Source organism: Dipodomys spectabilis, unplaced genomic scaffold, assembly GCF_019054845.1.
Source record: "Dipodomys spectabilis isolate Male_0828 unplaced genomic scaffold, ASM1905484v1 ptg000519l, whole genome shotgun sequence".
NCBI classification, from domain to species: domain Eukaryota; kingdom Metazoa; phylum Chordata; class Mammalia; order Rodentia; family Heteromyidae; genus Dipodomys; species Dipodomys spectabilis.
Genome location: NW_024871196.1, coordinates 65,702 through 137,790, shown reverse-complemented (window position 1 = coordinate 137,790; position 72,089 = coordinate 65,702). Strand labels below are relative to the sequence as shown.

Genomic DNA, 72,089 nt, shown 5'->3' with positions numbered 1-72,089 from the left:
TGTTTATCATTAAACTGTGTCAAGACAGAAAAAAATACAAACAAAAAAGAATGAATTAAGTTACAGTACTTTAAAACATGATCATTACAGCATGAAAATTTGCTTTCAGAACATTATTTATTTACAAATAAATCAAGCCAAGCTGAAAGGCACAGCTGTGCCTTTAGTGTAGAAATCAGAAAGGAAAAAAGGAGTGGACAGATTTATTTTCCTAAGATCACTTTTCCGTCTGGAGACTCAGGCAAACATGAAATATATGGATTTAGAGATCCTGGCCTTTAGGACTAACATCAGATTGTTGCCAATAAGTTGAGGTTGGAAAAGAACCTCTTTCTGGAGCTGCTTAATGTAGGAGACAAACAAAAGAGAGGGAGCTTCTTTTGGTGCATGTGGAAATTTAATGCGTTAGAAAGAGCATGTTTTCTAATTTTACTGTTCCACTGACTTATTCTGTTTCTGCTCTTTTGGTATATGATTTATTCTGACAGTTACTCCTGGGAGAATCTGCATGTTGCATTTTTTCTTAACCAACATCAGGAAGAGAGATTCTTTTTATTTATTTATTTTATTGTGAAAATACTGTACAGAGGGGCAAGATAATGAGTACATTTCTTATCAAGCATTGTAGCTTCCTCCTTTGTTTCCCCTTCTCATCCCTTCCCATCCTCTCCCTGCCCCCTCACCCAATCCTCCCTGCCCCCCCCCCCCAAGAGATTCTTAAGGGAAAGAATGAGCTGGGTCTATGAATGCCTTGCTTTTCAGCAGCCTGCTCCCTTCTAACGCTCTATTACCCCAGTTTTGGTAGGAGGAAGAATAATGACCCTATGTCTTAGACAGTTAGGAAGCACAAGCCTCAAATCCAAAGACAGAAAGAGGTTAATGCTTATTCACAGTCATGGTGTTGGGAACTCACCCAAGTCCACAGCTGATAAGACCTGGATTTACAAGTCAGCATAGTAGTGCAGAAAAGCTCATTAAAAATGTAGAAATGCATGACCATCTCAAATATCTATACAGACTGAAGTTTAATGTTACAAAGCAATAAAAAAAGAAACAAAAAGATGATCTCTCTGTGTTTGGTGATGTTGAATCCCCGGAGAAACACCTTCATATAGGTAAAAAGATCCATTTCTTATAAAATTAAAAATAATAAAAACCCTATAAACTCTTGTTAGTACATAAAGGAAGGCCACTGGATTACTATAACCATGGGAACATCCTAGCAAGTTGACAGACTCTTGGCATTTCTATGTCCTGACCGTTCCCTGGTGCTGGGTACTGAACCCAGGATCTTGCAAGTACTAAGCTCATATTCTATCAATGAGTGTTTTTCAAGTTGTCAATGTTATGACAATTTAACACATAGAAAAGGCTATACAGTTTTCTAATGTATACACTGCAAATTGGCACTTTTCCCTTTGGTGAAGGTGTTTTAATAAAGAGGTACTTTTGAGACTTAGCTACTAGTTTGAGCATCATTTCATGTTTCTGTCTTGATTTTATTTTATTTTTTATTTCTCCCAGAATTGGGGCTGAAACTCAGGGCCAGAGCACTAAACTTTTTTGTTCTAGCTTTTACCACTTCAGCTATAGCTCCACTTCTGGCTTTTTGTTGGTTAACTGGAGATACAGTCTCAAGGGCTTTTCCTGTCTGGGCTAGCTTCGAACTTCTATCTCAGACCTCAGCCTCCTCAGTAAGGTAAGATTATAGACTTGTTTGTTTCCTGAAACTGGTTGTAGGGTATTCTGTCCTTGAGCTTACTACGTTGCCCAAGCTAGCCTCGTTCTCCTGCCTCAGCCTCTAGGGAGAAGAGATTATATTATATGCCACTATACTTGGCCATTGAGATTATTTAAGTGGATTAGTTGCAAATATAAGCACCAAGATGGTGATTTTCTAATTCCATAGGCTACACTTATTTTTTGAGAGTGTATGGAAGATTTTTCTATATTTCTTGTTTATTATTTATTTCTGTGTGGTCTTAAATGCCTTTTTTGTCTCTGACGTTTTATTTTCTTCTTATTTTAATTCAGTGGGTTATTATTCATTTTCGTTCCTTAGTTGAACTGAACGTTGTATCTCTTAGGCAAGGCACCATCATTTGTTACCCAGTCCTTAGTTTTTGGTGCAAAAAGCATTTTAGATCATCTTTTTTCTTTTTTTTCTTTTCTTTTTTTAAAATCAGTTTTTTATTGTGAAAATACTGTACAGAGGGGTTACAGTTACATGAGCGAGGTAATGAGTACATTCCTTATCAAGCATTGTTGCCTCCTCCTTTGTTTTTCCATTACCATCCCGTCTCTCTCACCTCCTCAGCTACACCCCCCACAGTCCCTCCATCTTTTTTCTTTCAAATGTAGAACAGGTATCTGAAACTAACTCTACTTCATGAATGGAGAATTGTACCTATGTATTTATAGTTACACAAATCTTTTCTCCTGCATTTCATGTTAAATCGATCTATTGTAAATCAAGGTTTTATATTAATTTATATCCAATTCTGAAGGGCTTATTCTAGTTTTTAAAGTTTTTATGGATGGTGTCATTTCTATCTACCTATCTATGGCAAATCTATATCTTGGTGATAATGGAGTTTGAACTCAAGACTTTGGACTTGTTCGACCTACTGTCTGATTGGTGTTCTACCACTTTGGCAACATGGCCAGCTTGGCATTTTGCTGGTGATTTTGAAGATTGATTCTTTTTTTTTGGAGGGGGGCCCAGTCGTGGGCCTGAACTCTGGGCCTGAGCACTGTCCCTCAGCTCTTCAGCTCAAGGCTAGTGCTCTACCACTTGAGCCACAGTGCCACTTCCGGCTTTTTTCTTTTTGCTTATGTGGTGCTGAGGAATCGAACCCAGGGCCTCAGGCATGCAAGGCAAGCACTCTACCACTGAGCCACCTTCCCAGCCCTGAAGATTGATTCTTATGGACTGTGTAAGCTGGCTTCAAATTCTGATCTTCTGGATTTCAGTCTTCTGAGAATTAAGGATTACAGGCATGAGCCATTGACTCCCGGATTGTTAACTTCTCTTACAGTAAACCATCTTTCTCTATAAACTTCATAACTCAGTAAAAAGTGAAAATTCAGGACCGTTGTCTAACAGGCAACTCACACTTAGGAAGAACTTGCTGATAAGTATAAGACATAGAATAGAACAAAGGGAAGAGAAGAGGGATTGTTGGTGCTCCCTCGGTTCCTGTCTCACCTTGCACTGTCTTCAATGAGAACAGATATAAATATTTGATCATCAAGACTGACAGTTTCAGCCTCATCCAAACTCCAAAATTATTGTTTCAATTTCTAATTAAAGTAGGCTATCGACTTTGAATTTATGATTGATTGTAAAGTCCTCCGTGGAATTACTTCAGATTATTTTGAGTACTAATTGTGGTAATAATGAAGACATCTAGCTTCAATTTTCTGAGCTATAAAGTTGGAGTAAAAACATATTCCATGCATGTCCCATTCTCCTATGTGTCCTGCAGATATTATTGGGACACAAGGAAAATATCAATATCAACTAATGAAACAAAAATCACTCGCAACTTCTTCTAAAGGGGTAAAGAGGGTATCCCTTCTGAGCATACATTCTAGTGAATGTATGTAAATTATATATGTAATATGTTAAACACATGCTTTGCAGAAAAAGCAAACTAAGAAAGGTAAGAGGGACTATCAAAGGTCATAGTTTGACTATCTATGAAGTGATAAATTAAGGAGTCATTTACAGGATAGTAAGCAAAGAAATAAAGAGAGAGGCAAAAAACTGTCTTGATAGTTAGAGCAGACACCCCAGGGAGGGGTACAAAGTAAGAAGAACAGCCTAGCTTGTTTAATATATAATGACAGGCAAAGTGTTGTTTGTCTCTGCCAATTCTCTTAATTTACCAGGGACTGACTTTTGAATCAACAAAATTTCTGAAAAGAAGCTTTATAAACTTTGAAGTTATCCTACTGACAACAAATGAAGGAAATCATGTCAACAAGAACTGGCTGAATGGCCAGGCGAATGTAAATAATTTCACAGAAGACTTATTTCTTTCATTCGGCTAATCCAGTGGATACATGAAATAATTAACTGACTTTAATCCTTATTTGTTATTTTTAAAATGTTTAATATTTCCCTGATTATAAGAGGACCATTTCCAATGTTAGAAAACTTTTACAAGAATAATAAAGTGAATTTACTTGTTAACACCAAGCCCACAATGGGATGTTATGAGAAGTTAAAAGACATTTGGACATCGGATATTTAACTAAAATAATGGGTGGAGAAAGGTCAAAATAGGACCAGAATCAAACAGAGACGATGAAGCAACTCAGAAGATAGCAGCAGTAGAAAGAGACAATGGATCCCTGTTTCTAAGAGATGAAGAACAGTGATCTGTTCTTAGGGATGAAGAACAGAGAAAGTGATCTGTCCTACTCATAGAATCTATATCATTTTCTAGAAAACAAGAGTTAAGGTGAAGGATTCCTGGCAAAACAGCAGAGAGAAAAGAGCACATGTGACTGCTATTGAGAACACTACTGAAGAGGGGAAAGAAAGGCAGGCAGAGAAAGACACCTAATTTTTCCCGTCTCTAGGACCTTCAACCTCTTAACATCAGACCCTTGAGCAAACGCAGTGGAAGTTATCTGACTGTGGTAAAGCCTTAGGAGATCCTCTTCAGTATTATCAGACAGAATGGGGAATGGAAAGACATGAACTGATTAATTTTAATTGTTTTAATCATTTTCATCTTTGTATCTTAAGGTTAACAGAATTTGTGGCATAGAATAAACATTTAGTCAAATCAAATAAGCGTGTCTGTATCACTTATGTGTCTGAGTCAGACATCTCTGTGGTAATCAGACATTGGTTGTTGACCTAAATCCAAGAAAACCCAGGTTTGACCTGGGTTTTGACCAGGCACAGTATGATTTGACCGGGTCACTAATCTGTGTCTACCCTTACTTCTCAACTACCTCCAACCATCAACCTGAGGAAGAGCTTGTTGTGTGCTCCATTAAAGTGCAGTATGATTTTAGATAACTTTTGCTAAATAAGACTCAGGGGCAGAAAATTCCAGTACAACAGAGAACACTTATCTGGAAATCTCATCAAGGTCATTCAGCCTCAGTATTCTATATGAAAGGTATAGTCATTCAACTCAGTAAACCTATAGTGTCATCAAACATAAAAGAGAATTATTATGCCTTGGACATACAGTATCTTCCAAAAGATTCTTTCATTGAAGGCTTGGCCCCTAACTCTGTGATCCAATTTGAAAAGCAATGAGAGCTCTGAATGAATGAATGAATGAATGAGTGAATGAGTAAATCCATAGATTGACAGTTTGATGGTATTATTGGAAGGTTATAGAAATAAGGCCCAGTTGGAAGAAGTAGGTCACTTCTGGCATGTGTGTGAAATATATGACCTTTTTCCTGGCTCATTCCTGTCTTCTTTACTCTGTTTAATATGTACCAAAATGTGATTAGCCTTCTCTATGACATACTCACAGTGCTTTGAATTTCTGCCTCACCGAAAACCTAAAACCAATTGAGCCAACCAACCATGGAAGGAAATCTCTGAAACCAAAATAAATTCTTCCTCCATTAACTCATTTACTTGGATATTTTGTCCCATCTACCAAAAGTGACAGAATGTATTCTTCAAAAGCAAAATGAATGATGTAAGAGACATGGTTCTGTGGTGTATTCTGTCATCCTGTGCTCTCTCAGCTTCCTCCCATACCCAGATTTTGTGAGAGCACTATAATGGAGCTCACAACAAGCCCTTCCTCAGGTTGATGGTTGGAGGTACTTGAGAAGTAAGGGCAGACAAAGAGTAGTGACCCGGTCACCAGAAGGAAGCTATAATCATGGCTCATAAGAAGCCCTAAGTGCTCTAAAATACTGTTCCCATTCATTCTCACCACATCTTGAGGTAGGAAATTGTACTGTCATTGACAGATTTGTGGTTCCTGTGAGTATTAATAAGATCATAATATGGGCAAAGAGTGGATAATCCCTGGCACATCCTAAGCTAACACTGGGTGGATGCCCACTATAATCACAATTATCACCCCTAGTTTGTACAGAAACCAACTTGGTGAAGTTAGAAAGGCTTCCCGAGGGTACATAGCTGATAAATAAGTACTTTCATTGGACATAAAACCAGACAGGTTTACTCCTAAGCCTAATAACCCCCTGCTTCTACTCAGCATCCAGCTCTCATTTCCTCCTTCAGTGTCTAACCACATCACAAACACATCTCAAAATAAGCTCTTGATTTCTTTCCCTAAGTGGCAATTATATTCTTATGTTGCTCATGCAAAAACACCACCAAATAATCAGGGCCAGACTTGCTAATTCATTAGCAAATCTACTTGGCTCTCTTTCCCAATATATCTACAATCTAATTAGTCCTCACCCCTCCACCAGTAGGCTCAGTGATTGTCATCCCTTCCCTGTATTATTATAAGAGTATCCCTTTCGCCTCTCAGAACAAAAGTCAGTGAAGATCTTTTAAAACATATCAATAACACCTTTCTACTCAACAGCCTTCAAAGGCTTCATAGCTCATTCTAAGATAACCTACATTTCCTGCATGCTATGTCACTGACATGCATCTCCAGACCCATTTGATTTTTCCTTTCCCCTCATTCCAGTGGCCTTCTTACTCATGTCCGCTAAATATTCCACCCCAGGAATTTTGCACCTGCTGCAGTCATGGTCAAGAATGCTCTGCCTCCAATATCCACATGGCTTATCTCTCCGTGCCTTCAGGTTTCAGCTCCAGTGTCACTTTAACTGTAGAACCGCCCCTAGCACCAACCTCCTGAAGTATCATATCACAACCCATTTACTATCACTGTTACTCTATTTTTAGTGTGGCTTTGCTTTCTATACGACATGTGTGTCATGACTGATTTCTGTTCAGTGGAAGTATGGACTTCGTATAGTGTGTTATCAGAAGCACCTAGAACATGCCAGACAATAGTACTTCCAATACTCAATTATTCTGTGGATGAATTAATGAGTTAATGAGTCTACCTCCTACATAGTCATATTACTCTCATAAAATTGTAGATAAACAAGAATTTCAGACATAATCTGCAATTCGGAATGCATCTCTCCTCATAGTGATTCACGGAATCAAATTTCAATGTTGGTAAGTTTCACAAAATAGTATTTGAACATAAAGTTCATCTTGGCTACCTTCCAGTTCTCCCAGCTAACCCTCTACCATTCAGAGAAACCTGATGAGCCTTCTGGCTAACACTGAGCCACTTATTGAACAAAGACACGGGTCCCAGTTTCTGTTAAAGCTGAAGATGGTGGCCATCTCCTCATTACTCAACGTGAAGTCAAAGACCATGAAAAGAGAGTCTTCCAAAGCACCCTTAGCAAAGCAGATCTCTGTGTGATCTGAGGTCTCATTCAGGGAGTGAGCATATGTCCATGGCACTCCCAGGCCCCAAGAGCGTCTCTCCTTATGTTCACTGAACACAAATAAATTCCCTAGAGTCCTAGATAATGACTGCAGTATTTACAGGAACTGCCAACGGAAGAACACTGGACTTGTAGGCATGCAGTCCCACAGTGAGTGCAGTGTTTGTCTTCCCTTAGGAACACAGTTGGGTCTCGAATGATACTTTTTCAAAGTTAGTCAATAGCTCCAAGTATTCTATAAAGTAGGTATGCAGACTGGGCCAATCAAGTGGGCAATCAAGTGTCTCATCAGAGATGTTAGGGACATATGTACTCAGCCTGACAGAGCTTTCTGGTCTTTTTTCCCAGCTTTTCCTTGGACCATGGGATATATATCTTAGCTCCACTAAGACCAGCTCCTTAACTGAAGAGTTCAAAAGATAGTATTTAAAAAGAAGGATCCATCTGGTCACTGTGGCTCACTCCTGTAATCCTAGCTACTCACGAGGCTGAGATCTGAGAGAGTGGTTCAAAGCCAATCTGGGCAGAAAGTTCATCTGGCTCTTATCTCCAATAAACTGCTCAGAAAGAGTCAGAAGTAGAGCCTTGGCTCAAATGGCAGAGCTTTAGCCTTGAGCAAAAGAAGCTAAGGCCCCAAGTTCGAACTCCAGAACCAGCATTAAAAATAAACAAAAAACAAGAAAAATAAAAGGAGAAGCCACCAAGAAGGCAAGGACTGCCTGAGAATCCCAGCGAGCATGTCTCCCCAGCCCTGCACAGCTGAGGAATCTAGATGACCCGCTGTGATCTTACCTCCAAGCTCTAGTGTCACGGATTTGGGGATCACTACAACACTCCTCTGGATAGGTAAAGCAGATCAGAACCTGTGCAGGGGAAGGATGACAGTGTGTGTCCACTCACCAATACAGACCCCACATTCTAGTGCATTCTAGTAATATGTCCTCCTCCTTTTTCTGCACAGTTTTCCTAACAGAGCTCCTTAGTATGTAATAAGCTTAGTTTTATTTGAAAATAGTAGTTGAGAATGCTGCTGAAAGTTTAAGTCTAAACAGCACTTCCGAAGTAACCTCGGCAAAGTATAAGAGGCTATTTTTCACTTGAGATTTTGTGAAGTTTTCCAAAGGACAGATTCACACATTTTTGAAATATATGTAGGCTTAAAGGAAAACAGGAAAAGAAAACACACCATTCAATCATTCATACATATGTGATACTTATCATGGAAGTGAATATATAGCACATGTAGTGAATTTTTTTCTTTCTTTTATCTTTTTGTAAACTAAGGAAGGTGAGGGCAAAATGCAGAGTATCTTGTACTAGGTATGAAAGATTTTCAAGATGAACGTAGGATGTATTCTAAACTGAACTCCAGGACGCAGTGAGATCTCGTATTGATATGTTCTTTATAAATAGTCTTTTCTGTTGTTCCTTACTAGAGTATATTCATTGTAAAATGTAACGAATTTTATTGTGACATTTTCATATACCCACATAATATCATTCAATTATATCCCTCTCCATTACCTTTTACTCTCTTCCCCCTTCCACCAATCCCTTACCTCTTCTTTAATAGTCTTTTTTCTATGTCGGTATTTTTAAAAAACTAGATAAAGAAGGAATTGATGAATGATCAGGTGAAATTTCCTAAGATTTTTGACAAGCATATTTGATTTACTTCTATATATACTCATGAGATGTGCTGCTTTCAGTAATTTATCTACTGTGGCTCTTAATTATAGTAAAGCATTGCTTTCTAATATTATTTATTTGACTTGTAGAATGTAGCTCTATATGACAATGCATTGCTGAGAAAATTCAATGTTAATAACAGATGGCTCCTTATTATTGCTGGTAATGTTTGTTTGTTTCTCTGTTCACATGCATTTCATAGAGCCTCAGGAGAGTCTGGGAAATCTGTCTATGAGAATGCAGATATTCCCATACTTCCTTGATTCCTTTTAACAGGCTTTTGGCTCTTGGCAGGCCCATTTAACAGTTTACTTGCCAAGGATAATTCCTTTCAAATGTATTTCCAGAATGCTAAAGTTACTATTTCATAATGGATTTTCTACTTCTTTTCCTCAGTTCTCATGAAAGGTTCACTATAAATTTTCTTACATTAGTTGTTAGGCTTCAAAACACTAAGAAGAATTATGTGTTGTGGATAAACATTTTTGGACAAACAATCCACTTAATTCAATCATATGTATTCCAAAGTCTAGGGTAAGCCAGGCTTAATACATTTTCAAGTGGTAAAAAGAGTACAACCTTAGGCCTACCAGTGCTTCCAATAGAACAGCTGCTCAATAACACAGTTCTTGGAGACTGTCCATTCTTTACTTTTAAAGATTTATATATAAGATTCCTTCATTTTCCCAGGCTGCCCTTCAACTTCCTATGTAGCTCATGTGGGATTCAAACATTTGGTTCTCTGCTTTAACCTCCAAAGTTTCTGGGATTAGAGATGTATAGTGCAATTCTTTGCTCAACATTTTGGCATTTAATGATTCTTCAATAGATAAAATGTTGTGCTTTTGTGGTCCAACTGGGCAGGAAAGGGCAATACAGAAGCCTGCAGAAAGATCTTTGCTCTTCACCTCAGTCTCCTTTTTCACTGCAAAACCTGGAGCTACAGTGAAGAGTGCAAGAGGTTGATAATGTTCTGAAACAAGATATTAGGCCTATAAAACTAAACTTAATTGCAAGAATTGTCTAATCATTGATAAGCATTTGGTTCTCTGCTTAATAGACAAGATAGTCCTATATCTCTGCACCTATTCAACCCTACCCCAAGGAATGGAAATTGACTGAAAACAAAGCTATGACATGTCTCATATTGGTACCAATAATATACATGTTCAGTGGCTGAACAGAATAACCTCTACTGGAGGAAAGACTTGGATTTTTAAAATTAGAAATAAATGAAAGATGTTGTTTTGACTACTTGTAAAGAGGGGATGAGATGAATGACTTGAAGCTATTTGTAAAAGTAAAATCCAAGCCCAAGCAAACAAACAAAATCACGAAACCTTGAGAATACAAAGATCAGTATGCTGAGCAAAAGAAGAGCTTGAGCCCCATACAAATGGAAGCTAGAGATGTGGTTAGACATAAGCAGTGGGAGGAATGACAGGTGCTCTTAAGTTCATTGTCTGGAACCATTTCATTCCTATCCATGAGCATGGTATTCCTTCTGCTGCCAGATATTTTCTGCTCAATGACCCTGAAGGATTTCTACTTAAGAATTACTTTCTTGATACCATCAAGCATCCAGGAACCCATTGCTCCTAACTACCTTCCTGATCCCCAATACTTCAAGTCAGCTTTCTTGAAGCTGACCTTCTAAGCAAGCATGTGTTTCAACATATTGACTCAACTCTAAATTCACAATATAAAACCTCAGTGCTTACCTCTAGGTACCTTCATGATCTTGAAGTTCATATTTTTGGAACATTCCTTATAGAGTAGTCTGAGCTTTTCCACTCCTTGAAAACTTTTCCCACATTTCCTTCATACATCCTCTCCTCTCTGGAGTGCTGGTGCCATCTGTCCTGCCCTATGAATCCCTTCTCTATTGTAGAAAACAGCCATATGTGGTACTTTTATACAATGGGATGGGAGGACACTAGAAATTTCACCCACTTTCAAGGGAAGAAATACAATTGACTATCCTGTATCTCATCTCTAAATCGACTTACTGTTCTGAAAGGTAAGCTGCAAATATTAATGAGGGAACTATTTCTTAAATCCTGAGAAATGTAACTGGTTTTTTTTTTTTACAAATCTCAGCTACAATGCTTTCAAAATATTGATTGTCATTTACAGACTAACATACTAATGTAGTCCTTTAAATTTCAACTGGCTGTACTATATTCCAGTGCTTTGTGACTCGTTTATTCAGTCTTTCTAATACTACTTTTAGAGCCAACAATCATTTAGAAATATGATGGAAATAATTTTATGGAAAAGAATATGGACTGAAAAAGAAGAACTATATGTGCAAAATTTGCTAAATCTCTCGCCTGCACTATGGAGAGACTCACCGGCCAGCAGGCTTGTGCCTGGATGCTCCATTGTTACTATCAGTTGAGACACCAAATGGCTTGGGCTTCATTTTAATTTTTATTAGACTCATTGTTGTGACATGCTTTCAGAAACTTTCTATCTAATGAGATGATAATGTATAAACAGCAGATATATCTATGTATACAGTGGTTAGTGGATATATTATAAGTATTGAATTTTCATGAATTATATTACAATAGACAAAGATCATTCCTGAGCAGACTTACAAAAATTAATTTTTTGAGGCAGGGTCTCTGTGTGTATCTTAGGCTGGCCTTGAACTCACTACATAGCCCACATTCACCTGGAAGTCTTCCCTTAACACTCTGAATGCTGGGATTATGGTGTTCATACTACTTGTGGGTAAAAATTAATTTTTATTGAAGTTTTAGATTTATAATATTGTATCCTAGGTTTTGACTTAAGAGCACCTCCCATTCTGCTTGCCTATTTTTATGTTAGTATCAAACTGTTTTTGTTATTTTAGCTCTGTAGTAAAGTTTAAGGTCTGGAATTGTGATACTTCTAATATTTCTCTTTTTTTGCCTAAAATTACTTTTTAGTCTTTTGTGATTCCATGTGAATTTTTGGATTGTTTTATCTATCTTGGTGGAGAACAACTTGAACAATATTTTTATATGAGTTTGGAGCATGGGCTAGATTCTCATTATATTAATCTCTCTTCCTGTCTAGATAATGAGAACATTTCCTAAGAAGAAATGTTATAAACAAAAAGAAACGTCCCAAATTGATGTCAACAGCAAGTGTTTTATGTGTTTTTTTTTTTCAGATTCACCCTTATTTTCCCTTCACTCCCAAGAATGCTAAACTCTCTTTATATGAACACTAGGTTTCACAGGCTCTGCCACCATTAGTATTAACTCATTGGGATGGTGGCATATTATAATAGACAAGGTGTGAAGGGGAAAGGAAAAGGCTAGAGATGGGTAGGAAGGAAGAGGCCAGGGAAGACTTGGGAGAGAGAGGACAACAAACCACCTTGAAACTTGGTTCAGTCTCTTGCTACCTGGGTGGCCTTAAGCAAGTCCCTTGATCTGTCCATTGCTTTGTTATCTCTTCTATAGTATGGAAAGGATAAATGTTGGATTGCACGAGATGTCCCATTTGAAAAGTACTTCCCACAGTGTTGGTTCATAAGGAAGTCTCAATACATATTACTTAGTATTATTATAGTTTATTCTTTCAGCTTCTTATTCACACTTGTTAGCAGTGCTAACTGATGTTTAACAAACATCTAGTCATTTCAAGTAAGTAAAAAAATCATTTGCTTCACTGACTCATACTTCTCATAATCATATTAGCGCCTGTCAAATAATTGACTGGTTTTCAACAAGGCCAGGCTCAGGATGACTTGAGATAAGTGTGGCCAGTTAGGAATTGGGAGGTGAGTTCTACTAGCCAAGAGGGAATCCAGGAGGCATTCTCATTGGGTCATTCAGCTTCAGTATTCGGCGTGGAAGGGATATTCCTCCATCTGAGTTGTTCTGTACCAATAAGCAAAGAATTCTGGCATTAGAAGAATACTTCTTTCTCTTGTGTATTCTATCATCTGTGTTCTTTCAGCCTCTTTCCCTCCACTACCAAGATTTTTAAGAGACCATGAGAAGGGTTCTCACACCTTGTCCTTCCTTCAAGTTGGTTGGAGAGCTATTTGAATGATGGCTCTTAGGAAGCCTGGTGCCTAGCTATGTGCCTTAAAAATATTATCTCAGAACTGGGCACTGGTGGCTCATGCCTGTAATTCTAGCTATTCGGGAAGTTGAGATGGGAGGATCATGGTTTGAAGCCAGCCTGGGCAGGAAAGGCCATGAGACTCTTATCTAGTAAGCTCTCACAAAAAGTCAGTACAGCACTGCTTTGAGCAAAAGAAGCTCAGGGACAGACCCTGAGTTCAAGTCCCAGGATCAGCTATATACAGCATATATATATAAAATCTCAGTTAATTTGCACCACCACATCATGAGCTGGAAAATAGCACTGGAATTGATAGCAAAGGACTTGGGATTCCTGGCACATCCATAGCTAGCACTGAATGGCTGTCCACTGAAATTATTTCTATTATCTCTACTTGGTAGAAAAAGACAGCGACTTGGTGAAGCTAGAAATTTACCTGAAAGCAACTCATTTTTAAATAAGTGTTAGAACTAGGATTAGAAGCCAGATAGGCTTATTCCTGAGACCACCAGCCAACGCCTCCATCAATACATTTGGATTTCATCTTCCCTATCTATCAGGCATAATGTACTCATTACCTTGCTCATTTAACTGAAACCCCACTGTACAGTATTTTCACAATAAAAAACTTATTTAAAAAAGTCATGTCTCAAACCAAACACTCTTTCTTCCTTGAAATGTCAGCTCCATTCATTCGTTACTCAAGCAAAAACAAAAACTTAGAGTAAACATCCATGCTTGCTAATTTGTAAACAAACCCATTTGCCTCTTTTCCCAATATATTCACAATCTGATCTTTCTCATCTCCTCCACTACCATGACCCAAGTCCAGGAACTAGCATCTCTCTCCCAGATTATGATAATTGTCTCCCCATAGTCTCTCAATAGAAATGTTTAGTGCGTGTTTTCTTAAAGTATAATATCATGCCACTCCTTTGCTCAAAGTCTTTTGATTTTGAATGAGCTTCTCAGCTCATTCAAAGCTAAAATCTCTCTCCTATTTTTTTTTTGTCAGTTGTGGGGCTTTAACTCTGGGCCTGAGCACTGTCCCTGAGCTCTTCAGTTCAAGGCTAGTGCTCTGCCACTTGAGCCACAGCACCACTTCCAGCTTTTTCTGTTTATGTGGTATTGAGGAATCAAACTCAGAGCCTCATGCATGCAAGGCAAGCACTCTACCACTGAGCCACCTTCCCAGCACCCCTCTCCGATTTTCCATTCTACATGTGTTCTCAGAGTTCTACATCCTCATTTCCTCCTGCCCTTCCCCTCATTCATTCTGGACCAGCTTCTCTGGACTCTTTACTCAGATGCCCTAAGCATCCAACTTTAGAATCTTTGCACCTGCTGCTTTCACTACCAAGAATATTCTTCCTCCAAATATCCTCATTGAACACATAGATGTTATCTTTCCCTTCCCTCAGGTTTCACTTCATCTGTCACCTTACCAGTAAAACCACCACTATCTCACCCCATGTAATTTATTACCAGGACCAAACACTTTCTATCTCTGTCACCTTACTTTATTATTCTGTTATGACACATATACTTTGAGTTATGTCTCTATGCTCTCTCTGGAATGGAAGCCTGTTGAAGCAAGGACTTATGCAATGTGATATCTTGATCACATATAACAGGTCTGGCATCAGTATATTGCCAGTGAATTATTGAATGAATAAGTGAGTGACTACTTCAGCCTCTTACATAGTAATGACAATAATCATGTCTTAAAATTCTAGCTCTACATCAGGAGGCTCAGAAAATGAGATGGCATGGGGGTTTATGTCTATAATCACTGCTGTTTGAGAGAAATCAATAGAATTGTGGTTCTAGGATAGCCTATGAAAAAGGTTAGAGAGACCCCATTTCAACAAAACAAGCCTGGAGCAGTGGTGCATGCTTGGGGTCCCAGCTACACTGGAGAGTTCGGTCGAAGGATAATCATCCTGGCAAAAATGTGAGACCCTATCCAAAAAAAAATAACTAAAGTAAAAAAAGGCTGAGGATGTAGCTCAAGTATTAAAGGACCTGCCTAGTAAATGCCAGGCAATCCCCAAGTTTAAATCCCTGGCTACCAACAAAAAGTTCAGAGGCTGTGCAGCAACTAGGACTATGTCTTTCTTCTTAATGATTTTTAGGGATGCCGCATTTAAAATGTCAAAAGTGCTGGAAAATACTGTTGGAAGTCAAAAGTCATTCTAGCTACCTATAGCACTTCGAGATAGTACTCTACCTATTTAGAAAACTTCCTGGACCTTTTTGCTACCCCCACACCACTTACTCAGGTAGGTCAAAGGCCCTCCAATTTCTGTTGAAGCTGAGGATGGTGGTTATCTCCTCATCACTCAACGTGAAGTCAAAGACCTAGAAAGGAGAAAATGCCAAAGCCCCTGTGTCAAAGAAAGTCCCAGTGAGATACGAGGCCTCCAGCCACTCAGGCAGGGAGGGAGTAAACATTCACAGCACACACAGGATGCACTAGTATCTCCCATTATTTCTGCTGGATGTAACTCGTTTTCTACATTCATTTCTACACAACCACTATGGTATCGTTCCAAAAGTGGGAGTCTAAGCTTGTAGGCAAGAAACTTCAGCATGGGCAAGGTCTGTGTTTCCCATGGGACACAGGTTCTTCTAAAAGGACACATCTTCAAGTCTAGTGCATAGCTCCTAGGCTGCTAGAAGGCAAGGATATCATGAAGACCAGTTTTTCTTTGCCTGTGGCCTGTGACTCAACTACTTAATGGCAGCTTAGGGTTTTCTCAGTGGTATGAGGAATAGCTGTGACCATCCTTGACCTGGCTACCCCAGCCAATCATAGGCCCATGGGTGACTCACCTCTGCTGGAGCCAGCTCCCTGCCCTGAGACTTGACAAGGTAGTAGGGAGAAGGAAAGACGCTGGAAAGAAGTCCATTGAGAGGGTTTCCCAGCTCATACTCCATGGAGCCCTCAAAGATTGCAAGCTTGAATCTTACCTGAAAGTTCTCAATGATGCGTGCTGGTGTTACAGACTTGGGGATCACTACCACATTCCTTTGGATATGGAAGCGAATCAGAACCTGTGCAGGAGGAAAGCACAGCATATTTCCACTTGTAGTAAAGAGAAAAGACATGATCTTCGTGCCCACTGTGGCTTTGGCTATAACAGCTAATGTTGACTGAGCATTAAATGGGGACATTTGCTAGTCCTTGTCTTCTTTAATTCTAGCAGCAACCCTTTGATTCCCCTTGTTTAGGAAATTGAGGAGAGGCTTGGGGTCAGCTGGCTGGGATGTGGTACAGATTCAAAAGCAATACTGCGGGGGCGGGGGGGGGCTCAGCTAGAGGGCAGGCATGAAGCCAATGGCCAGAGGCAATCTTTGTTTCTTTCCTGGGTCCCAAAAGACTTGCACAGAGCATTTTATTCCTCCCCAAGGAATTAAAACTCATCATTCTATGAATGAAATACAAAACTGAAAAATTTGATTGAAGGCAAAACTGATCCCAGCTGCCTTCCAATGCTCCCAGCGATCCCTCTTCCATACTGTACCTGGGCTGGGGTTTTACTGTGCTTTGCAGCAATCTCCTTTATCTTGGGATCCTCCAGTAATGAAGGCTCTTCTGGCTTGGCCCTAGAAGCAAAAGGAATATTCATGGCCACTACAAGCAGCTGAGATCACCATGATGGCTATTTCAAGGCTGAACACCTCAACTTTTTCCATCTGCTAGGCAGGCAGGAGGACCTGAAGGTGCTGTGTCTATTCCATGGGCCCATGTAAGGGCTAGGGAGCCTCAGCAGTTTGATTTAGTCCTAGAAAGAAGTACTGGAATATCCTCTGAGGGTTAGGCATGCTGCTATTCTTTTTTTACATTTTAATCATTGTAATATTCCATTTGGATATTCTATTTTTGTCCCTGGTTGTACCAACTTAACCAATTATAAAATAGTATTTTTAAGAGAGTTAAAATAAAGATCCACTACTCACAAAACTCACCAAGGTCTCTCTGGAGATCCCAGGGGGCTGTAAGCTGTGATACTGATGCCCTTGGAGAGGCAGTACTGGATCAGTTTGTCTTGGGTGAGGTATGGGTGACACTCAACCTGCAAGAGTGAGTGATCGCTTTCACTAGGCAAGGATGGCCTGGTGGTTTGAGCAGCTTATAGGAAGTTCTATTGCCCCACCCCCACCCCAAAGGACACAAAGCAAAGGCCAGACACAGAGGTCTGATTCCCAACTCCTTAACTAACCTTAGCCACTACTGCTCAGCTGAATCTCAGTACATAGCATTAGTACTTGCTTCTAAATATGTAGGAAGCCATTTAGAATTTACCTGATTCATCACTGGTTTATATTTCAGTCCAGGTTTGTTCAGGACCCGCTCAATCTGGAAGTGATTGAAGTTGGAAACACCAAGGGCTTTCACCAGCCCCTCATCTACCAGCTCTTCCATGACCTGTCGTAGAAAGGAAAACTTATTATGCAGTCTTAGTGACTGTAGGAGTCCTGGCTGAATCAGTCTTCTCTGAAGTAGGAGAGATAGATCAGTGATTCGGGGTAGCAAGGTTAGCTGAAGCATTTAAAGGAGATTTCCATCAAGAACATCAAGGACTGGCTCTGGCCCTGCTGCTCTCCCCAACACAAATAGAAGTAGGAATAGAAAGTGAAGATTTGATGTGCTTGCTGCTCTCACTTTCCAGGTTAGCCAGGAAAAGGGTGGAGACACACCCTTGTCTGGAGACACTCCCTTCACTGTCTCCCACCAACCCTAGTTTGGTTTGCAGTTGGGGAAAGGTCATGCAGACAGATTGTTTATAAAAGTATACAATGCGCTTCCTGCCTCTGAGATTCCTATACTCCAATTTCAGTGCTAAGGGAGCAATCATCTGACAGCGGTAGAGAGAGTTGAGGAGGACAATAGGAAGAATTCACATGGATCCTAGGGGAGACTTCAGAAGGTCAGTTAAATTTGGCATCAGAGGCTAATAGAGGATCAAGAGGAGAAATGTGAACACGTTCAGGAGGAAAGTGGGATCAAAGGCTCAAGAGGCAGAGACAAGCATGATGTATTCTGGGGTCAGTTTATCCAGTGGTTTCAACCTTTCAGAGGTAACTTGGAGCTCTCTGAAAGCTTTAAAGCTCTTGCCCAGGTTCTGCTCTATGAGATTCCTCCTGATTTGCTCTGGGATACAACACTGAGATTCAAACTCTTCTGGTGATTTTAATGCACAAAGAAGGGATGTGCTGAGGTTGCTATAGAATAACTTTAACAAACGAGTTGAACAAATAATGAGATCAAAACTCCCCAAATCTCCTGAGTGGGTAATGACATTGCCTAAGTGTGTCTGTGTTCTGGGCCAAGTTTGATTTGGGTGTGTCACCCTTCTTAACTTCTTTATACTTTTTTCCTCCTCTCCTCTTTTCCAAGACGTCCATGAAATTGCCATTGAATTAGTCATAGTTCCACTGTGTTGGGATTGAAAATGTATATAGTATGAGATAGACCTAAAATCCAAAGGTATTCAGGAAAGAGATTGAAGATCAGAGAAACACGTTCATCACATGGGCTTTTTTAATTCCATATTGGAGACACCATGGTGACTGAGAATAACTCCCCCCTCTCCTCCCCCAAAACACTTGGTAGAAGCTGGAACCTACCTCCCAGGCCTCGAGGAATGTTGTCTTACTGGTGAGGATATTGCCTTTATCATCTCTGGGAAGGAATTCGGACCCAGCCTGTGAAATGCAGAACAAAAATATTATGGGGATCTGTGTGGAGATACTTGGTTTGGTGGACCAGCCTGCAAGACCTTGACTCGTGATAACCAATCTACACCACTGGGATAAAAACACTTCAAGGCAGTGCAATCCGTGCATCCATCTATGGTATTCTACACATCCCTATAGTTCAGAAATGCTGGATTAAATTTAAAAATCCATTGTTATTATTCTCTTTTCTTCTTCATGCATTTTTATTATTATTATAAAGGTGATGTACAGAGGGGTTGCATATCTTTTTGAACATTGTCACCCCTTCTCTTGCTCTCCCCCAATTGTTATTATTTTTATAGAAGCCATCATTATCACCATAGAAAATAACCTCCCAGAGCCAGACTCCACATAAACTTAAAACTTTGTGTCAAGGATATCAGAAAAGGAATGTAGTTTCCTTGGGAAGATATTGGCCATATGCCATCCTTACAACCTCTATCTAGAAGGCAGACTTAGAGATGGAATGCCATCCTCACCTAACTGCTCACAAGGGACAACGCAATAATTTATGTTCCTCTCACTTCTGAGGACCAGAATCCCAGAATCTCAGGCATTGAGCACTGTTTCTTCAATGGGTGCCTTTATGATGCCACTCCCCTAGTGTGCTTTGTTTGACAGGATGGTAGAACCCTGAAATGTGTTTTGCAAGGCTATCCCAAGAATTCTCCCCAAATGGGACTCCTTTAATGGAATCAAAGGTAATATGGAGCTGCAGCTTGTTGGGTTGCCATCCATCAGTTTCTCTCAGAACCTCATGGAAAGTTAAACATATGCCTTGTTAAGTTAAAGCACAGTCTTGACCTCCTCACCCAAGCCAGTGCCTTCCTATTCTGCACAAGAACTCCTACATCTGCCACCCTCACACTCCCACTTCCCACACAGCTACTGTATTCTGGCATCTGTCTGCACAGAAGCCAGAGATCAGAGCAGAAAGGAGCTCAAACCTTCAGCCCTTGTGGAAAGTGAATAAGATAGAGGTCCAAATAGTCTAGCTTCAGATCCTCTAGTGTCTTCTGAAAGGCTTCCTTCACCAGGCTCCTCTCAAAGAAGGTAGACCACAGCTGCAAATGAACAATGAGGCATAAGGATGGGGGACAGAAAGGGCCACATCACACTCACTCTCCTTACTTTGTGATTTGCAGCCTGATCTAAATCAACAATAGACCACCTCTAACAAATGGTTAACATAAGACCCCAGATCAGTAAGCCAGTGACATTTCCTAAGTGTTAATGAGAATTTGTTTGTTAATGCTCTTAACATTCTTTATTTTACTTAGATCATTTATTATATTTGGCCAAATATTTAAATATGTAACTATCTATGTATCTATATATATCTATATATGTATCTATGTATCTATCTATATATGTATCTATGTATGTATCTATGTATATATGTATGTATGTATGTATGTATCTATCTATCTATCTCTTTCCCTTTCCTTGGTTATCAGATCTTTGAGGGTAGGAATCATGTCGAGCTTTTAAATTTTAAACTTTTTTTTGCAATAGCTTTGGAAATAAAACCAGGGGGTCATGCTTGCTAGGAAAGTACTCTAGCTCTTGAACCATTCTCCTAGCCCAAATGTCAAGTATTCCTGCATCATTGATACGTTACAAGGAATTTATCCAGATGTGCCTATGACACACAGTAGGTCTCTTGGTCTCGCCAAGAGAATTAATTGGGTTTTTTTAAGTAAGTTGTATATAAAACAATGGTTTTCAACCCATCACACTGAAGACTTTCAATGCTTTTTTTTTTTTTTTTTGGTCAGTTGTGAGGCTTGAACTCTGGGCCTGGGCTGTCCCTCAGCTCTTCATCTCAAGACTAGCGCTCTATCACTTGAGCCACAGCGACACTTCTGCTGGCTTTTTCTGCTTATGTGGTGCTGAGGAATCAAACCCAGGGCCTCATGTATACAAGGCAAGCACTCTACTACTGAGCCACCTTCCCAGCCCCTCTTTCCAATTCTTTTAAATAAAATTTTTGACAACCTTTCACTGAACTTAAAGTCAAAAAAAAGGAAATTCATATATAACAATAAAAAGCTGCCACCATTTTTCAAGTTTTTCCTAGCTGAGCTCCTCAGGACCATTGAGACCACAGAGCCAGCCTTCAGATCCCTTCATACTGCACCTTTAATCTCTCTTTTTTTTTTTTTTTTTTTTTGCCAGTCATGGGGCCTGAACTCAGTCTGGGTGCTGTCCCTCAGCTCTTCAGCTCAAGGCTAGCGCTCTACCACTGGAGCCACAGCGCCACTTCCAGCTTTTTCTGTTGATGTGGTGCTGAGGAATCGAACCCAGGGCCTCATGCATGCAAGGCAAGCACTGTACCACTGAGCCACCTTCCCAGCCCCATGCACCTTTAATCTCTCAATGCCACTGGACAGATGGGTCCCTCTGACAGGAAACTGAATGCACAGAGTGCCAGAATGCTCAATGGAACCATCCCCACCTGGAACAACTAAGTCCACATGACAATACTGATTGGAGTATGAATGCTTGCATCCATGGATGCAGTCCAGGCAGAAATGAAGAGTTCTAGGAGACTCTGGACTTACAAAAAGACTTGATAGAGTATCCAGATACTTCCACCTGCCTTGAAGTCAAATCCTCTAGCAAATGGGCCCGTGTACCTTGCTAACAATGAATAGGTCCTCCCTCTTCACCACCTTCTCTTGGATCTTCTCTTGGATGGCTTCTCCCACCTCATTCTCATTCTTATAGACATAGGCACAGTCGATGTGGCGGTATCCTGCATCAATGGCCACCTTCACGGCTTCTTTGACTTTGCCTGGAGGAGACTGAAAAACAGTAGCAAACAGGATCTGATCCTCTGATCCTAAGAATTCCTCCAACAGACTAAACTCTACCCAGGTTCTGAAAACCAAGGCCTGGCTGAAATCACATTTCCTGAGGAACAGGAAAAAGAAAAGATTAAGACCCTGTGTTCTATTCTAGCCAAAATAACTCATCCGTATTCCTGAGGGCATCTAGCTGACTGAGGGTGACAGATGGCTCTACTACAATGTGCCCCTGGCCTTCCTTAAAACTATACTCTCTTATGGTCTAGAGGAACTTATAGATTCCAGGTAGTTATAAAGATCTGCAAATTGGGGCTGGGAAGGTGGCTTAGTGATAGAGTGCTTGCCTTGCATGCATGAGATCCTGGGTTTGACTCCTCAGCACCACATAAGCAGAAAAAGCTGGAAGTGGCGCTGTGACTCAATGGTAGAGCACTATCCTTGAGCTAAACAGCTGAGGGACAGCACCCAGACCCAGAATTCAGGTCCCATGACTGACAAAAAAATCTGCAAATTGATGATTGCACAATAAAGCCAATCTAGAAAATTGTGAACCTGAGCAGATCCTATCTCTGTAGTCCTTTATGGTAGAATAGGCCCCAGGCCAAATCATCCTTGTGTTGATTACCTGAGAGTGTAACTGGGAAGTGTTTAGCACATGCAGTAAAGTTCAGATGATGAAATCTATTATGTAATTATTGTTTCAGAAAAAGAAGAAATAGAAAATATTAAAACAATGGACTTGCTTTTAGGCCATGACAGAAAACCAAACAAAGCAAAACAAAAGTAGAGAAAGAGCATTGGAAATAAGACATTCTTATGTAGGCTACCCAAGCCAAACAATGGAAATGGGAATGATGACCTGAAAAATACACCTCTCACAACATCTTCAGTCTTGTCTACCACTACATAACAAGCACATGAATCAGAGCTGTACAATTTCAACAGCAGCGGGAGAAGAAATTGCTACTAGGGCCTCAGAAATATCCTGGGTTGCATAATATTTTAACATTATATCATCCCCATGTCTTGAAGAGAATTTTCTTTATAATCTTTACATCTGCTTTAAAATTCTGAAAATTAATTTCTGGAAAATTTCACTACAGATCCGGAAGTGATTCTTGGTCATCTCCAGCTAAGATTAAAATTCTGACTTGATGCTAATCTTGATGTCCATGCAAGAAAGGCTAAAACTGAATCAAACTGACATTTTCCTACTCACTCAGCTCAAGCAAGAATGTCTAGTGAGAATGGCTCAGTGCTGAAACCAACAGGGATCATACATTCTGACCTGAGAGGCGATGGGAAAGGGAGCACCGAAGGAAAGAGAGCCAGAAGAAGAAAACCCAACAGACATGAGCCAGAGGGGCAGAAGAGAGAGATGGAAGAATCCAAAGACAGCTCACCCGCATCAACTAGAATGAAGCTGCCATTAAAATAGATGGAGAAAGGAGAAGATCAAGGAACAGTGCCAAACTTATCCCCAAGAGAGGCTCAGGAATCTGCTTCACAGGGCACTAGAATGTGTCTTAGGACATTTTGCCAAATGATAACAGAATCAGAGCAGGACCAGAGTTCCTGGTGCCCAGCCAAGTTTCTCTGTGGTCCTCATGCTGTTCAGAAAGCACATGGGCCTCTCGATCGAGTGCAGAAGCTATTCAGCACCCTGGCCTGAGGTCTGAGCTCTTGCATTTTCATCCAGCTGACAAGGCACACGATGCTGCTGGTCAAAGACCCACACACAGCCTGAGCAGCTAGGCATGCTGGGGCTGTCAGTGCTCAGTGTCCTCTCTCTCTCTCTCTGTCACTCAGCCTGCAAGAAAACCCACTAAAATAACCCTGTAAAACAAAGTCCTGTTAATTATCCTGAAATTGGAAACATATTCAAGAAGAAGCCTGGTTGATAAGTAATTCCCCTGGAAACAGTTACAATTTGATGTTCAACACTTGCTGCCAACTAGGAAGTTGATAGTGAAGCTCTTATCTATGCTGGATAAAGGCAACGTGAGAGCTTTGAATCATAAGCAGCCATAAGATAGAAAACAGCTAAGGTCCACCTTGTAGAGCTAAATGTCAGTTCTCCAAACCTCTGCCATGCATGTTCAAATGGCCCCAAGGGAAGCCCGTGTCCCAAGATTTGCATTTACCTGCCAGGTGCCCAGGCCCACAATGGGCATCTTAGCTTTGGTACTGAGCTCCACGAAGTTGGCCATGGTTGGTGCAGAAATGGTTCTGAGCAAGCAGTTGGAGGGATGCTTGTTTGCCAACAGTCTGTCCTCTTAAAGGAGGTGGTCCCTGCTGCAAGGGAGGAGTAGACACCTGGAAGCAGCTCCAGAACAGGAAATACCTTCCCCTCCCTCCCCCTCTCTCCCGCTCTCCCTCCCCCCATCTCCCTCTCTTTCTCCCTCTCCTCCTCTCTGTGTCTCTCTCCCTTCTCTCTCTCTCCCCCTCTCTCCCTCTGTTCTTCTCTCCCCCTCTCTCTTCCTCTCTCTGTCTCTCTCTCCCCTCTCTCCCTCTCTCTCCTCTCCCTCTCTCCTTTCTCCCTCTCTCTCTCCCTCTCTCTGTCTCTCCCTCTCGCTGTCTCTCCTCTCTCCCTCTCCCCCTCTTTCTCGCTGTCTCTCCCTTTCTTTTTGTTTAAGATTAATGCTCTACCATCAGCTTCACTTCTGTCTTTTTGATGGTTAGTTGGAGATAAGAGCCTCTTGAACTTTCCTGCCTGGGTTGGCTTCAAACTGTGATCCTTACATATCAGCCCTGTGAGTAACTAGGATTATAGGCATGAGCCACTGATGCCTGGCTACCTTCTAGTCTTTTGTAAGACTATTTTTGAGTCAATATTTAACATAACCATCTAGTACAGTTTCTCTGGTCCACAATATATGAATTGCTTTGTGAGCAATGCTTAGAGGTCTGTGAGCCTGAATAAAACACAGTGAAAGAGTCTCCAAAATGAGTGGCCAGTGCAGTGACGAGATGCGTGCTGAGGTCAGTCTTGCGCGTGGTTATGAATGCTGACTCGCTGAAAGGTTCCAAGGGCAAAAGGAGGAGTTTTGCCTAAATTGATTTTTTGCAACAATAATCATTCGCTGTAAGGGTAGGAGAGTTGAGGGGCTTCGGTCTGAAATTAAGCAGAGTTGTTGGGAAAATGTCCCTGTAGATTATCTTTTCTTATCTATAGCTTTTTTTGAGATTAAAAAGAATATTTCTTCAGTATTCTTACTTATATATATTTTTGGTGTGAGATTAAAAAGAATACTTCTTCAGTATTCTTCCTTATATATTTTTTGGTGTAAGATCTTGCAAGACTGTACTTCAAGTCATGCATTATGATCATCTCATTGTTTTTAACTTCTACAAGCCTCACCCAGCAGAAATTACCTGTTTGCCAGCTGGATAAGATCTCTTTATGGTCACATTCTTCATTTATACAAGATTTGATTTTTTATTCTTATAGTGAACCAAAATTGAAATTACTTTGCCTACTTAAAGAAAAAAATTGATTACAAAATTCTATATAATTACCCTATAATCCCACCACTCAGGAAAGCAAATCAGAAGGATCATGTGTTCAAGTCCAGCGGGGCTATGTAGTGTGACCCTCCCTTTAGAAGACCCCCACCCAAATGCAAAAGATTTGCCATGAAAAAGATTGGAAATACAAATCCTATAAATCACTTTTATTCCCGCTACTCAACACACTGTTGCTGTCATTTTCTTCCTATTTCTCTTTAAACATTCCCAGAAAGCAAATTCTTTAAATATTTATAAAAACTTTCCACAATGCTCTGATACCAACAATTTCGTGAAAGAAAATGATTCTCTTCTGTGATCGTTCATTCTGCCATTTCCTCTCTCCTTAGGCAATTAGTTTCTAATTGGTGGCTATGAAGATCAGTGATGGGAAAGGGAAGTGGGGGAGAACAGAAGGGGTGATATTGGTCACAATGCATCATACGCATAACCTGGCTTGTGGAATTGTAACTTCCTTGTACTAATAATACATCGTTTAAAGATCAGTGAGAGTTCGAGTATATCAGTATAACTAGAGCACCAGACACATTTTAGCTAAGTTTTCTGGATAGGATCTCCAGAATTGGAATTATGTGGTCAAAGAATATATTATGTGAGATGTGAATTCAAATTAATGTTTTTCCTCAAGGTGAAAAATTTTCCATTGCCATTTACAGAATAATGTATTCTCCATTGCTTCTTAATCTTTTAACTAAGATTAATTATAAAGAATAACACATTTTCCCCCACACACACTTAACAATGTCTTAATAATTATTTATGAAAGTGTTTGCACTTTTATGTTTTAGTATCATAAAAGCAATATGTAGCTCCTTGTAAAAAACAGAAAGAAAAAGAAAAAGTATAGAATAAAAGAATAGTGTGCAAGAAAATAAAATCACCCACATTCTCAGTTTAGAAATAGTTGTTAATATCATGGAGGTATAGCTAGGACATCTGGTTGATATGGGAAACCCAAGAATCAAAGAACTGCATTCTACTTCCCAGAGAGAGCCTAGGAAAAACTCATCCTACCTAGATCAGAAGCCCCAGGCGTCAAGAAAAATGACAAAAACTAGGAGATGTCCAAGTGTGTGGTCAAGAGTAGCCCATAGTTCAGGGAGAGAAATCCAACTGTCCATGTGTACCATAGAAGCTGACTGAAAAGAGAGTCAGAAGCCCACAAATATCTCATAATCAGGATGGGGAAAGTTGTAAGGATCATGTATTCACACTTCTTGGATGCTCAGGCAAGATGGATCTGAGATCAGCACTCTCTGGCCAGGGATTCAATCATGATATGAAGATCTTGGCTGCCTGAACACACAGTGGAGCAGATCTAAGTTACAAGTCAGAGGGAACCATAGGTTACAGCAAAATCCTATTCCCACAACTGTAGCATTTTACAGGTCTCCCCAGAAACTCCACTGACATCCAAAGAGAAGGAAGCCTAAATATGAGTATTTAAATCAGCAGAAGCCAACATGAAATAAAAAGGAAGGGAGGGTCAGCCATGGGAATGGATTGAAGATGCTCCTGCAGACTGTCTGACCTTGGCTGACTAGAACATCTTGATTGTAAAGGCATGGAATATTGCCAATCTACAGCCAAGGTTGTCTTGGGCACTCTAGGTGGATATCTATCCACCTCTGTATCTGAACTGTCTTTGTGACTTCTAGATCAAAATTCTTGGAATGTGTCACTATACTTGCTCACCTCTAGCTTTTTGCCCTAAAGCTGAGGATGCAATGCATGACACCTGAAATCTACAAAGAATCTCCCTGCTTTGCTGTTGCCCATCCACATGATGCTCCCCCACAGTAATTGGTAAATGTATTGGCTTAAGACTTTCTTTTGTTCCATGTCTATGGAAGCCCATATAGCCTCTTCCATGCTGAAATGTGACATTCAGGTTAACTTGAATCTGTGTTCCCAGTCCATGGTCACTCAGAATAAACTACTTCCTTATTTCCTTGAAAGCATAGTTACTTTACATCAAGAGCCAGGAGTGAAACAGAAAAATGTCCAAGTACACCATCTGTTGAAGCAGTTTTTCTATATGACCTCAACTTCATTATTTAACTAGCCCATCTTTCTACACGTCAATAATTATTAAATTTAATTTCATTTATTTAAAAATCAGTTGTATATTAATGATAAACTTCGAGGTTTCCTAGTTCAGAACTGATGTCAGTGGAAGGAGAAGCCAAGAATAAATGTACCCTGGCAAAAAACCAATAGAAAATCCTTAGATGAAGAGAAGGGCTCATTTTTTGGTTCAATATATTCTCTTTTTTTCCAGGGCTAATTCACTTATTAGTAATTCCTTTGCCTTCCTAACTATTTCACATGTCAAACTTTTTCTTATTTTCCCTTTTTCTTATTATCCTTACGTGGTTGCGTAAATGGGTTTAAATTCAACAAGTCAGCATGTGAGTGCAGGCATCTTGATCAATGTCACCCCTTTTATCTTTCTCCCCATCTTTCCCTACTCCAGCCATCACCTCAATTTATCTAGTTCCATTTTCACATATCCACGTTCAATATTATGACTTAAATCATCCATCCTTCCTCTCTCCATTCATCTGTCCTCCTCCCCTCCATCTCTCCACGGTGTGTGAAAGGTGATTTGTTCCTGTCATACCTTAGAAAACATACCAGGGAAGAGTCCATGACTGCCTATCTGAGATACTGTTTCTAGTGCTTTCTGAAGTCTTACAAGAGATTTTTCTCTTCTTGTTCTTTATGTTACTAATTTTGAAGTCTCAGAGCATAGACTTCTGTAACAAAGTTTATCTTTACTATAGTTAAGCCTGTAAAAATTCAGACATGAAGCTTTCCACAGTTCACTTGCCCCAGCATTAGCCCCTCCACCAGTGAGCTAAATTTAATTCTTACCTTGGGAATTAATTCCCCTTTTTGCTTTCAAAAGCTTTCCCTGCCCCCACTCCCTTGACTGCTTGCTTCCCTTCACAGTTTTCTGCAAAGAGCACTGGTGTTTCCATTGCAGTGTGCTCTCATTCCCAAATAAATAACCATCATTCTTTAAGGAATCTCTGATTGCTACTTTGATAACTGTGCATTTCCTCATCCTGTCCTGTGCTGTGTCGATTATCTCATGAGCTGGTGCCATTGTTATCCCCATTGCATATACATAAAGAAGGGACATGTAGTGATGTTACAAAATTTGCTCAAAGTAAATGTTAGTTGTGGCTCCAGATCCACTTTTCCTCTGCTTGCTCGCCTTCTTAGGCACTGTGCCCACTCGTTTGTGTCCCTAGGTTGATGGTCATCATGCTATAAGGTAGGGATGATTGGCAACCCAACTTTCTAGAAGTAAAAGCTCAGACATTGGGCTATGGTTACATGCAGGTCAGTTTACAATGCAGATCTACTATATTCTAGAGCCTTTGTGACTATTATATTATTTTTTCCATTACTACCCAACACTAGTATATCACTTGTTTGCCACTTTTGTAGACCCCAAAAAGGAAAGAAACTAAAGTATCAGGCTGGAGGTGGTCCTGGTGACTCTTGTAGATTCTGATCCCAGTTTAAAAAAAAAAAAAAAAGAGCTGATATTGCCTATACATGGTGACACTTCCTCAAAGTGTCCGTGGGATCAGTGGAAGAAGCAGTGATGCCCGGGAAATGGCTAGCAGTTTGTGTCCATGAACATGTGAGGGATATTCTCTGGTGTATTAATTATCTATTGCTGTATAACAAATTGCCCCAAATCTAAGCGGCCTAAAGTGACATTTATTTTCTTCCAGTCTTGGTGGCTAGGGTAGATACTACTGGCTTAATGATGGAAGAAGGGGACCAAAAGCCAAGGAATGCAGACAGGTGGCCTTCAGAATCTGGAAATACAAGGAAATAGACCATTCCCTACAGCCTCCAGGAAAGAATGCAGCGCTGATTAGCTTGGTTTTGTTAGTCAGATGTTAGTCAGATCTTTGTCAGATGTTAGTCAGATTTTTGAGGCAGTTGAATTAAAAATCTTATTGGTTATTGTCTCTATGGAAGACAAGCACCCTTAAAGGATATTTATATTATTAATTATAGATGTATAATGTTTATTAATCACTTATCAAATATTGCGTATCAAGTACATATACCAAATTCAAGCATGGTGGAATATACCTGTAAGTCAGGTACTTGGGACACTGAGGCAGAAATATAAGTTTGATGCCAGCCTGATCTACTGAGATAGTTTCAGGACAGCCTGTGTACAGTTTAACTTACTGGTACTAAAACTTCATTGAGATTCTTTGGGTTTTAGTTCAGGCTGAAATTGAATCTTTTTTCTGGTATGAGGACTGACTCTCAATCATGATATAGCTCTGAATAACTTTGGAAATTTTTTGTCAAATGAACATGGATGGTATTTACCTTTTAGATTCAAAAATGAAAGATGAAAGAATGTGATATTTGGGATTTTCTTCAAAAGATAAGATGGAAGAGTGTAAAATAAAAAGTACAGACAAAGTAATATATATTATTTATTAACTGGTTATCTCCAGTTTTGCACATGGCTTACAATTTGTGTGCTAAGGAAAATGTCTATTATTGTCGGTAGTAAAGAGGGATCAACTTACAGATAGATTTCTCTAAAAAGATGCTACTAATTAAAATAAAGAACTGTAATAGTGAAGTATTGAAAGTAGTAGCAAGTTTTCTAGGCAGCTGGAGTCCGGGGTACTACTACAGCTTTGGCTCTGGACCTAATGAGTCACACCAAAGTTAAATCAGAGGATCAGCAAGAGTGAGTCACCATATGGAGTGAGCCCCAAGTTCACAGAGGTAGAGAGTCCACAGGATGAAGAAAGGAATTCCTCCAGCTGGCTATATGTGGCTTAGAAGAGGTGGTTATGAAGCCAATACTTGAATCCCATATTTCATTGGGAACATATGAGGAAATAGATTCACTCTCAATAACCTTCATAAACTTAGAAGGGTGGGGGGAAGAAGTAGGCTTTGGAGAGTATAGAACATGCCTGAGATCAACCAATATTCAAGTCGGTCCAACTAGCATTTTAAAGGAAATGCTGGCTAATTAAAAATTTTAAATAGCACTGAAGCATGGACCTTAATAAAAAGACTCTCTATGAGTGGAGAATGCGAATAGCTGTTATGACTAGCAGGCCTTGAATTCTTTGACCTTCAACTTGAATGTCCTTCCTTGGTCTTTCCCACATACCTACAACCATAACCTTTCTTTTGATATATTCTCAATGCAGCTCCACTCTCAAGACCTCCAACCTCAAAATCATTTTAGGCCAAAATCATTTTACTATTCTGGTTTTCTCATACTAATACATTTTTCTATACCCTCATGGTGAACTGCAGATCATTTATTTACATGCTTACATCTAAATCTTCCAGCTCTGTCTTTATTTTACCTCCTTCCTAGCCTAGACACCATGGATACCGAGTAACCATGTACCACTAGGTGGCAGCAGAGTCCGGCAAGGAAATTATTTTTAATAGGATCCTCAAGTTTGTAGAGGCAAGTCAATAATGGAAAAGATTTTTTAAAAACTGTGCATGGTGGAATATACCTGTATGTTATAGAGATAATTGCATGTCCGTGTTTATTGCAGCACTGTTCATAATCACCGTGCTATGGAAACAGCTTAAATGCCCTACAGCTGATGAATGAATCAAGAGAAAGTTTTGGTATATATACACAATGGAGTAGTATTGATCTACAGAGAACAATGAAATTAGGTCATGTGCAGGGAAATGGATAGATTATCCACTTATAATCTATAATGGATAGATTATCCATTTATCCATACGTAATGGAGATTACCATGTTGATGAAATAAACCAGGTTCAAAATACAAAGGCCATGTGTTTTCCCTCACAGGCAGAGTCTAGTCCTAAGACTTAGATAGATACATATACATGAAGAAAACATAATCGTGACTCTGAAACTGCTTAGGGGATGTATACACCCAGAAGCGGAGTGTAAAAGAATGATAGATAGCAGAAGGAAATCCACTGAAAGCTGTTGAATAATAAGGGAAAAGGAAGATATGGAAAGAGAGAGCAATAGAGGGAATCACTGTGATTAAAGTATAATATATTCATGTGTAACATACTACAATAAAGCCCCTTTGCACACAATTGATATGCATTAAAAACGAATGACCAGGAATGTATAATGGGCTCTGAAGGGAGTGAAAGGGAGGATGGAGGAGCGTTCATATTGTTGACATATTTTATATGTGCATATGAAAATAGAACAATTAAACCTATGGAAATCGTTTCAAGAATGGGAAGTAGGACGAAGGATAATGATAGAAGGGTTGGATTTTTATCACAGGACATTGTATGCATTTATAGAAATGTCACCTTAAATCCCTTTCTACCAAGGGAGGCACTTTCTGGGTCTGTGTAATGTGGGAGAGAGAGCAGTGTAAGCTGAAGAGAGAGCTCTTTGGGGGAGAAGTGCAAATAGGAATACTTTAGAAAGAGTGAGGTATGTGATTTCATTAATCCACTAACTTATTCTCTTCCTCCCTCCCTCCCTCCCTTCCCCCCTTTTTCTCTCTTTCTCTTTCTTTTCCTTTCTCATTCTTTTTCTTTCTATGCCAGTACTGAGGCTTGAAATCAGGGTGTGTGTGCTGTTCCTTAGCTTTTTTGCATAAGGCTACACTCTACCATTTGAGCCAGAGCTCTACTTTTGGCTTTTTGGTGGTAAATTGGAGATAAGAGTCTCACAGATTTTCCTGCTGCGTTAGCTTTGAAGCCTGATCCTCAGATCTCAGTCTCCTGAGTAACTCAGATTACAAGCACAGAATGTGATTTATTCTAAAGGTTAATTGGGGGAGATATGGTACTTTATTTTAAACTAACACCCAGAAAGAATGAGCTTTCTTTGGAGATTGTGCTTGTCAGCAGCCTACTCCCCTCTAAGACGCTACAGTCTCCAGCCCTTGGTGGGAGGAAGAATAATGATTATGCGTCTTAGACAGCCAGGAAGCACGAGCCCCAAATCCAAAAACAGAATGAAGTCAATGCCGATGCATAGGTATGGTGATGGCAAGTCAGCATAGCAGTGCAGAAAAACTCATTAAAACCATAGAAATTCAGCTGGGTGCCAGAGGTGCATGCATATAATCTAACTACTCAGAAGGCTGAGATCTGAGGATTGTGGTTCAAAGGTAGCCCAGGCAGGAAAGTTTATGAGACTCTTACCATCAATTACCTACCAAAGCCAGCCTCTTATCTCTAATTAACCATTGGGGCTGAGGTATTACAGCATCAGCCTGCAGTAGAAAAAGCTAAGAGACAGCATCTAAACCCTAAGTTCAAACCCTAGTACCAGCACACACCAAGTAGAAATTCATGAGTATCTCCAGTATGCATAGAATTGAAGTTTATAATGTTACCAAGACAATAAAAACCTAACCTCAGATGTTTTTTATTTTTACAGAAACCAAAAATAATCTCTCTGTTTATTGAGGGTTGAGTTTCAGCAGAAACAAGTAAGAATGAGCAAAAAATATCCATTGCTTATAAAATTTAGACCTGAAATTTTACTCATCCATTAGAATGATAGTGTACCATTTGTAAAGAAATAGAAAGACTTGGAAAAAATGATGTTAAGTAAAGTAAGTCAGGCCAGAGAGACAAAGGATCCATGTTTTCCCTCCTATGTGGAAGCTAGATTTCGCCTGTAAACTTATAAATAAATATGGGTTGGGTGTTATGCAAGTATATACCGATGTTAGTGTAGATTCAACTCAGAGTAATTTCTTAGGAAAAATCAAAGCTCAGCGAAATGAAACACCAGGAAGCAGGCATTTGAGTGGGGTGGGGTGGGGAGAAGGAGAAGGGGTAGATGATTGAAGAGGAGAAGAAGGAGAAAATGCAGTCGAGAATCCAATGTATACACTACAAAATTAAGAGTAAGGGAAGGGGTGGGTATGGGTGAGACTGATAAGAATGTTGAAGCATGACATTGATCAAGATACTGTGTATTGATAAGCTGCTTTGTTAAGTGGCAACTCCTTTGTATGACTATTTAAAAGATATTAAGAAAAAATTCTAAGGAAGAAAAGAATGACAAAGCACTTAAAAAACTTTAATAAACCCTTTTTATAAGTCCTTTCTCTGGTGCTGGGTACAGACCTTTGCAGATGCTAAGCTCACACTCTAACCATGAGTGTTTTTCAAGTTGTGGACGTTGTGACAATTTATCATATGGGGAGATAAAGCTTAATACATATGGTTTCTGTTGAGTTTTTTCTAATTTATACCCTGTAAAGTAATGTTTTTCCCTTTAATGATGAGTATTTTATGAAAAGGCACTTTTGAAACTTAGCAAATATTCTATTCCTCATGAAATATTGACCTACTAGTTCAAACATCAATTGGTGTTTCTGGCTTTGATTTGTTTATTTTTTTGAGATTGGGTTAGCCTGATCTGTCTTTGAACTTGCTGTGTTGCCTAAACTAACCTTGTTCTCCTGCCTCAGCCCTGTGAGAGCTGGGATTATGGCATGTGTCACCACACTTGGTCACTGATACTATTTGAGTGGATTAATTGCTAATATAATCACCAAGATGGTGATTTTCTAATTCCATAGGCTCTCTTCTACCCTTATTAGTTGACTATATAGCTGAATAAAAGTTTTCTGTTTTCCTTGTTTATTATTCATTTCAGTGTGACCTTGAATTCATTTTTAATTCAGTGGGCGACTCCATTTTATTCTCTAACTGAGCTCGATGTTTTGCCTCTTAGGCAGAGCTCCATCATTTGTTATGCACTGCTTGACTTTCAGTGTGAAAAAGCATTTCAACATTGTCATTTCCCATTTCAAATGTAGAAATAGTTCTGAAACTAACTCTAGTTTCACTAATAGAGAATTGGACATAGATACCTATAGTTACATAATCTTTTCTTCTGTATTTCATGCTAAATGAATCTATTATAAATCGAGTTCATATTAATTCTAACCCAATCCTGAAAGATTTAGTGTAGCTTTTGAAAGTTATGAGACTTTTTATGATAACTTTTCTCCTTTTCCTTTTTTTTTACCATCTCCCTTGCCTCTTTCCTTTCTCTCTGCAGTACAGGGATTTGAACTCAGGACCTAACACTTGCTCAGTTTATTTGTTTTACGACCACTTTAGCAACATCTCCAGCCTGGTTTTTTGCTGGTGATTTTGAAGATGGTGTCTTACAGATTTTCCTGCCTTCGCTGGCTTTGATTTCTGATGTTGATTCCTGAGTGCCTAGGCTTTTGCACATATAAGCCACATGAACCTAGCTTGTTAATTTCTCTTACAGTGTGGAATGTGGCTCATTTCTCTTACAGTGTGGAATGTGGCTCATAATGTTTATTACTCAGTAGAAAATGAAAATGCAGAGCTCTTATCTAAAATGCTGGGTAAAGTGTTGATAACTGTATTAAAATTGAAAGCCTTCTCTCTTTTTGTTTAATGATCTTTTTCATTATCACAGTTTAATTTGTGTGTTTGGTATTCAGTGTCATTTAAAGCATGGTGGTACACACCTGTAACATCAACATTTTGGAAGCCCTACCTCTGTTATTCCAACATTCCAGAGGCCTGGTAGATGAACCAAGAGTTCAAGGCCAATCTGGTCTACCTAGTGAACTTGAAGCTGACTTGTCTAAAACAAACAAACAAACATTTTTAAAAATCATTTTTTCATCCTTTTAGCTGTTTGTTTCTATGTGGTCTGTGTGTGTGTGTGGCAGGTTTTTTTTTTTTTTTTTTTTTTTTTTTGGTTGGTCGTGGGGCTTGAACTCTGGGCCTGGGCACTATCCCTTAGCTCTTCAGCTCAAGGCGAGTGCTCTACCACTTGAGCTACAGCACCACTTCCTAAAAATCATTTTTAAGTAAAGAAAAATTGAAAATTTAAATTATCAGTGTGAGTTTTATTGGTTGTCTTTATATCATGTAATTGTAAATGTAAGGGCATTTAACCCATATACAAAATCAACAACCTGAAAACAACACATATATATTTTAGAGCTTGTACATGTATAATGTACAGTATTCTTACCAGAACAGTATATACACTTCACAGTATTAACTCGAGTAGTTTTTGTTTGTTTGCCAGTCCTTGGACTTGAACTCAGGGCCTGAGCACTGTCCCTGAGCTTCATGTGCTCAAGGCTAGCGCTCTACCATTTGAGCCACAATGCCACTTCCAGCTTTCTCTGTTTATGTGGTACTGAGGAATTGAACCCACAGCTTTATACATGCTAGGCAAGCACTCTACCACTAGGCCACAAGTGGTTTCCCCAGCCCCTCAAGTGATTTTAATTTTAATTCTTGGTATGTACACATCTGTCAACAGCTCTACTTCAGTTTATGATGAGTAAAATAGGACATATGAAAAGAAAACAAAGGTTTGCTCTCTCTTTTCTTTCTTGACACTTTCAATGTAGGAAATTGTCTCATAAACTGAAGGAACTCAAGTAAGGGTCCGTGTGATTTTAAGTAAGACCCTTCCTATGTGATTTTTTAATGTTATTTTCTTGTAAAGATGCTGTACAGAAAGGTTACAGTTACAGCAGTAAGGTAATAAGTACATTTCTTGTCCACCATTGTTACCCCGTCCTTTGTGATTTTAAGTGAGATCATCTCCCTATCTTATACTCAAGAGATAAACTCTATTTTAAAGGCAATCACTATCTTAAAGTCAAATGTAATTAATGTCAAGGGACATTGATTACATCTGCAAAGCCCATTTACCACACAATATAATAAAAGAGTATAATAAAATCTTATTGTCACAGGTTTTGCCTATACTCAAGGGAAGGGAGTTGTATTAAGAATAAGCACCACTGGACACTGGTGGCAAACACCTGTAATCCTAGCTACTCAGGAGGTTGAGATCTGAGAATCATGGTTCAAAGCCAGCCCAGGCAGGAAAGTCCATGAGTTGTTTATCTCCAATTAACCACCTGAAAGTGGCACTGTGGCTCAAAGTGGTAGAGCACTAGCCCTGAGCAAAAGAGCTCACAGACAATGCCCAGGCCCTGAGTTCAAGCCCAAGGACTGACAACAATAACAACAACAAAACAAAACAAACAAAACAAAACAAAAAAAGCATCATTCTGGGTATGATGGCACATATATATGGTACCTGTAATCTCAGGTTCTCTGGAGAATGAGCTAGAAGCTTGCCTAGCCCAGGAGGGGAAAAGGGGAAAACCCTACATGAACATAAACAAAAGCAAACAGAGTTAGGGGGTTGGGCTGAAACCCCAGTACTACAATTGTGAGGAGTGAGCATCACTGAAGGTTGTCTTAGAATTCTGCGCCCACATCTGTCTTGGGACAACGCATGGCTAAGGACCCGGGGAAGGTTATTATTGACACCACTGGGCTGGTTCTGAAAAACAGAATATTGATGAGAGATGAGTAATGACCCAGTAACCCCCGTTGGTCATATCAGGGACTTAGGGTTCCTTCACAGAGATAGTGAATGTTACTTCTGGGACTAAAGTGCCTGAGGCACACATTACCTATCCAAACACAAAGTGCACAAATGTACAACTACACATCCATCACCTTTATTACTACATTACAGCCTCCCTAGAGCCCAGAGAATGGATATATACAGAAATAATCAGGTTTCTGAGAAAAACTGGGTCTAAATTATGTTTGTAGATGATGTCAGGAGATGCTATTTTAGGTACTGGGTAGCAAACTAATACAAAATAAGTCCTACTCAAAAATATCATAAATGAGCATTCGGCTATGGACAGATGTCAGACATTACCTGAATAGCGCCCATCAAATGTCCATTCTTCCCAGAACCTCAGCAAATGCTGTCAATTGAAGAAAGGATCTTTGCAAATATAGTTAATTAAGACAGTAGCATGTTCAGTAAGGGTAGGTTCTGAATCAATGATTGGTGTTATAGGGACATAATGGAGAGGAAAGGAAAACACAGGACTGCTATGGCTATAAGGCAAGGACCCCCAGGAGTTTCCAGTGACCGCGAGGAGTTAGGAAGAGGGAAAGAATTCTTTTCTAGAGCCTTCTACAGAAAGCACAGCCCTGCTTACACCATTATTTTGGAATTCTGACCTCAAAAACTGTTGGAAATAATTTATTGATATTTTAAGCTACCCAACATACTTAGGGAAAAAATGAGGCTCCAAAAAAAGAGAAACAAAAGCTGGAATCATTTGATTATTGCTATTTCTGGAAAGACAGCAAGGATGTGAACTCTACATATCAGTAAAGATAGAGGAATCCGTTTCTTCTTTTGAATTCTAGTATTATACCAAGGTTGAAGCACTGGGGAATTGCTTTTTTCAGTTGAAATAGCTAATGACCTTTAGGAGACTAATTCTAGGCTAGAGCTAGTAATATCTCTGACTCCATAGCAGCAGTACTCTGGTCATTCCATTCTTGCTGCTTCTCTGGCTTTCTGGAAGCTGTGCTCCAGGAAAAAGGAGATCCTAACACTATGGCCTAAAATCAAGCTCTACTCAACTCACACCAAGAAATTTCTGATGAGTGGAAGGTACTTATTTCTACTGTGGAGTAGAACAAACAGAACTGAAGAGAGATTGCTGCTGCTCCCTCAGTTCCTGTCTTACCTTCACTATCTCTAGTGAGAACAGAAATCATCATTTTATCATCAAGACTGACATTTTCAACATCATCCAAACTCACAATTACTGTTCAGTTCCTGTGTAACGATAGGGTACAGTCTTGGAAATTTACGGTCAGTTGTAGAGTCTTCCATGGAATTACTTCAGGTTATTGCGAGTAAACCCAGTTGTGGTAATAATTAACACATCTATTGTCAGTTTTCTGGGCTATAAACTTGGAACAAAAACACTTTCCTTACATGTCTGTCTCATCCCACCAGAGTTCTGTAGATATTATTGGGACACAAGGAACACAGCAATTGGTGAGACAGAAAACACTTGTAACTTCTTAGAAGAAGGTAAGGGAGGAAATCCCTTCACTCATGGAGCTTACTTTCTAGTGAAAGTCTGTAAACTATATGTACAATATGTTCAACAGATACTTTGCAGAAAAAGCAAGCTGAGAGAGGCAAGAGGGACTATCAGATGACGTAGTTTGATCATACATACAGTGGTAAAGTAAGGAGTCATTTACAAGACAATAAGTGAACAAAGAAATGAAGTCCAAGGCAGAGAAATGTCCTGATATTTGGGGCATCCCAGGGAGAGATAGTAGCCAAGGGAACAGCCCTACCTTGTGCAATTTTTTTTCATATGAATGGAATCTGCTCTTTTTTAATTAATTAACTAATTAATTTTTTGGTTGGTTGTGGGGCTTATAAAGTGGTAACCCCTCGGTACAACACCTGAATAATAACAAAATTATATTTACAAAAAGAAAGAGTGAGTCTTATTCCTGGCCCAGTCCTGCCATCCTTCTTTGCTTCCTTGGGAGAAAGAGTAAGGAAAGGAACACCTTCTGTGACTGACTTCCTTTGAAATTGGATTTGGTCAATTACCACCAAGGTAGCCTGAGTAACTCCCTTAACCTGCCCCTCCTTCACCTCCTCTTCTGTGAAATGTGAAGGGTAAGAGCTGGATTTCATGGAGTCATCCATTCAGAGTACCTCAGTGTGTCAGTGCATAAGAAACTCTCCATACACATTAACTGGTTTCATAATTTTTACTATTTTCATCTTTGTATGCAGAATCCTAGCAGATTTCCTGGTATTCGGCAAACATTTAAGCAAATCAAATATGTGGAAAAAATTTTTGTTGCTTGTGTCTCTGAGTCATACATCCCTGTGGTCCTCAGCCACTGGTTTGTCCAGGGACCTGTATCCAGCAAAACTCAGATTCTGGCCAACAAGAGAGCCAGGCACAGTATGATTTCAGATCACCTTTGGTGAAATATCAGGGGCAGAAAATTCCACTTCAGCAGAGAGTGAACACCCATCAGGTGATCTCAAGGCCATTGGGCTTCAGTATTCAGCATGGAAGGGATACTCACTCAAATGAGAAAACCTGTGGTGATATCAAGCATAAAAAGGAGAATTGTTAGGCTTTGAATATAAAGTATCCCTCGAAAGGTGTCCATGTTCTGAAAGCTTGGTCCCAACTCCAGGATCTACTCTGAAAGGTAATGAAAACACTGACCTAGTCAGTAGATTCATCCACTGATTGATTCATAGTTTGATAATATTATTGGAAGATTGTAGAAACAATGTGAGACCAGGCTGGAGCAAGTAGTTCACTTTGAGCAAGCATGTGAAATGTCTTTTCCCTGGCTCATTCTGTCTTCCCAATTCTGCTTACTATGTGACAAATGTTGACCAGCTTTCTCTATGACATACTGCCAGTGCTATGAATATCTGTCTCATCTAAGACCTAAAACCAATGGAGCCAACCAACCATGGAAGGAAACCTGTGAGACCAACAGCCAAAATGAATTCTTCCTCCATTAACTTGTTCATTTGGGTATTTTGTCCCATCCACCCAAAATGACAGAAAATAGTCCACAAAAGCACAGTGGACAGTCTCAGAGGTATGCTTAGGTGTTATATTCTGTCATCTTTGTGCTCTCTCAGCTTCCTCCCCTCCCCAAACTTGTGAGAGCACTTTAATGGCGCTCACAGCAAGCCCTTCCTCAAGTTGATGGGAGGCAGTATTTGAGAAGTGAGGGCAGATAAGTAAGTAGTGACCTGGTTACCAGAAGGAAGCTATAATCATGGCCTCCAAAGTGAAGTTCCCTAAAATATCATTCCAACTGATTCTCGCCATGTCTTGAAGTGGGAAATTGTACTGTCATTGACAGCTTTGTGGTTGCTGTAGGTATTAATGAGGTCATGATACAGGCAAAGAGCTGATGATCCCTGGCACATCGTAAGCTAACACTGAAGAGGAAAGAAACACTAGGAAATTAAAGGTCAAATAGCGAATGCATATGTAGTTGAGCTGGGATTAGAAGTGAGAAAGACTTACTCCTGAGCCCAACAGGCCACCACTTTCACAAATAGATCAGACTCTGACTTCCCTCTGCCCAACAGGCATCACAAATACATTTCAAAACAAACTCACTTCTTTCTCTAAATGTCAACAACTCCATTGTGTTTCTCAGACAAAATAATAATAATAAATTAATGAAAAATAATAAAAAGTAAACAATGCTAATATTTCTAATTTGCTAGCAGCTCCATTCGGCTCTGCTCTCAGTATGCCCATAATCTGATCAGTCCTCACCCCTCCACTATCAGGCCCAATGATTGCCATCTCTTCCTGACCTTATTATAACCACCGCCCTATGGTTTGTCAAACCAAAAGTCAGTGCAGGTCTTTTAAAACATGCCAGTGACATCCCTTTACTCAACATCCTCTAAAGGTTTCTTAGCTTATTCTAAAAAGGAAAAAAAAGCAAAGTCTCTACTATGATCTACATAGCCTTCATGCTCTGAGTCTCTGGTGTCCATCTCCAGACGTATTTCCCTTTCCCTTTACTTTTGTTCTCCTCCAGCTCCACTGGCCTTCTTACTCGGGTCCTCTAAATACCCCTTTCCAGGAACTTTTCACCTGCTTCCATCAGGACAAGAATGGTCTGCCTCCAATATCCACCTGGCTCATCTCTCCCTTTCAGTTTCAACTGCAGTATCACTTTGCCTGTGAAACTGCTTCTAGAACTTCCCATGGGAAGTAATAATTACATCATAACCCACCATTTACTATCACTGTTACTCTACCTTTTTATGTAGGGCTTTTCTTTCAATCTGGCATATGCTTCTGGAGTTACTTCTGTTCTCCTTCTCTAGAATGTAAGTCTATGGTAGTAAGAATTTTGCATGATATCAAAAAGCACTCAGACTAAGTCTGACAATAGCACATACACAATAATTTAGTGAAAAGATCAATGAATGAATAAATGATTCTGACTCCTACATATTAATAATACAACCTTCTCTTAAAATTCTACATTAACGCCAAGTAGTTCAAACAATAATGAACAATTAAGGTTGCATCTTTCCTCAAAGTAATTCTCGGAGTCAAATTTCAATGTTGAAAAGGTTCACAAAATAGGACTTGAACACAAAATTCATCCCAGCTGCCTTCCAATCCTTCCAGCTACCCCTCTCCTACTTTAGAGAAACTTGATGATTCTTCTGGCTGACATTTGAGCCACTTACTGCAACAAAGAACAGGCCCTCCAGTTTCTGTTGAAGCTGAGGATGGTGGCTATCTCCTCATTACTCAATGTGAAGTCGAAGACCTGGAAAGGAGAGAGTTCCAAAGAATCCTTGGCAAAATAAATGTATGTGGGATCTGAGATCTCCGGCTATTTTGGCAGGGAGTGAGCTGACATCCACAGCCCTCACAAGCTACAAGAATGTCTCTCATTGTGTCTACAGAAGACATACAAACTCTAAATACAGGCCTACACAAAGACAGCAGGATTTATTGGAACTGCAAAAAGAGGACTGCTGGGTAGAGATAAAATCCCAACAGTGTGTACAGTGTCTGTTCACCCTTAGAAACACAGTTTTCTCCAGAAGAACATTTCTTCAACACTAGTCCCTAGCTCCTAGGTTGCAATAAGGTGGACATATAGGGCAGGCTAGGCTACCTTTGTGTGTAGTTGAAAACCTATCTGTTCAAGGACAACCAAAGGGCTTATTAGTATAAGGCACATCTCTGCTCAGCCTGACAGGGCTCCCTGGTCACTGACCCCAGCTTATCCTTAGACTATGTGCCTTTCACTTCGGCTCTACTAAAACAGCTCCTTAGCTAAGGAGTTCAAAAGATATAATGAAAAAGTAGCATTCTACCAACAATGGAGTGATAGAATAAGAAATCCAGCCAGAGGGTCTCCCCACCCCTGCACAACTGAGGAATCCAAATGAACAGCTATGACCTTACCTTCAAGTTCTCAATGATGCGTGCTGGTGTCACAGACTTGGGGATCACCGCCACATTCCTCTGGATATGGAAGCGAATCAGAACCTGTGCAGGAGGAAGAAACAGCATGTGCCTATTCACCAACACAGAACCACTGTCCTTGTAAAAAGAACAATACAGGGCTGGGAAGGTGGCTCAGTGGTAGAGTGCTTGCCTTACATGCATGAAGCCCTAGGTTCAATTCCTTAGTACCACATAAACAGACAAAGCCAGAAGTGGTGCTGTGGCTCAAGTGGTAGAGCACTAGCCTTGAGCTGAAGAGCTGACGGAAGGCGCCCAGGCCCAGAGTTCAAGCCCCACAACTGACAAAAAAAAAACAACACACAATACATTCCCTTTATCATTTTAATTCCAACAGCTGATATGGACTGAGAACTTAACAATTCATCACTTATTAGTTCTCTTATTTAATTCTAAAAGCAACCCTATGATTTTTTAGAGATGAGGAAGATAGCTTGGGCTCATGAGACAGTGATATTATAGTGGCACCTGAACTAAAAGCCAGATTCTCACAAACTTGGCTGGAGGATGTGACAAGAAGCAAAAGGACTTCAAACAATGCATTTCAGTGGACTTCACTTCTCATTTTTTCCCCTCCAAAGGGTTAGTGAATATAATACAGGGAGTAAACAGGAAAGGAAAGAGGGTATTGCTGAATAAAAACAAAAATACAAATAGGATACCTGGGCTACACTTCTTTTGTGCTTCTCAGCAATCTCCTTAATCCTGGGATCTTCCAGCAGTAAAGGTTCCCCTGGCTTGGCCCTAGAGGCAGAAGATGGCTGGTGTGAATAATTTTCATAGCTACAACATGCAGATGACATCACTGCACTGATAGCATAAAGGCCTGAACATCTGCAAGAGAAGGAGGTAGTCACAAAAGCTTTGTATCCTTCTCAGAGACCATTAATGGGCTCTTTGCCTCTACATCTGGCAAAGATGGTCCCTCACTGGTGGCTGAACCAGAACATTCTCAGAAGGTCATGTAATATTAATAGCATTTCTTTCCACTAGAATCACATCTATGTAGACCAAACATGTTATCTTAAGCATACTTATTTCCATAGTGATACCCAACATGGATGAGTTATAAAATAATATTTAAGACTATCAAAATAAATAACCACCCATTATAAGACTCGCCAAGGTCTCTCTGGAGATCCCAGGGGGCAATAGGCTGTGACAGTGATGTCCTTGGAGTGGCAGTACTGGATCAGTTTGTCCTGGGTCAGGTATGGGTGACATTCGACCTATAAGAGTGAACAGTCTGCATCACTAGACAAGTTGTTCTGCTTTTAATTGTCTTATAGAATTGCTTACCCAAAAATGATCGCTAAACAAAGGCTTAACCTGTTTATTGACTGATAAACCAGACCTGGAATTCTCTGTCTCCTCAGCCTTTGACTGAACTTCAATATACAGCATTGTGGAGCTCAACCTTGAACTTGACTGGATTGGAGAGATACCTAATAGATTAGTAAAACACACTTCTGTGCTTGTGTGTGTGCATTTCTACCATCACAAGCATGTGGGGCATCAACTGGATGCAGAAATCTTGGCCCAAATGAGGGTTCTAAAATTCAATATCCTGATGATTTGGAGAAGAGAAAAAGAAAAAGAAAAAGGATGATAATTGGTCAAAGACATTGTCTTTCTTTCCTTTCTAGTTACCATGAGGTGAACTGACTCCTTCAACATGCACTACATTGCTCTAATATTCTACCTCACTTCTGGCCCATGTTGGAAAGAGCCAATCATGAACTGAACACATGAGCCAAAGTAAATCTTTCTTCCTCTGAAATGTTTGTCAGGTATGCTGTCACAGTAATGAGAAGTAATGATGTATTTAATTTGCCTCAAAATGTTGATGACAAAACCTTGCTAACAAATTACCCGATTATTCACTGGTCTGTATTTCAGTCCAGGCTTGTTCAGGAGCCACTCAATCTGAGAGTGGTTGAAGTTGGAGACACCAAGAGATTTCACCAACCCCTCCTGCACCAGCTCCTCCATGGCCTGTTGTAGAAAGGAATGCCTTTTGTCCAATTCTGGAGAGTCTGTAGAGTGGGTTGTTTAGTACCTCCCTGAGGTAGGGGAAAGTGGACAAGATTTCAATCCAGGAAGTGGATGCATATCAAGTATTGGTTCCAGCCCCTTGGCAGTCCAAATCTAACAAGTGGTTTTATCTGCGTGTTGCTCTCACTTCACACATGACCTGTGTAACCTTGTTAGCCAAGAAAAGCCTGGAAGCCTATGGAGAGACATTATTTGTCTGGGTTCTAGGTATTCATCCAGGCCAACCTTAGTTTCGCTTGCAATAGGGTAAGGTCATATGGATAGATTGTCTCCTTAAAGGTGCGCCTAGCCTAGGGTAAAGATAGAGCGAAAGTGGGTTCACATTCCATTCGTCCACCAAAACTATACCCCAGGAAAGGGTATCTTTTTATAAATTAAATACCTAATAGATAGTTTCCAAACTTTCCCTAAAATACTATTGCTTTTACTGTCATGACAGCTATAAATGTAACATGTATTTATTTTTGTATGTCCCATTTCTGCCCATAAAAATAATAAATGTCTTGCTTCTAAGATTACTATAGCCCAAAGGCTACAGTTAATATACTAGTGTTCCCCTTTATGAAGCAATCAGTGCTAAGACTATCTTAGATTATTTGTCAGTGGCACATCCCTCAGATCAGGGAGGAAATAGGAGAGGAATTCATGAGGATTTTAGGAGAGACTTCACAACTGGAACTTAACTCAGTATCACAAAATGACATGGAAGAGAGGGAGACCTGAGCAGGCTGGGGAGGAAGGCAGGAACAAAGGCTTTGAGGCAAGAACAAGCAGAACATTTGCAAAGGACACTTCTAGACTGAGTGGTCCTCAACCTTGGTGTGACTTGGAATCGTCTGAAAGCTCTAAAATTGATGTCCAAAATCCTTGCTCTGAGTTTCTTCCCCCATAAACATGGGGATTCTTAAAACTTCTCTGGTAACTGGATGCTGTGTCTTACAGCTGTGTCCCAACTACTGAGATGAGACAGATGAACTCTGAGTATTACAGTTCAAAGTCATGCCAAGAAGGAAAGTCCATAAGACTCTTATCTCCAATTAACCCTCAGAAAGCTCGAAATGGAGCTGTATCTCAAGGGTTAGAATGCTGGCCTTGAGTAAAAAAGCTTGGAGACAGCACCTAAGCCCTGAATTCAAACCCCAGTACTGGCACAAGAGGGCGGGGAGAGAGAGAGAGAGAGAGAGAGAGAGAGAGAGAGAGAGAGAGAGAGAGAGAGAGAGAGAGAGAGAGAGAGAGAGAGAGAGAAGGAAGGAAGGAAGGAAAAAAGAAAGAAAGAAAGAGAGAAAGAGAGAGGGAGAATGAAAGAAGGAAAGAGAAAGAAAAAATAGAAGAAAAAGAAAAAAGAGAGAAAAAGAAAGAAAGAAAGAAAGAGAAAGGAGGAAGGAAGAAAAAAAGAAAGAGAAAGGAGGAAGTAAGAAAGAAAGAAAAGAAAGAGAAAGAGAAGGAAGGAAAGAAGGAAGGAAGGAAGGAAGGAAGGAAGGAAGGAAGGAAAGAAGGAAGGAAGGAAGGAAGGAGACAGGCAGACTCTGGTAATTTGATGCACCATTTTGAAAACTACCATAGTAGTTCCTTTCCTTACCAGAAAGGATGTCAAACTAACAAAAGAATATAAAGAAGATCCTCAGAGCTCCCATCAAGACAGTGATGTGGCATGAATTCACTTCTGTGTCTTGGGTCAAGTTTAGATTGGATGTATACTACTTCTTCACTGCTTTACATTTTCCTCCTCCCCTGTTCTCACGGGTGATGCAGGAGGTTCCAGCACAGAAATAATCTGTGCTGACACATTTGATCCTATCTACATCAAAGCAGAGCCTCTACCCCAAATCTTGATTTTTTTCATATCTTTAAAATTATTTATTTAGCAGACATTCTTGTCTTCTGTTAGGTGGCACAGGACTATGAAAATCAGGTTCTTCAAGTACCCCAACAGCAGAGGATTGTGAGATGATTGCAATACTTAATACAAATATCAAGAACCAAGGCAAAATAATCCTATGGAGCCAACATTAGATGTGTTAGTTTGCACGTCTTACAATAAATTATTACTACAATGTTTAAGTGGTCATGTTGTATCATCATATCAACTTAAAGCATTCAATTGAATGAAAATAAATGCTAAAATCTTAGGCTATATTGCAAATCTAGACACACTTTCCAGTCTCAAAAATAGTAAAATATTTTTTGTGTTGGATCCCAGTATTTAAACCATTAGACTGCTCATCAAATTTTTTATCCATCCTATTTTTTTCCTAACATGTCAGAATAATAAATTGATTGATCTATTTTTACAGATTAATGCTTGAATTCAAGGGCTTTGTTTTTATTTTTGTTTGTTGGTATAGCTTTGCTTTATAATTAGCAGAAAAAGTAATGCTTTTCCCAGACGGTTTAGGCTTCATGAACCTCTTTTGTGGCTCTACTGAGCAATATTTTGACTGTGTGCTTGAACTATGTATCTCGCATGGTAAAGAGGAAAGACTATGTCAATCTAAAACAAAACCCAGAATTTTCCCACTCGTAGTGGGTTTGTTGTTTTCTAGAATTGTTCTATGAACAAATTCTATAAAATAAAACATAATTCTTAGAGACTGTTACTATTTAAGATTTGTTCTCTTGGGGCTGGGAAGATGGCTCAGTGGTAGAGCGCTTGCCTTGCATGCCTGAGGCCCTGGGTTCGATTCCTCAGCACCACATAAGCAAAAAGAAAAAAGCTGGAAGTGGCGCTGTGGCTCAAGTGGTAGAGCACTAGCCTTGAGCTGAAGAGCTGAGGTACAGAGCCCAGCCCAGAGTTCAGGCCCCACGACCGGACCCAAAAAAAAATTTTTTGTTCTCTTCTTACACTTGCTAGGCTATAAAATGGTTTAAGTAAAATTATCCAAGAAAGTCTTCCATTCATTAATTCAGTTTTGCAAAAGTAGGTCATTGTTTCCTTGTGTTCTTTGATATTTAGATGTGTGGTCTCTGTGAAAGTGCTAAAGGCCATGTTGTTGTAATTATAAGTCAGATAAACTTGGGTACTGAGTCCAACCCAGCTGTGCCACATACTTGCTCCATGACCTGACAAGTCAGCAATATGCTGGGTCTCAATTTTATTTTCAAATAACTTACCTCAGGTTACTCAGCTAATACCTGCAATTTCAAGTCAAATCCCTGAAACACCTTTCCCATGGTTTCAGAACAGTATATATATTCCCCAAATTGGAGTACAACATAGTTTCAGTCTCCTTTGAAAATATAGTCTCAAATGGACCTCCAAATCCCAAGATCATGAGAAAGGAGTTAGAAAACTGAAGAAAAACAGATTAAATAGGACACGACACACATGGGTTCTTCTTACCACGGTGGAGTCTCGAGGACAACTGAAGGAAAATTCTTTTTGCAGCACACTTAGGAAAAGCTAGAACTAACCTCCCAGGCATCCAAGAATGTTGCTGTGCCCATGATGAATTGGCCATTAGCATCACTGGGGAAGAGCTCCTTTCCAGGCTGTAATGGAGAACAGAAATTTTATTGGAATCTCTATTGGACACCTTATTCTGTTAGTTTCAGCACCATGACTTTTATTAATACACTTTTTCCTTATCTTTATGTAGTTGTACAAAGGGGTTTCAATCCAGTGTCAGTTTATGAGTACAATGCATCTTGATCAATGTAACCCCTTTCGTTATTCTCCCCATCTCTCTACATCCCCACCTATCTCCTCAATTTCCCTAGTTCCATTTTCACATATACACATTGAATATTATGCCTACATCTTTCACCTTTCCTCTCTTCATTCATGTAAGTCCTTCCCCTTGGTCTCACCCTGCCTCCCCCACTGACACCTCAGTTCCAGCATCCTGGTAGTCACTTTGTTGACTGTGAGTTTTTCAAAGGAGTTACATGATTGGAATTCTCCTCTGCATATAACATACTTGAGTATGTACACATACTTTTGTATGTATGCATATGACCTGGTATATATTTAAACATATATTTATAAATTAGATCTAACTTCCACATGTGAGAGAAAACATGTCCTTTGTCTATCTGAGTTTGACTTACTACATTTAACATAATTTTTCCAGGTCCACCTTTTTCTCTGAAAATTTCCTGATGGAAAGTAAAATTCAGATAGGTAGGTAGGGAAGTAGATGGATGGATAGATAGATATACATTCATTTATATCTACATTTACATTTTTGATGCATTTATCTACTGAACGGCATCAAATCTGTTTCCATAGCTTGGCTGTAGTAAAAAGTTGAGCAATGAACATGGTTGTGCAAGTGGTTTTACTGTATTCTAACATGTAATCTTCTGAATTACAAAAAAATCTTATGAATGACCAGAAGTGGTATGGCTGGATCATAGTCATAGTACATTGTTTAGTTTTTCGAGGAATTTCCAAACTGCTTTCCACAGTAGTTGTATCAATTTACATCTCACCAACTGTGTAACAGGGTTCCTTTTTCTCCCACATCCATGCCAACATCTATTGTTGTTTGTAATCTTGATAATTACCATTCATACTGGAGTGAAATTAAAACTCAGTGTTGTTTTGATTTGCATTTCCTTTATGGCCAAAAATGTTGAATATTTCTTTATGTGTTTAGTCAATTTTACTTCTTCTGAGAAGTCTCTATTAACTCCTTTGCCCATTGGTTAATTGGGTTATTGATTCTTTGAGTGTTTAGTTTCTTGAGCAAATCTTTCAGATATTAGACCGCTGTTGGATGCAAATACTTAAACTTGCATAAAACTTTTCAGGCTTTGAAATTATACTCAAAAACAGTACATTTTATTAAAATCTGCCCATAAACCTACTGTAGTATTCAAGTTCGAATATTTCAGAAACTATTGGATTAAATTTAGTATCCATGTTTCTATATCTTGGCTATCACAATATTATAATGCACATTCACCTCACATACCCAGGCACCATATAAACTTGGAGCAAACTTCAATTTCATGAATTTGTAGACAAGGGTGACTTAAATCTTAGATACAGTTTTCTGGGAGAAGTACCAGCCAGCTTCTGTTATGACAGCTTCTAGGTGGTTAGAGTTAGAGATAAAATGCCATCACCAAACCATCTGTGTCCTTTCAACTACTCAGGAACAGAATCCTGGACAACTAGGGTTGCTTCTACAATGAAGACCAGCTATCTTACAGAACTGCCATACTTTTTCTCCAAGACATCACTTTCTAGATGTGCTTTGGCTCACAGCATGAAAGAGCCCTACAATATGATCTGCAGCAGTATACCAAGAGTTTTCCTGAAAGGAGACTCTTTGGTTGCAACCAAGAAGAAGGCAATATGGCAGTTGTAGCTTGCCTGTGTTTCTCTCATAGTTGTTATAGTTCCTTTTGGTTCTAACTAAAAGAAAACATAAGCATATGGCCCCCAACAACCACATGTGTTCTTTTCCTCCCAACTTCCAGACCAGTGCCTTGCTTCTCTGCACAAGAACTCCCACTTCTGACACCCTTATCCCTCTACCTTGACATAGTTACTTTACTCTGGCACCTGTCGGCACAGAAGCCAGAGATTAGAGCAGAGAAGAGCTCATATCTTCAGTCCTTGTGGAAAGTGAATAAGATAGAGATCCAGATAGTCAAGCTTCAGATCCTTGAGCATCTTCCGGAAGGCTTTCATCACCAGGTTTCTTTCAAAGAAGGTGGGCCACAACTACAAATGAACAGTGAAACATAAAAATGGAGCAGCAAAAGGGCCACATCAAACTCACTCTCCCAACCTTGTGATTTGCAACCCAATCTAACCTGAGATCGGCCATTGATAGCATGTTGGTTAAGATAAGCCAACTTGGGCAAGTCATCATGGATCAGAATGTCAATAAGAGGAATTTTCAATTTTCTTTGCATTCTTTTTGTTTTATAGGTCAGTTTGTTTCTTTATCATATTGGCCACTGACTGAATATATACATACCTGTTATCATCTTCCTTTGCTGCCTGCTTCCTAAGAGTATGAATTGTGTCTAGCTTTTAAAGTCTATGTGATTGAAAGCAAGTGGTCCCCTTTCTGTATTTCATATCTCCAAGACCACCAGGCCCAAGTGATAAGTTACAAAATATTTATCTAGACATATCCATGACACACAGTGCTTCACTTTTTCCCATCAGATGTGCTATCAAACTACATGGAGCTAATGTTTTGTAGCAAGTTGTGTGTACTGTAGATCCAGTAACTCAAAACACTGTCACCCTGAACACTCCCTACCTTCTTTTTTTAAAAATGTTTTATTCCTCAGATCTTACCTAACTGAATAAAAAAGAAATTCAAATGTAATGAAAATTAAGTTCCCACCATTTTCCATTTTCCCACCATTTTCCTACCATTGTCCATGGCTGAGAAGCTCAGCGCCATCAACATCACCATAAATAAAAGCAGATTCAGCATCTGTTCCTTGCACCCTTAGCTACTGAATGCTAATGGTCAGATGGGATCTACTGATAGAGAAATGGAAATCAAGAGGACCAGAACACTCATACATATGCACCATGAAAGGAGCCATCGCCATCATGAAGAATCAGGATGAGAGGGAAAAAAAGAGTGTCTTCAACATACTAGTTTTAGTGTGAATATTTGCAACAGGGTATGTAATAAAGGCAATGAGGAAGAGGATTGGGGATATATGAATATATATATATACATATATGCATATATATGTGTATATATATGTATGTATATAAATACATACATACATATATTTCCTTGGTTCTTACCACATCCAGAAACTTCATCTTTCCTTGAAGTTAAGTCCATCCACCAAATGGGCTCATGTACCTTGCTAACAATGAAGAGGTCCTCCCGCTTCACCAACTTTTTGTGAATCTTTTCTTGAATGGCTGTTCCAACCTCATCCTCATTCTCATACAAGTAGGCACAATCAATGTGGCGATAACCTGCATCAGTAGCCACCTTCACAGCTTCTTCCACCTTTCCTGGGCTAGCCTGGAATGCAATAGGAAACATAGTCCACATGCTTTTATCCTAAGACCACCTTGAAATTCTAAAAACCAAGGCCTGGCATCCCACTTGCCAAGGGAGGAAAACACACTTTAGAAGTCTTCAAAAAAAAAAAAAAAAGAATGAATGGATTTTGTGTTTAGGATGCCTTGATCTAAGCCAAAAGTCAACCCAACTCCATGCAGATTAATCCTGGGGTCTCCAGGTACCTGAGATGACAGGTGATTCTCCATACAACTTGCTCAAAGTTAGCCTGAAATTGGACTCTTAAGTGATCCAGAAAATTTTCCAGTCTTCAATGGTGTTAAAGATCTTGAAAGGGCTAGGAAGATAGCTCAGTGACAGAGTGCTTGCCTTGAATGCTAAGGCCCTGGGTTCGATTCCTCAGCACTACATAAGTAGAAAAAGCCAGAAGTGGCACTGTGTCTCACGTGGTAGAGCACTAGCCTTGAGCTGAAGATCTGAGGGACAGTGCCCAGGCTCAGAGTTCAGGCCCCATGACCAAAAAAACAATCTCAAAAATGGTGATTACATGATAAATTCAAACTCCAGCACATAAGTAAATTTGGAACACTGAACAGATTCCTTAATCTCACTAAACAATTTCTGTAAGATATAGTAGCAATAGCCCCTTCCTTGTTGTGGAGCACATGGGCAGCAAAGATGGCGCTGAGAGGAGTTGAGTGGGCAGAGCCCGATTTGCTTTATGTTCAGTATGTAACCAGACCATGGAAGCTTAGGTGCATGATAGGGTGTGACCTTGACAGTGATTGGTTCCTCTTCCTCCCCTGCCATGCCACCAGCTCTTTTTTGCTTTAAAAAGGGCTTGCTGTGCGGTAATAAATGAGTTTCCAGCTTGACTTGACTCCCCGCTGGGTCTGTTTGTCTCGTGGTCTAAGGGAGGCTGGGAACAGGCAAGTGGCCGCACTTACCTTTCCTTGGACCCCGTCCATCTTTCGTAGGATGGACAAAGACCAGACACCTTGTGAGGACTTTGTATTGATTATTTGCAATAATGATTGTAGTTGTATTGGGAATTGACCTTCAGACTTCATGCTTGCTAGGCTGGCACATACTATTTGAGACCCTCATTCTTTTTTCTTTTTTTCTTTTGGTATTTTTCAAAAAGCATCTCATAGTTTTGCCAAAGTCCAGCCCTGTACCTCAACCCTCCTATCTATGGCTCATGTATTACTAGGATCATGGGCAGCATGTCAATCACATGTGGCTGACTTATTGAGATGGGATTTTACTAATATTTTGTCCAAAATGTCCAAAACCCACAATCCTCCCAATATTCACCTCCTGAATAGCTAGGATTTCTATGTATAATCCACCATGCCTAACTGAATGTAACATTTTTAACTCATTATCCAAAATCCAGTAAGACATAGTAAATACAATCCCTTATAACAATTATAGTGATCATTTTATTTGATCCAGAAAAGTAGAAATAGAAATATTTATAAGGATGGATTTTTTCCATCCCCAAATTAAAAAAAAAAAGAGGACAAGAAATACTCCAGTTTTAGGAACTAAAACTGAATATTAGTTGCTTCCTGAGATCCCCAATTTGGGGAGCACCAGTTTGCCCAGGAATAGAATCAAAACAACAGGAGATATGCAACTCTGTGGAGTAGGTGATGATGAGAGTGCACTGAAGTTTAGGTTTTCAAGCCTGTGAAGCCACAGACATGAGAAAACGTAGAGACGTTGGAGACTGAAACAGAATATGACAGAGCATCCCAGGACTAGAAAATGGTACAGAAAGGCAAAGGGATAGAGGTGAAAGAAATGAAACTATCACAGCATCAGCTTCAGTACCATGTGCAAGTCTAGTCTAAATAAACAGGGAACTGACATCTATATAAAATGCTGACACTAGAAAAATTATGTCTCCTTTCAACAGTAATCATGGTACAGTGTTGGGAAACCATATTGGGAATATGTTCGAGCTTTGAAGGCCAAACATCTCTCCATTTTTTTTTTTACTTCAGATATTCAATAGACAAAGAAATACACAGTTCCAGCCAGTGTTAGCTACGAGGGCCACTATTGCTATGAGGAAGGATTTTGTATCAAAAGCATGAGTTTCATGTGATGGGAAACTGAGGGAACAAAAGTTACTTGACATTTGGATCCATTGATTTGGGAAGCTAGCCTTAGGAGTTTCAGATGATTAGGTGCAGGAATGAAGTTTCATATCACCAGAGTGGCAAGAGAGGTGTATGCATCAGGTGCTCCACTCTGTGCAATGGTTGCATCCAACAGCTGTTCTGCACCACCACCACCCCCTCTCTCTGCGCAGACTACACAAGATACTTAGAGATGTTGATCTGCCTTGGAACTACAACCGGTGTCAATACAACAATAGTGTGTGCAGGAGAAATGAAAGCCGAGTGATCCTCTGGTCATGGTTTTGTGTTCTCCCCAGCCATCCTTAGATCAGTCTGTAATTGGTTATGACTGTATTCCTATATTAGTTACGTTTATATGTTGTAGTGATTACTGTGGTTTGTATTCTACTTTCTGAGTGCTCCTGCAGGATGAAGCCCAGGTAAGATAATCCTTGAGTCTAGTTGTGAGAAACTGCACCTCAGCTCAATCTCAAACTAGTCCTACCAAAACTTATTGAACACTCCCAACTTGAGCAATATGGGTAATTTACATTTCCAGCAGATTATGTGGCCCCATAGTGCAAATTTCAACATAGAAAAAAAAAGTGACAAGAATGCACTTTCACTTTTCTGAAAGTTAAGAATTCCACAATAACTGACTGTAATGAAATCAAAATAAATAAACTTCCAGACAAGTAACCCAAAACAAAATTATAAAATAATTAAAAATTCAAAGCATATCATAATTAACAACAGAATAAAATATGAAAACAATGAAGAGTATGAAAGGTATGAAAGAGCAATTCCATGAAGATATTTTGAAAAAAGTAAATAGTAATTCTTAGAATTCATGGCTCAATAAATCAAATAAAATACTCAGCTGAAAGCCTCAATAATAGACTGCATCAAGCAAAAGACAGGTGGAGATTGGAGTTAAAATTGTTAATTTGAACAACCAAATAGAATTAAAGAAAAATAAGAAACTGTGAACAAAACATGAAATACATAATCAAAATAACAAACTCAAACTCACGATGGGCTTTTTTGCATAGACAGAAACAGACTCAAGGTATAGAAAACTTCTTTATGAAGTGGTAGCAAAAAGATAGGACACTCAGGTACAGAAGGCATTTAGAGGCCCAAATGAGTAGATAAGAAATGAGTAGATAAGAAACTTCCTCTGACATACTATGGTAAAAATACCAAAAGTTTGGGACAAAACTATTCAATACTTCAAGACTACAGTGCCAAGTCGTCTATAAAGGTAAGCCCAAAAGAATAGCATCAAAGTGACACATCCATTAAAGCCATTTATCAAGAAAAATCCCTGGCAACCCTGATATATACCCAGAGAAATAAGGACCTTCTAGGATAACAAAACTTGAAGAAATTCTTGACCATAAATTGCCTAGGACCAAAATCACAATTAAATTTTACCTGACCTTTAAAAGAAAGAACTAATAGATAACTAGCTCCAACTCATCAATGCATTCTATGAAGCCAGTGTTCTTGTGTTACCCAAAGAGGACAAGAACACAACCAATAAAGAAAGCTCACTGGGTACTGGTAGCTCATGCCTGTAATCTTAACTATTCAAGAGGCTAAGATCTGAGGATCACAGTTGAAAGCTGGCTCAGGCAGGAAAATCTGTAAAACATTTATCTCCAGGTAACCACCAAAAAGCTAGAAGAAAAGCTGTGGTTCAAGTGGTAGAGTATTATTCTTGGGCATAAATGTTCAGAGACATTGCCCTGGCCCTGAATTCAAGCCCTAGGTAACACACGCACACACACACACACACACACACACACACACACACACATACAGAATTTCCTTAATGAACATAGATGCTAAGATCTTCAACAAAACTGAATTTAATGACAAATCATAAAGATAATAAATTGAAATGAAATTGGATTTTTTCCAGGAATGTAAGGATGGTTCAATACATAAATGAATTAACATATTTCTGCACATAAGTAGAATTAAGTACCAAAATATTATTATTATTGTCTCAATGGATGTAGAAAAAATCTTGTCATTATTTGACATATCTTCATGATAAAAAAAAAAAACTAGGAATAGAAGGAACTTATCTCACCATAATGATTGCTGTGTCTGATAATTCTATAGTTGGTATTACACTGAATGGGGAGAAATTGAAAGGACTTCCTTAAAAATCAAGAATAATATAAAAGTGTACATGTACTACTCTTACTTGGCATAGTGTTAGAAATATTAACCAGAATAGAAATTAAGATGAAGAGTAAAAAGGCTATTATTAGAAAATGGAAAGGTCTAATTATCATTATTTTTAGATGATGTGATTCCCTACATAGAACATACTAATGACTCCATCAGAAGACTATAATATCTAAGAAAAATATTCATCAAGATAGGATACAAAATCGATATGTAAAAATCAGGAGTTTATTTATACATCAATGATGACTAAGGAAAAATCATGGGGGCGGGGGAGGGGAATCCCATTTTTAAAAATCTCAGGAATGAAAAAACTGAAGTATGTGAAAGACATATACAATAATAATCCCTTTTAAAATCTAAAGAATGAAATAAAATGAAGATGTAAAACCCCTATACAATGGAAACTGTAATAAAGTAAATAAGAAATTGAAGAGGTAGCTCTCCACTGGCGGCTCACTCCTGTAATGCTAGCTACTGAGGAAGCCAAGATCTGAGGATCTAGGTTTGAAGCCAGCTATGGCAGAAAAGTCTAAGAGATTCTTATCTCCAATTAACAACCAAATAGCCAGATCTAGGAATGTGGAAAAGGGCTGGCCCTGAGGGGGGAAAAAAACTAACTAAAGGACAGTGTCTAGGCTCTGAGTTCAAGTCCCAGTACCAACACAGGGGAAAAATGACGAAGACATAAAATGGATAGATCTTCTGTATTCATCCAAGCTTCAAATTCTGATTTGGATAAAACTGTGGTGTTTCAAGAGGCTAAGACTGAATCAATCTGGCATGTATATACTCCCCTTGCTTAACCAAAGGTATATGCTGACAATAAACCAGTGCTAAAACAAACAGGGACCATACCCTCTGACCTGGGAGGAGATGGGAAAGACAATGCACTGAAGGAAAGAGAGCCACCTAAGGAAGATCCAACACAGATGACTGTGAGGAACAGTAGGGGAAAAGGGACCCAAAGACAGCTCCTGGACGCCAGTAAGGTTGAAGCTGCCATTAAGGAAACTGGTGAAGAAAGCAGAGTGAGAAGACCAGCAGGAAGACCCAAGCCTACCCCAAGAAGGTTCAGGCTGCTTCACAGCTCACTGCAATGCACCAGAAGAGGTGTTGCCACATGAGATGAACAGGGCAGGAGAAAGCTAAGTAACTGATTTGGTAACATTTTATTTACAAGTCCAATGGTTGCTTGAAAATTAGTGCTATATTCCTGCTGGGAAAGGCCAGAATGGGAGCTTTGGAGTCAGAAGTGGCCCTGAAAGAGCAAATCAACAAGGGTCCCACCTGTAGGGCTGAATCTCAGTTCTCCAAACCTCTGCCTGACTGAATGCTAAAAGAAGAAAATACCCAAATGGCCCTGAGGAAAGCAGATGACTCTAGATTTGTATATTGACCTGTCAGGTGCCCAGGCCTAGAATGGGCATCTTGACATTGTTCCTGAGCTTCAGAAAGCTAGCCATGGTTGCTGCAGAAATGATTCTGAACAAGCAAGTAGATGTCTGTGTCCTGGTGAAGGAGTTATGCCAAGGAAGTGTGTCCTGATAACGAAAGCTACAGTGGAAGTATCTAGAACCTAGAGCAGGCATTATAATAAGTGACTGCATTTTAACATTGACTAATAGAATAAATATTAACCATAGCCACCAAGTCAAAGTTCATCTGGTACAAAATGACTGAGTGACATCAGACAAAGTGACTGAATCAAAAATCACACACAAGTTTAGCAAATTAGAGCAAGGGAAGGAGCGACATTGCCTAAAAGAATTGTACTCATGGGCTGGGAAGGTGGCTCAGTGGTAGACCGCTTGCCTTGCATGCCTGAGGCCCTGGGTTCGATTCCTCAGCACCACATAAGCAAAATGAAAAAAGCCGGGAGTGGCGCTGTGGGCTCAAGTGGTAGAGCGCTAGCCTTGAGCCCCCAGGCCCAGAGTTCAGGCCCCATGACCAGACCAAAAAAAAAAAGAATTGTGCTCATTAACTGACTGTCAACTCTCACCCCTCCGTAGATTACCTTTATAATAACAACAAAAGGTAAAAATTCTTTTAAAAGATTAGCAAGTTATTTTGGGATCTATACTGTGGTGAGGGTGCTCATGCCATTAGATTTCATCCTAGAGACTAGTTAATCTGAGGCCAGAGGCCTGCAAATCAAGGCCAGCATGTACAGTGCAGTGAGATTCCAGTTCAAAATAAAATGAAATAGAGATAGATAGATAGATAGATAGATAGATAGATAGATAGATAGATAGATAGATGAATATAGATAGGTAGGTAGGTAGGTAGGTAGGTAGGTAGGTAGGTAGGTAGGTAGATAGGTAAATAGATAGATAGATAGATAGATAGATAGATAGATAGATAGATAGATAGATAGATAGATAGATAGATAGATAGATAGATAGATAGATAGATAGATGAATATAGATAGGTAGATATATATGTATGTAGGTAGGTAGGTAAATAGGTAGGTAGACAGACAGACAGAGACATAGAGACATAGATAGACCAATATCTACACTATATAGAGAGCCACATTATTCAAAGAGGTTGAAGCAAGGAAGAAATGGTAAATGGAAAATGAGGTACATTGTCTAAAATTGGGGTTGGGTTGAAGTAGACTGTCAGTCTGCATTTACATAAATGATGCTGGGCAGATTCCTTCCAAAAGTTACTTGTGTAGGATTGCAGTGGCACTTGGTAAACGTGACTCTAAGAGTCTTTTGTGAACAAGTCTAGTGATTAGAGAGACACAAATGGGAAACCCTCTCATTCACAAACAGCCAGCTTGCTTATTGTTCTTGGAAGAGATTGACACAAGTGATTCATTTTGAATCTGAAACCTTCATGGGTTTTACCACTTTTTCATTTGCTAGTTTAATAAATGGGAAATAAATGTACATATGCTTTAATTTGTACCTAATTACAATAAATTAGTTTAACAAATAGTCCTCTAGAGAAAAGAAAGTCCCTGTTAGCCAGCCAGATTCTTTGAATGCTAAATTTAAAGTATTAAAATTCTTGATCCTAACTGAAAAAAACCTGTTATTATAAAATACAATGTGTTTGTTTGTAGAAAATCAAGCAGATTACAAATATTACAATACAACTTATTTTAATCCTACCAAGAGCCATTGCCTAGTGCTGCTGGGAGCTGGCTTTGAAGTCATGAGCTACTACTGTTCCAGCAGCCCCTCCACGAATGAGCTCACTCCAAATCCTGCCTTGGGTCTCCAGGACCAGTGAATTCTCTGTATGAATAGCTTACATCCACTTCTCCACTTTTTCCTCAAAAGCTTTTCCAAGTCCCCCATCCTTGAGTACATCCATAGTTTCTTACAGCAAAACATTCTTCTTGCCATGCTCTGCCATTGACATAGAAGTATTTTTTTGAGGGAATCTCTCTCCAATTGCTGTGTACTTTGATAAGTATTTGGTTATTTCTTCGTAAGGTCCTGTGCTCCATGGGTTCTCTCCAGTAACAGGTGCCATTATTTCCATTTCAGAGATGAAGAGCTAGCATACAAGATGTTAAGTAACTCACTCAGGGAAATAGAGAAGCAGGGATTGAACCCACCTTATCTGGATCTGGACCAATCTGCTTTCTGTTTGTGTAGTTAGGCACTGTGCTGACTTATATGTGTTCCCTAATTTGGGTGTCACAATGCCATATGAGAGATATGATAGTTAACCAGATTTCACAGAGGAATAAACTGAGAATTAAATTGGTCCAAGGTCAAATGTCCAAGTGAAGATACATGTGCACTGTATTATAGAGGCCTAACTCTTCCACTATTCTGACACTTCACATCCCAGTTGTAGAGTTTTACTTTCCTACCCCTGTAAACTCCAAAGAAGGAAATGACTGTGGGATTAGTTAGGAAAGGGCATATATGCACACACGGTAGCACTTCATCTAGGGTTTGGTGGAATCTGTAGACGAAATGGTTATGCTCATCCAGTGGAAGGTGATGTGTTCAGGTGATCTGTGTGAATAACAAGGATGTTCCCCCTGGTATATTAGTTGACTATTGCTCTGTAAAACAGCCACTGCCTTGTATTTTCAGCTAAGTAAATACATTATTCAAATATAATATAGATCTAGGTAAGTGTTCAATACCTAAGCAATTGCTGGCAAAGATCACAAAGTAAATACTCCTATATTTAGAAGAATAAAATGCCTATTGTAAATTAAACAGATATGTAACAAGAAATGAGACTGAAGCTATAATAGTCTCTGAACAAAGGATCTAATGGATTCACTGGCGAATTGATGCATTTAAAAAACTAACCCCATCACACCTCACTCATTTCAAAACTGGAGACAAGGACACAGCAGAGAAAGAGAGGGAGAGGCTGAGAGAGAGAGAGAGAGGAAGAAACATCACATTGATTTTAATAGAGAGTGAGTCAGGAATGGTGTGACACCTAACTAGATGTTCATGCCTTGGAGAGGCTCAGAGTATTCATAGATATAAGGTCATGAACTTCTGCTTGGGTTGGCCTCCATGCCTCCAGACCTCTACATCCTGAGTAGCTAGGATTAAAGACATGAGCTACTGGTGCCTGGCTGCAATTGCATTATTAGAAATAAAACACACCCTACATAGGCTGTGTGGTTAGGGTTAACTCAAAAAAACTTGGAACTAGCTTATACTCTTATATGGAAGTCAGGAATGTATCTCCTTCATGACATACATGATTTGTATCTCATATTGGTTCAAATCCCCCCAAACGTCTGGTATGGGGCAAATTTCTTAGCAAGACTATATCTACAGGGCCAACAAGAATGAGGCTCCAGCTTAGACTACATAAGCATCTAAGAGCTGATGTCTTTGAACCACCTTGTTTGGCCTCTTTTTGTAATGCACACCTTATACATTCAGCATATGGCATTGGAGAGCAGGAAGGATGGAAGTGACAATGGGAGAATAAGGTAACGTGGAACTTGTCTCTCTTCTCGAAGCTTCAAATGTCTTCAAATACACAGAGATCCTCAGTTGACTTTGAAAGAAGGCTGCAGGCAGTCTGGGAAGGGAGGAGAAGGTACAGAAGTTTTGATGGACAGCGGGTAGCGAGGATGGAGAACAGAGACCTCTGTGAATTTGTTCCCACAGTCTAGCCTTCTCGGGTTTTTGTTTTCCAACAGCCCCCCCCCCCCTTCTGCTTGCCTGTAGAGAGACACCTTGTCCTGTGCTTTTCTTTTTGACTCTTTTCCCTACAAATAACCAGCACACCCCCTAATGGCCCCTATGGTTAATCTCTACTAACTGGTGACATACAGAAAGAGCTGCATGAGGAGCCCAGCAGGGGTCGCCCTCTACTGTGAGATGGAAATGTTGGGTTTATTACCTTTATCTGAGGATGGCAGTTTGAAGACAGCCAAGGGCAGGAAATTCCACGAGACTCTCAAACTACCCAGAAAAAGCTGGAAGTGGCGCTGTGGCTCAAGTGGTAGAGTGCTAGACTTGAACACAAAGTTCAAGCCTCAGGACCTGCAAAAAAGAACGAAAAAGAGAGATAGAGATGGGGAAAGAGAGACAGAGGAAGGAAGGAAAGAAGGAAAGATGGGAGGGAGGGAGGGAGGGAGGGAGAGAGGGAGGGAGAAAGGGAGGGAGACAATCCTCCCATGGAAAATCCCAGTTTGGGGTTTATTGGTGATTACTTTAACTCAGCTTGGAGAAAGACACAGTAGGATCAGTCCCTAGGGATGCACTCCTCTCCTCCCGACCCGGAAGCTTCCTCTACCAAACTCATTTTTGGGGCAGGAGCAGAGGGGTGAACCTCTGACTCATCACCCATCCTGTTCTAGAAGGAGTGCCACGCCCCCTGGCCCAGGGAGATGGCACTGGCCATGACCTGGAATCCTGTGAGGGTCCTTTCTATTGTCATTGTGACTTTGGCTTAGCCTCCATGAGCCTGGGCTTCTAGGGACGCTATTTCAGCATACATATTCTTTCTGGTCTCTTTTGGGGGCAGAGCGCGAATCTGAAAAATAATTGTGAAATACCTACCACCCAAATACTAAAGATTCACACACAGGCTCTAGCAAATCCAACTCATACTCTCAAGAACCCACTCGACAAATAGAAAGCGGTGGCAAAACTCAGAATGTGTGGGACATCTGGAGTTTTGTTTTATGGTGAACCTACCAAGTTGCACAACTGAATCTCATTCCTTTTCTGGCTTGGAACCGACCCGTGTGGTCTGAAAAACCCCACCGGGTTTTTCTCCCGGTCCAGGTGGAGAAAATGGAGCTGTGATGCACTTCAGTCAACAGACCACGCACCAGGAGTTCCCAGAAGTAATACAAAACTTGCCCTGAGGTCCTCCTCCCTGGTGAAGAGGATTAGATTAAACATGTACTCACACCCATAATATTCAACCACACAGCTAGGCAAAATGAACTCTAAGATATAGACACAAGAGATTTTTCTATACTGTTGTTTTTAATGTACAATGTGATTTCTTGTTTCTTTTGTGTGTTTATCCCTTGTCACCATATTTGATTTTGGTACCCTGGGTATTGGATATACATTTATCTCAATTAGAGAAGGGAAACAACAAAATGGTGAGACAAAGAACAAGGTGGGAATCAATGCAACAGCGATACTCACAAGATAATATGTTGGAAATGATCTGTACAACTTGGGGGGCGGGGTGGAGGGGAAGGAACATGGGAGGCAAAATGAGGGAGGTGGTGACAAATTGGACAAGAAATGTATTATTCAGTTATGTAGCTGTAGCCCCTCTGTACATCACCTTGACAACATTTTGTCCTTTCTTCCTTTCTACTTCCTTTTCTATGCATCACTGGCAGTGTCCAGGAGTATGTCAGAAAAGCAGAGTTTCATTCCCAGTCCTGGCCACTGAGTCAGGATCTTTAGTTTCATGAGTTTCTGAGATGATTCCTATTTATATGGAGTTTGAAGAGTTTGACCACACACCTGGCATTCAGAAACGCCCTCCGCTCCCTGTTCGGACCCTCCCTCCCCGGCCCCTGCACCCTCCCTCAGCTCAGGAGAAACTTCCTGCTGCTTTCAGGCCTTCAAGGAGGAGGGCAGTTTATGTGGCCTTGGTGAGCAGAACTGAGATTTGCCTGCAGGCAACCCAGGAGCTGCAGTGTCTTGGGGTGACATCTGTGCAAGGGAACATTGAGACCAGATGCCCCAAAGAAATGAACAACCACAGCCCATTGCCCACAGCTAGTTTGCTTAATTACAGAAAGACGTAACTTGAGTACACGATTCCTCTCCTTACTTGCATTTGATAAGTAGTTCCTTGAATCTCGGCCCTGTTTGTTGTCATTGTTTCAGGCTGCTCTCTGGGTGCTAGAGGTTTCTTTGAGGAAGGACCTTTTTCTAGAATGACTTTTCAACTATTCATATCCTCGTGTTGTGGCCGAGCGCTGCTGTTTGCTTGAGATGACAAACATGACAACGCTGTATCTTGGGTTGTAGGTAAAATGTGGATTCCTCCTAGGGTTGTGTGTTCCTCTAAAGATGGTGGGACTTGTCTGGAGTGTAGCCTTTGAGTGGTATGAGTGGAAAGGACACCCTAACTACCCCACATTGCCCGTGCAGATAGCACCTGGGCCAAGCACTCTGTGGGAGGCACTTGGGAAGAAGTACTGTCCCCAGCAGTGATTTGAGCCTGGATAGCACTGAGCTAAAAAACAAAAAAAAAATAGCACGCCACCTCTGTGAGGGTGTTTAGAGATGCAAGACACTGTGGTCTCAGGAGACAGAAGCGAGCCCTGCTGACGCGACGCCCTTTCTGTGTCTCCACTCCAGCGCTGACTCTGCCTCCACCTGTACGTAAGAGAAGAAAGCAGAGCATAGCACAGAAAGAGATCCCTGTGTAGAAACTACAGCTTCCCCAGACGCCTACGACAGGTGTCTTTTCTAGATCTTTCCTCCTCTACCCACCTACTGCTCTGTCTCCGTCACTCTGCATTTTGTTTCTCTCTGACTCCATGTTTCCCCCTGTGCTTGGTGTTTCTCTCCCTCCCTCTTTTCTCCCTCCCTCCTTCTCTCCCCCTTTCTGTGGTTAAAAACCACAAACAAAGACTCCTTGGTTGGACAACCTTTGGTGGGTGTCTGAAACTTCTGCGAGGTCCCCCTGAGCACTTCCTTGTAAAATCCAGTTTGGGCAGAGAACTCTGCTAAGCCAGTTCCATGGGAACTCCTCATCCTTACTATCTGATCGTGTTCCCCCTTCTCTGCCATCCCCTGGGGCATGTCTGATTGCCCTGGCCTCTCCTCAGAAAGAATCCTGTTAGGTTGGTTTAACTAGAGTCCACCTTACCCCTGACATATTACTCTTAGTAATTTTCCATCCACTAACCCAACCTTGTTCTTCAGTTACCAATTTCCTCTACCCACACTATCTACAAGGTCCAGAAAATGTCTCTCCCCACAGCATGAACTTGGGCAAAGGACACTGTGCCTACTGGTCTGAAGAAGGTCTTCCATATCATGCTGAATATTTGTGTGTATGTGTGTGTGTGTGTGAGAGACAGAGAGAGAGACAGAGAGACAGAGACAGAGAGAGAGAGAGAGAGAGAGAGAGAGAGAGAACTGGGGATTTAATTTGGGGCTTGGATGCTGTCCCCTGTTTCACCTAAGGCTGGTGCTCTACTACTTGAGCCACACCTCCACTTCTAGTTTTTTAGGAGGTTAATTGGAGAAAAGAGCCTCGAAGATTTTCCCATCCCAGGTACCTCCTAAATTGCAGATAGGAGTCACCAGTGCCCTGCTCATTGAATACCTTTTTTTAAAAAACATTATTCACATAGCACTACATGGTCTATGGACCCATCCAGAGCCCTTTCAGGACACTTGACCTTGAGCAGCTTGTGGCTGAGCTGAGCTCTTGAGAGTGAACTGATAAGAAGGTGGGAGACACAACGTTCTGTTTTTCTATCTACAGAGAAGTCTAGATTCCAAGGAGATACCGGATGGGAAGAGGATGCTAAGTATGTCACCCATCTCAAAAATATTATCCTCTTTCCATTATCCTATCTTTTGAGTATTTTCTGGGAAATTTCTGTGCCAAGATAGGCATTCAACTAAAAATATTTCAAATTAAAAACAATCTGGAGTGTTGAACGTTGAACGTCATCAAGACTTCAGTTGTGGTGAGGTGGGTTATATACACACAAAGACAATGACTGGTGGACTTTGCCTAGAACTAGGACTGATGCACTTGACCCTGCATTATTGATACCTCGATATTTCCATCAGCACCACAATTGTGGTCAGTGAATTTTAGAAACAAACATGCTTTTGCCCCCACAGTATGAGCATACTTCCTGTAAACAAGACAATATTAATTCCCTAATGAACTTTAGAAAAAAAAATCAGAGAGCTATTTTTAGTATTTATGGCATTCAGACTTGTATTGAAAGACCTCATCTAGCCATAATGAATCTGAGATGTGGCTTTTGTTTCCATAAGTCAAACTTACAACTTTGGGTTGGGCTTGAGTCATCCCCAGGGAAAGCATTAGATCTTCTTGCACAGTGACAGGACCTTATGCTTCTTTAACTCTCCAAAAGGCCTGGGCCAGTGTAACACATATGCTAATAGCAGATCCACAGCTCTTAAACAAAACCACGGTCATCTGCTTTCTCTATTCTCCAGGCAACATCACTCCAACATCCCAACCAAAGAAAATGCCTACACACAAGAGATGAGGGAGGCAGCCACTGTTACTGAGCACTGTAAATCTGTTCATGCTATCACTTGGGGCTGGAGGTCAAAGGTTGCCATCAATAGTAACTGTTCTGCTGTGAACAAGGTCCCTAAATGGTAATTATCTTTGCCTCCAGTGCATGAACGAGGCCCATCCATCTACGTAGGTCTAATCTGCCATTCCACCTCCATATCTTCCATCCATCTAGGTCTAACTTCCATGTCTCTGTCCCATGAAGCACTGCTCTGCCCCTCTGGGTGGCAACCAGTGCTAGTCATTTAAAAGAAATACCTTTCTGTGTTCTTAGCATTTTGTCAGCACCACTTGTACCATACCCTCCTCCATTAGCCTGGAAGTTTCCTGAGAACAGGAAGCAAGCCCAGCTCCATTATCTCAGCACAGTTCCTGACATAGTCAATATTATTAAATAATAGTATAAGATGCATTAGTAAACAAACTCATACATTGAGGGATAGCATTCCTATGGCAGAGACAAGTGTGCATGGGAACACAGAAATATTCATACTGTAGGATCATCTTGGGGTAGAAATTGCTCTGTCTTTATGCCAGTATGAAAATGCATCAATGCAGTCTTGGGAATACTAGAGGTGTTTGTTGATATTATTATATCATAGTAGCTACTCACAGGGAGGGACCTGAGAAAGCATCATGTGCACATCTGGGTAGGTCATTATACCTAAACATAGTGTGTGTGTGTGTGTGTGTGTGTGTGTGTGTGTGTGTGTGCGTGTGCGCATGCCACGACTTTTTATGCTCAAGGCTGGTCCTCTACCACTTGAGCCACATCTCTGCTTTGGCTTTTGCTGATTATTTGTAGATAAGAGTCTCTCAGACTTTTCTGCCTGGGTTGGCTTTGAACCTTGCTCCTCTTATGCTAGCCTCCAGAGCAGCTAGGATTACAGAAATGAGCCGCCAGCAACCATTTGTGGCTTTTAAAAGATAATAATACTGGCCCCACAGTGTGGATTTGAACCAAGTCTAAGCCCACACACCTCCTTATCTATCATTAGGCAGCATGCTTTATTCTGTCTGTAGAAGCATGATTCCCATAGAAAGGCTTCCTGTGAGTTGCAGAGAAATTTGTCTCAGATTTCAGCTGGGCAGTATCCTGAGCACAGGGACCTGCATTCAAATTCCAAACTCTGGCTGGCTGGAGCAAATGTGGTGTGCTTCAGCTTTCAATTCTGTACCAGGAACACAGGGAAGGCCAACCTCCACAGGACTGGAGGAAGCTTAAGAAGACAATGGCGGGATGGGAGGAAGATGCCAGAGGAGAAGCTGGAGGCTAAACAAGCTCTCGCATAGAAAGCAGTTTTAGTGCTCCAGGGAACAGTCCTAGGCCAGAGAATCACACCAAGTGTGCCATCACAGTACAGAGAGTTTGGCCAGAGAGGGAAAATCCAGGCAAAGAGACAGATCTGAGCACTTGCCGGCAGCTGCAGCGGCGGTGGCTGTAGCTACCATACCTGCAACACAGAGAGTCTGGGAGGAAGGCGCCAGACTCGGCCGGTGAGCAGATTCTACTTAATACCATCAAGAACTGACAAAGAGCAGACATCTTCATCCTGCAGTTCCCAGACCAGAGACGACCCAGGAACCAAGACTTGGCAAGAGTAGAAGCCTGACATCCTCACTCCTTCTCAGGGAGCAGAGGAGGGAAGGCCACCCCTCTCCCCCCCCCCCCCCCCCACTACCAGAGATCTCCGTCTTTGATACTGACAAAGGCCTGGGCTGAGCTGCTAGCACCAACTCAGGCCTTGGGAGAAAACAAGACAGTCATTTAGCAGGTCACAGGAACCTGCCCAGACCTGCCAGTCTCAACTCCACCCAGGAAAAAGTCACCCACCCCTGGCAGAGGAAAATCTGCCCCCCAGAAGTGGCTTTCTTCACTGGGTAAACAGAGCCAGAGGCTGCCCCTCCCAACAGCAGCCTAGACAATCAATTGAAATTCAGTAAACATAAACCCTGAGAAAGGCTCCAGGCTGGGCTCTGTGAGTGTCTCAGAAGCTAGCCCCTCAGGAAAAAGCTACTGATTGCTGAAAGGCCTCAACTCTACCCAGAACCTAGCCTCATCACATCATCTCCAAACTAGAGGAAACAGCCATCTCCTTCTTTTGCGATACTCAAAACAGATCCTCTCCCACTGAACTAGCCTGGGAGGAGGATCACAAAATCCTGGGTAAAGCAGAGCATTTTTCTGCTTGCCCAAACAAATTGACTTAAGTAACCTATCAAGCCACAAGAAAACCAAACATCACAAGCAGACCAGGGACTCCACCAAGAGACTGGTTACGGACACAAGGGAGATACAGAATCTTCCCATCCCCTCCCCCCACCCAAAAAAAAAAAATCAAAGAACTTTCTTTTTTTTTTGTACCTTATGTTTATTTTTTTTAATTTTTAATTTTTTTTAATTTTTGTTTTCTATTATTTTTTTTCTTCCTCGTATAACTTATTTTAGGTGTATATGTATGTGTGATTTTATTTCTTTTTTATCTCTACTGACCTTTTGATCGTTTTTTTCTCTTTCTTTTCTCATTCTTTTCATTTCTTCTCTTTCATTCTTTTCTGCATGACTTAATTGCTGTTCTGCTCACTCTCAAATATACCCGTCATCGATTATTAGATATTATCCTCCATTGTGTACACACTTAATCCAGAAATTTATTACTCAGTTCAAAACTTCTTAGACTTAAATTCCTTAATAGCGGTATTACCTCTTTATACCCATATAACATTTTAAAACATTTTTACTTTTCTAGTTTTTCATGTCTCCTTTCTATCCCTCCCCTCCTTCATCCCATCCCCATTCTTCTCTGAATACTACTGTTATGCCAAGGTCGCAGGAACCCCGCAAGAAGACCACCGAGAGTCAGACTCTACAGCTATTTTATTTAAACGGGCTGCAGCTCGGGCCTCGTCCTACAGCGAAGCCTAGGAGGACAGCCCCGAGTAAGGATTTGCAAGTCTTATAAAGGCACACAATCAACCAGGTGTTTGGATTACCACCATGTGTTGCTTTGCTAAACAGAAACAAGCAACAAGTGGTCACTGCCTCAAACTTTAACCTTTCATTCCCCCCCTTGACTTATGGTCCTGAGACACAATCTTGTGGCTCCTGCTCAAAACTAAACTCCAACAGCTTTCAATCTTGAACGGGTATAGTCCCTCTCTGACCTTAGCCATACTATTAAACAACAATACCAATAACAATCAGTTCATTTTTCTTTTCTTGAGGTGTATGCGGAGTGGTTGGGTAGGATGCTTGGAGACTTCCCATGTTTCCCCATGGTCGTCCAGGGCAAAGGGGTCAGCTGGTCTGGTGTGGAGCAGTGGATCCAAGCAGCAATGCCATCCACCTTAAGGGCAGTGGGTGTAGCCAGTAGTACCATGTAAGGTCCCTTCCACCGTGGTTCCAGAGATCTCAAGTTGTGCCTTCGAACAAACACCCAGTCCCCTGGTTTAAACAAATGGGGGGTAGGAATAGAAGCAGAATCATATAATGCTCTAAGCTGGGGCCACATACTCTTATGCACCAGCTGTAAACAGTCAAGCTTACACAGAAATTCAGTATCATCCAAATCAGCAAGCAATTCAGTCTGAAGGCTAGGGATAATGGGTTGAGGGTGTCCATACATTAATTCAAAAGGAGTAAAGCCAAGCTGATAGGGTGAATTTCTTATTCTAAGCAAGGCAAAAGGAAGGAGCGATACCCAGTCTGCGCCAGTGTCCAAGGCCAATTTAGTTAAGGTCTCTTTTAGAGTCCAATTCATTCTTTCTACCTGCCCTGAACTCTGGGGTCTATAAGCACAGTGCAATTTCCAATCCATCCCCAGTGCCGTGGCTATTCCCTGACTTACTTTTGAGACGAAGGCCGGTCCATTGTTCGACCCGATGGTGGATGGGAAGCCATACCTGGGTAGGAGTTCTTCCAGGATCTTCTTAGCCACGACGTTCGCGGTCTCATGCTTTGCTGGGTAGGCTTCAACCCATCCTGTAAAAGTGTCTACAAAAACTAGCAAATATTTATATCCAAATTTTCCAGTTTTAATTTCTGTGAAGTCTACTTCCCAATACACACCTGGCCTATCTCCACGGAGGCGAGCTCCTTTTGTAACCGGTTGATTGGGGGCATTGGTGAGCTGACAGGCTTTACAATTTTTAACAATGTCCTCAATAAGTTGATTTCCTTGCCTAATTTTTACTTCTGAGTGTCAGAGCAAGTCCTGCATTCTTCGGGTTCCCATGTGAAAGGCCCGATGGATTCTCTTAAGAATCCCCTTGCCCAATCTTTGTGGTAAGATAAGTTTCCCCTCACCAGTTTTCCACCAGTCTTTGTTTCCTTCTCTGTCCGGGGTTTATAGGGCATGGGAATTTTCTTTATCCACTCCAAGTCTTCTTGGGAGTACTGAGGCTCAGGAGGCAAAGCTCATGACCCTGGGTATACTAGAGTCAGTACTTCCGCTCTGGGCTGGAGGGCCGCCTCCTTAGCTGCCTGATCGGCCAAGTTATTTCCTTTGGTTATAGAATCAGTTCCCTTTTGATGGCCAGGGCAGTGCAAAATGGCAATATTTGCTGGTTCTCATATGGCCCAGATGAGGCTTTAAGTTTCTTGAGGTTTTTTTTTTTTTTTTTTTTTTTGGTCCGGTCCTGGGGCCTGAACTCTGGGCCTGGGCGCTGTCCCTCAGCTCTTCAGCTCAAGGCTAGTGCTCTACCACTTGAGCCATAGCACCACTTCCGGCTTTTTTCTTTTTGCTGATGTGGTGCTGAGGAATCAAACCCAGGGCCTCATGCATGCAAGGCAAGCGCTCTACCACTGAGCCACCTTCCCAGCCCCTAAATTTCTTGTTTGTTTTTAATAGTCTTTCCCTCAGCTGTCAGCAGCCCCTTCTCTTGGTAAATGGCTCCACGGACATGCACAGTGGCAAAAGCATACCGACTGTCCGTGTAAATGTTTAGTCTCTTCCCTTTTCCCATCTGTAGGGCTTTTGTTAGTGCCACTAGCTCTGCTCTTTGTGCAGACGTTCCCTGGGGAAGTGCTTCTGCCCACACTGTCTCAGTGTCCGTGGTGACTGCTGCGCCCGTGTACCTTTTTCCATCTCGAATGAAACTGCTGCCCTCTGTGAACCAGGTATGCTCAGCATGCAATAGTGGTGAGTCCAACAAGTCTGGCCTGAGACTATATACTTGGGCCAGGATCTGCTCACAGTCATGCAGGGGCACTTCCAGATCCGGATCGGGCAGCAGAGTAGCTGGGTTTAATGCTGTAGGTACGCAAAAGCTGATCCGCGTGGGGTTAAGTACAAGGTCTGGTAATGGACCATGCGGGCATTGCTCATCCAGCGGTCGGGCGGTTGTCTTAGCACCCCCTCTAGAGCGTGTGGAGTGGCTACAGTCAGGTTTTGTCCCAGAGTCAATTTATCAGCATCTTTTACTAAGAGAGCTGCTGCAGCTATTATTCTTAGGCACGGAGGCCACCCAGCAGCGACAGGGTCTAATTTTTTTGACAAATAAGCAACTGGCCGCTTCCAAGGTCCGATTGGCTGGATGATCACTCCCTTTGCTATTCCTTCACGTTCAGCCATGAATAATGTGATTGGCTTGTTCACATCAGGTAAGCCCAAGGCAGGGGCTTCCAAAAAGCTTCTTTTAATTGCCTCAAAGGCTTTTTGCATCAGATCAGTCCAATGAAATTCTGGGAGATTTTTAGTGGCTTCATATAGGGGCTTAGCCATCTCAGCAAACCCAGGTATCCACAGCCGGCAAAAGCCTGCTGTTCCCAGGACCTCTCTGACTTGTCTGGCTGACTTAGGCACAGGAATTTTTAGCACAGTTTCTTTGCGTGCATCCGTCAGCCAGCGCTTGCCCTCCTTTAGTATGAAGCCCAGATAGATGACCTCTGGCTTACAGATTTGTGCCTTTTTAGCGGAGGCTCTATAGCCCAGGTTGCCAAGAGTCTTTAAGAGCCTAGGCGTTCCCTTTAGGCAGCTATTTTGGTCTGGAGTGGCTATCAACAAGTCATCCACATATTGCAATAAACTTATTTCAGGATTTTCAGAGTGGTACTCACTCAGGTCCTCATGTAGCGCCTCGTTGAAGATTGTAGGTGAGTTCTTAAATCCTTGAGGCAGCCTGGTCCAGGTCAATTGACCGCTTGTCCCAATTTCAGGATCATGCCAAGTAAATGCAAAGTAGCTTTGGCTCTGTGGGGCTAAGGGTAGACTAAAAAAGGCATCTTTCAGATCCAATACAGTATACCACACATGGCTCGGTGGCAGAGAGCTCAACAGGGTATACGGGATAGAAACTGTTGAGTGAATGTCCATTACTCTTTTGTTGACCTCTCTCAAGTCTTGCACTGGTCTATAATCATTTGAGTTTGGCTTTTTGACAGGCAATAATGGGGTGTTCCAGGCTGAATGGATAGGCTTTAAGACTCCTAGATCTAGCAATTTTCTAATATGGGGGCTGATCCCCTTCTTTGCTTCTAGTGACATAGGGTACTGGTGAACTTTTACTGGGTCGGCCCCAGCTTTGAGTTCCACAAAGAGTGAAGGACCATGTTTTGCCAGTCCCATTCCTCCAGTTTCTGCCCATGCTTGGAGAAACACCTGTAGCCACTCATCTTCCAGAGGTTCAAGCTTAAAGTGTTGGAATAGCCTATATTCTTCTTCTAACTTACTGGTTAGCAATATACTAATGGGCTTTCACCTGGAGTCCATCACAGAAACTCCACTATTTGTGAACTGTATCCGAGCTTGCATTTTTGTTAAGAGATCATGCCCAAGCAATGGATAGGGGTAGTCAGGAATCACTAAA

The 72,089-nt window shown here is 40.6% G+C and overlaps 2 protein-coding genes and 1 long non-coding RNA gene across 3 annotated transcripts; 1 reads left to right on the top strand and 2 right to left on the bottom strand.

Annotated features, from left to right (window-relative positions):
- Positions 1–15,477: 15,477 nt before the first annotated feature.
- Positions 15,478–24,004, bottom strand: LOC122099557 (aldose reductase-related protein 2). Its single transcript, XM_042670122.1, has 9 exons — positions 23,903–24,004; positions 21,588–21,755; positions 19,896–20,012; positions 18,838–18,915; positions 17,513–17,635; positions 17,176–17,282; positions 16,731–16,812; positions 16,177–16,260; positions 15,478–15,564 (listed from the first exon to the last, which is right to left on the bottom strand). The coding sequence occupies exons 1-9, from the start codon at positions 23,966–23,968 to the stop codon at positions 15,478–15,480; spliced, it is 912 nt and encodes a 303-aa protein (XP_042526056.1). The 5' UTR covers positions 23,969–24,004.
- A 9,009-nt stretch (positions 24,005–33,013) lies between these two features.
- LOC122099555 lies at positions 33,014–41,501 on the top strand. The gene is made up of 4 exons (XR_006145957.1): positions 33,014–33,024; positions 38,640–38,648; positions 39,183–39,185; positions 41,426–41,501. It is a non-coding gene; the product is annotated as an uncharacterized LOC122099555 (long non-coding RNA).
- Positions 39,220–51,127, bottom strand: LOC122099554 (aldo-keto reductase family 1 member B10-like). The gene is made up of 10 exons (XM_042670116.1): positions 51,052–51,127; positions 49,820–49,934; positions 47,672–47,751; positions 44,078–44,200; positions 43,328–43,434; positions 42,868–42,949; positions 42,146–42,229; positions 41,422–41,498; positions 41,097–41,101; positions 39,220–39,265 (listed from the first exon to the last, which is right to left on the bottom strand). Exons 2-10 carry the CDS (start codon positions 49,899–49,901, stop codon positions 39,252–39,254), a joined length of 654 nt encoding a protein of 217 aa, XP_042526050.1. The 5' UTR covers positions 49,902–49,934; positions 51,052–51,127; the 3' UTR covers positions 39,220–39,251.
- Between the last annotated feature and the right edge of the window lie 20,962 nt (positions 51,128–72,089).

What these genes read in the sequence shown, in the direction of transcription:
- LOC122099554 (XM_042670116.1), bottom strand. Translation starts at nt 49,901, where the DNA reads ATGAAAGCCTTCCGGAAGATGCTCAAGGATCTGAAGCTTGACTATCTG. An exon ending in CATTCTTGGATGCCTGGGAG is followed by an intron (nt 44,201 to 47,671) that starts GTTAGTTCTAGC and finishes TTTCTACAACAG; the next exon opens with GCCATGGAGGAGCTGGTGCA. An exon ending in GGATCTCCAGAGAGACCTTG is followed by an intron (nt 42,950 to 43,327) that starts GCGAGTCTTATA and finishes TTCTGCCTCTAG; the next exon opens with GGCCAAGCCAGGGGAACCTT.
- LOC122099557 (XM_042670122.1), bottom strand. Translation starts at nt 23,968, where the DNA reads ATGGCCAACTTCGTGGAGCTCAGTACCAAAGCTAAGATGCCCATTGTG. An exon ending in ATAAACCAGTGATGAATCAG is followed by an intron (nt 17,283 to 17,512) that starts GTAAATTCTAAA and finishes TCACTCTTGCAG; the next exon opens with GTTGAGTGTCACCCATACCT. An exon ending in GGATCTCCAGAGAGACCTTG is followed by an intron (nt 16,813 to 17,175) that starts GTGAGTTTTGTG and finishes TTTTGCTTCTAG; the next exon opens with GGCCAAGCCAGAAGAGCCTT.